The following is a 72,089-nucleotide window of genomic DNA, read 5'->3' on the forward strand; positions in this document are numbered from 1 at the left end:
TTTGACCTATGTTGTATCCACATTGTGACTTTACTGTATAAATTACCCTGACAAAGGGCTTTGGTGGCAACCCACTTCCAGGACCCCACCTGTCCCTGAGGAGGTTTCAGTCAGCCTTTCTTTTTCTTAACCACCATGGTTCCTTGGAATTCATTTGACATCTGGAGACACAAACACAGCACATTTGACATCTAGCAGGTTGGGAGTTATATTACTCCTATATCAAAACTAAAGTTCTATTGTAGACTACAGAAAATTATGTAGTTGCAACTTAATGTGACAGAAGCTGTAACTGGAGAAATTCAGAATGCCACAGAAAAACCAGATTAGACTTGATTATCAGGGATTCTGTCTCAAATAAATAAATCTAATTTCAGTCTTGAAAACTAAAGTGAGAATAGTAAAGCATATTAAAGGAGGACTCTATTCTATGTAAAGAGAAATGTCAACTCAGTGCCCTATAAAAGAAAGTAAAATTGCCCATTCACAGAAGCTAAAAATAGATTATGTCTGAACTGAAGTATAAAAATGTGAAGACAGTTCCATCTCTTCTCATAGATCAAATTAGTGTTCTTCACTTTTTGCTCTAAAAATAACTCTTTTTGAGCCATTGACCAATTATATAATGTAGTTTTCACAAATGCAAACATTGGTTTTAAAATTGCTATTTATACCTTTCTAATGTCCTACTTCATAGTTATTTATAATTATCTTAATATCTCTGCATGAAAGCATAATATCTAGTTATATCAGTGAAAATGAGAGACTTCCAAAAATCTTTTATTCCATAAAAGAAATCTGAAAAATTGATAAAGAAAAAAGATCAGAATCAAATTTTTAAGAACTCTGAGAATTAACTAAAGGTTTAAAAAAAATATATGGAGAATTCTTTCTGGAAAGAAGTCACTGAGTCCCCATACGAGCAGTGAGATTTGTGACACCTTAACTTGTCTTGTTGCAACTTTTCCTTTCTCAGCATCATGGTCTTTGAAGACTAAGAGCCTACAATCACAGAGAAAACCAAAAATCTGACACCAAACAAAAGGGAAAAGAATGGAACTCTTTCAGTATCCCGATACACAGAATTTTTATCATTTCACCTCTCAGTGGTGGTTTTCTGGAAGATTTTAATTGTAAGGTACTTCTATTTTACTAAACCTCAGTTCATTCAATGTGAACAGCCTTTGTTTCCTGAGATGATTATCAAAAACAAACTGATGAAATTGTCTATCAAATAAGGTAAAGAAAAGTGTCTAGAAATGAAAGTTGAAGAATAAGATGGGATAGGGACTTCAGAATCTCTCTCTGACCCTCTCCTCTCTTACCTGTCCTCTGCCTGGCATTATTCATAACAATCAGATTCTTTGTACCCAAGATAAGTCATTCAAACTAGAATCTCTTCCCCCACACATGAGCCATAAAGCTGAGAAAGGTCATCTTCTCCCTTGAAAAATGTCCTTCCAGATGGATCTTGCCTCATGCCTGGAGGCCAGGGATGCTTCATACAGAAGCCAAGGAAAATCTGGACATGTGACTTTGCTGGCCCTCCTCACAGCCTGTCACCATCTGGTCACACATTTCTGTGCAATCACATGTTTACACTGCTGTCCTGTTTCATCAGACCCAAGCCTGAAAACAGATAGCTTTCCCTGGGCCTTTAGGTCTTCATTTCTAAAGGCTTTTATGTGATATAAAACTTTGGTTAAATAAATTTGTTATGTTTTTCTCTTGTTAATCTATCTTTATGTAATAGAAGTCTTCATACCCAATCTTTTTGTGTCTCTTATACCTTTATTTCAAACCACCTTCTCTTTTTCTCTCCATTCCTGGAGGAATCAGCACTCAATGAATCCCGCCTTTCTCTTTCTTAACAATATTCCAGGCATACTCTTAAATGGCCTCATTTTCTTCATTTCATTATGGTATCATTTACATAAAAGTACAATTGAGGTATTCAAAATGTCTGGCGTCAAAGGCCCAGGGTGGGAGGATTTTAATGGTTTATAAAGGAGAGGTACAGAGATAAACTAGTTGGCTCACTCTGGATCTTACAATATGCATCGTAGTGACCAGTTGTACATCACAGGGATCAGCGGAACTGGAACTGTTACCTGGGCAGCTAACAAACAAGCATTCTGGTTGCGTGGGGGTGGGGGTGGGGAGCATTTTCTGTACAATGCCTGAAGAACACGGTAAAGACAGTCAGGCATACTAAGGAAGGACACCGTTCTAAAACATTCTACGTCTTTAGCTTCTTTTCTTTTCCTTAACTGCTCCAGCTAGACCCTCCAACACAATGTTGAACTGGTGAGTAATAAACCTTATTCTCTGTCTAGAAGGAAAATTTCAGGCTGGACTACTAAGCCTGATGTTGCAACAATAAACAGAAACACCAAATGACACCCAGGAGTTTGGAGCAGTCTTATTTTACATCAGTGGGCATTAATCTCTGGTGGACTGGGGCTTATATAAGACAAGCAAGCAGGAAGTACAGAGGTAGAATGCCTTGTCAATTAAGGATTGGCTTATGCCATTAGCATCACAGTGACCAACCATTTCTAAGAGACAGGAACAACCAGAGCAGGAACGAACTATTTTCTGGGCAACTAACAAACTGAAGCATACTGGCTGAGGGGAATAGGGATTTTCTGTTACAATGTTAGCTATAGGTTTTCTAAGAGTTGCCTTGCTAACAAGTCAAAGAAGTTTTCATATGGGTTAATTTGTTTCGTCACAAATTTCCACCCACTCATTACCTTCAGGCAATATTCATTTCTTATCTAAAGAATGTTTGATAGCCTCATGAAAAAAACATGCATTCTCATACTGTTGAGTGAAACTTTCTACATGTGTCAGATAGGCCATACTGGCCCTTAGATTTTCACTCTCTTCCTGCTGATTTTGAGGCAGAAATAGGCATGTTGGAGTCCTAAGGGTGGCCTCCAGCCAATATTGCATAAGAAACTGAATTCTCAATCCAACAGCTGCCAGATTGTAAATTCTGCCAACAATTGAAACTTAGCAGCAAAGTTTTCTCCACCTGAGTCTCAGAAAAGGATAGGATTCTGTTGGACACTGGATCCAACCCTGTGAGGTCACAAAGAGAGGTTCAGCTGCACTATGCCAAGATTCCTGATCCAGAGAAATTGAGATGCACATATAGAGTATTAAGGCAGTCTCCACACCCTGTAAGCTTAGTTTCTTTCTGTGGTATATATTCATCAATCTTTTTAATTTGAACTTGTGTCTTTGAATGTAAAGTGTACCTTGTGTAGGGAGAATATAATGTACATTTTGGTGTCTGCATTCTATGCATCTTAAATCTCTCTTGTTCCTTTACCTTTCCTTTATTGACTTCTTTTGGTTAACAGATTTTTTTTAGTATGTAATTTTAATTCCTGTTTATTTTATTAGTTATATACTTGAAGTTTCTTTGCCCTGGGGATTATAAGCCAAGTCTTTAATTTATTGCAATCTTACCATAATAAATTTTAATACTTAATTCCCATAAACAGCAGTATTGCAAAGCTGCAGATTTCTGTTGCCTCCCTAAACTCAAGTCTGTCTTTTCTGGAAGCAAAGCTGTAGGCCTTGAGAGCAGCTCCAAGCTACTAAAACCCTAAGTGGCAAAAGGGAATGGAAAACCCTAGTGAAGAGACCACAGACGAGACATTCTTACCTAGTAACCTGGGAGTTTTCAGCAAAAGATGCTTTTCGGTTTATTATCTGTCAATACTCAACCATAGATGTTTATTTTTCCCATATTCCCCAGTTTTTGTCCTTTCACATGTATCTGTAAAAGATACATGTGATCTCATGGTAGTACCATAACAGAACCAAGTATCCAAATCTGGTACTTAGTGATGAAAAATTCAACAAATTATGTAACTCAGTTTCTTAGTATACAAGTAAGTAGGCCTAAGGGAGGTGAAAAGAATTCGTTTGTAAACCTATCATTTTATACATATTTATGATAAAAGCTTAAATGTATAAATTAATTAATCATTGTTTTGTGCACAGCTTCTACAGCTGAATAATGGTTAAGCTAATTAGATAATACATCACTTCCCGGATCTTGTGGGTTTCGTGGCCTGCTTTTACGCCCTTGTATGGCCTATATGTAGTTGCTGATATTATTTAAAGCATATTTTTCATTTTTAAAATTAAAGTGACAAGAGGAAAAAAAAAATCAAAACTTTTGATATACAATATCTCCAACAAAGCAGCTCAGCATTATAATGAATATCTAGTCTTTTTACCCAAAAAGTGAATCTCAACAAAATAAGAAGTGACTCGTTTTCTCAAGTTCAATGAGAAAAAGATTCCACTTTAAAAAAAAAAAAAATCATTTTGCTGCAGGATAGTAAGTAAAGTTCCTTTTGGAAATTTGAATACTCCAGGTATCAGTAAACCAAATAAATGCAATTTGCTAAGGAAAAGAAAATATGCAAAAGACAGTGACTACTTCAAATGCAAGGTTTCCTGAAGGGCACCCCACTTGCTCAGGTCCCCCCACCCCAGGGCCACTTGCTCAGAAGGGTGAATGGGTGAGACTACAAACGGTGACTGGAAAAGAATTCCAAAACATTTTGTATCAGAGATAAGCAAGCCAAAGAAGAGGGGGCCAGGCACTGCGGGAGGCCCAGTGAAAGGCTGTATTTGTTACTATGCAGAGCTGTGCAGTGTCACCGAGAATCCACAGCCAACCTGTGGGACAAGAAGCGCTTTGCGGCACATGTTCAGCGAGGGAAGGGTTAGCAGTGGCCGCCCACCCTCGGAAACTCTGTCTAGTGCCACGGGAATGTTCTTGGCCTGCCTGCGGGAGGTAATTCGAGGCCGCTCTGAGGCCGCAGTGTTGCCACTCACAGTAATTACCTGGAAACTCCACAGAATGATAGAGTTTAAAGAAGCTTCCTCTAATGACTAAGTTTTTCCCTGAGAACCTCGCAGGCACTGGAGAAAGGTAGCTTAGCGTGTGTAAACACTGCCAAGGGTGTTTTCGAGTGAGGGTGAAGAGTGAAGTGCCTGGGGTGGGCAGGCGGGAACAGTGAGGGGACTGCAGGACAAGCCCCAAACAGAAACAGAAGAGCCAAAGAAAGGGCGGCAATGCAGGTCAGTGCAGCTGGCCACGAGGAGCCTGGGGAGCCCAGGCAGGGTCCTGTAAATACAACTCACCCAAAAAACTGGGGAATGGAGAGTCAAGCCAACCTCACAGAAACATTGGGAAATCTGAGGAGGGAATCAGGTTTCACCCCAAATGTAGATGTCAGGAGGGGGGAGGTTCCAAAGGCACCAGATCCCAAGGGGAAAACTTGCTTAGTGATGTTGATGGGCCCCAAGTTTCCAAGAGACCCTTTTCTGTACACAGTGCCAAAGATGATGGCAGGCAATACCATGGAACCCTTCTTGTCCAGACCTCCCTGCCACAGTTTCCAGTAGAGCTGAAATTCTCTGTGAAATGCCCCCAGCCTCCAGTTTCGGTGTTTCTGACCCCACCATCTCATTGGGGAATGTGTTACTCATTCTCAGGAGTTTCTTGGAGTATCAACAAACTCTACCCTTACAAATGTGACTCGCCTTGGAAATGATGTGGGAGCCAGGGATCCCCAGGCTCCACGTTATCTGCGGCTCCCAAGGGTGGCCCTGGACTGTGTCCCAGGGCTGAGCAGCGTAGGCAGCCTCCACACAGCGCTGCTGAAATTAAGTCTCATGAAGGCAGCTCTGGCTGGGGGCAGATTCCATTGCCACACCCAGTGACGGCAGCTCCAGTTGGCATGACTTCCCAGGGCCAGTGCGGCACACTGTTCAGTCAGCACCATAACAGTGCCCATGCTGTTTTCTCTTCTGAACCAGTCTTGCTGACAGTTAGATAGGGACAGTTGAGCACCACTGTGAATTTCTGCCACAATGGGACTGGGCTGGGAATTTGGTAGTTCCCCCAGCAACCTGCAACTGATCTTGTCTAGCAGCTTACGCCGTTGCCACATGCACATCCCCTTAGGGTCATCTTGCTTTGAGCTCTAGTCTCTCAGTGTGGGATGCATGTACCTCTCACAAGGAGTTAGCACAGGGAGTATGGATCGTCACTCCCTGGGGTCAGTATCAATGACTATGATTGTGACTGTATAAGAGCTGTGGTTGTGACTTTAATCCAGGCTGTTCATGAGCTACTTAACTTATTAATCAACCTGGCTGGGCCTCAGTTTCCTCAACTAAAAAAAATGTTCATCTCCCAAAATGCAATTACATTTAATGTCAAAGTTAATCGGACAGCAGTGTTGTCTCTGGTTACAGATTCCTGTTCTTCATAGAAAAAAAATGAATCCAAGCAGTTATGAACTCATCGGTATTTTAAATCACATCTCCCCTGAGATTAGAGATTAATGGACAGCCGTGACACTAAGCAGAGTCTCATCTTTTAGGCATTGGGTCAGGAGCTACTGCACCCTGGAAGCTGCTGAGATAACAGCAGTCTGCCTTGTCCCATTCAGCCGCGGTGTCACCCAGGATCTGGAGGAGCCAGGGCTGGGTGCTGATGCAGGGGGGTCTGAAATCGCAGGTGAAGGATCTAGATGGAGAAGCCTCCCAAGAGCAAAGAGCAGCCCAGGATAAGACTGTGCTAGGAGAGAGGCAGAGGACACTCACCATGTGGGTGTCTGCAGAAGAAAGGCACAGTAGTGCCTCCTCTCTGGTTTTTATTGATCTCTTTCCTTGCTATCCATTCCTCTCGTTAAAGCAAGGAAGCCATGCAAGGGTGGAAGCTTTCTTCTTGGATGCGCTAGGACGTGTCTAAACCTTTAGCTCAAAGCCATGCCCAGGAATACTGTGTTGGCCTCTGCCCGGCAAGCAGGGAAGTTTTCAGGAAGTGGCAGCAGAAGTGATTGACTAAAGAATGAGGTCTGTGGTACAGTGAACAGGTGAAAACTGGAAAATTAGGGAAGGACAACAAAATCAGAGGGTGCCAAATGGTAGCTGGCAGGACTTACTTATGATCACAAGCGAGCTACCCACGGGGATGCCCAGCCCTGGTGGAGAGTTAGGTGTTTTCAGGGATATGGAGTCCACAGCAAGCTCTTCTCTGAGGGGCCCTGTGTAGGACCAGGGCCTACGCCAGGCAGAAGGGACAGCCACAGCAGGGCACAGAAGGGCAAGTCCTCTGGCTCACCCCAGGGAGTGCTGCAGCTGCGTGTGGAGTGGGGAGGAAGAGAAGCTTGGAGGAGTGGCATTTTGAACAGTGGGGGCGCTCACACAGATTGTCCCTCAGCTGAGACAGAAACTGCCATGGCTGTGAGTGCAGAGGGATTTGACCTGTCCACAATTCTTGCCACCTCCTTCATTCTGATCTGACCTGTGTGCACCTTGCACAATGCCACTGTCACACCTACCTCTGTTATTTTCATTCATAAGCAAGAAGAGTACTTACTCCCTAGAGCACACATTTAGAACCTGCAGTATATCAACAGGTTATAGACTAAGTCTTGGCTCAGCTACTGTGCAGGACCTTGGGTAACTTAAACCAGAGCTATCCTCATGCCAGAGTCACCTGCAGATGTCCTAAACTGCTTGAACAACCTGCAGTCTGAGATGGTCTAATTCTGTATTCCTTACACACTTTTGGAAAATGCTGGATTGAGGAGTCAAGCCTTAGTTTCCCCATCTGCGAAACAGAAATAATAATGGTTAGGGTATCGTGAATATTGAATGAGACCAAGTACTTAGCACACTGCCCAGAGTTGGGAGGCACTTTATGATAATGTAAAATGTTTTAATACTACATATTAGTTGAATTTTGTGGAAAAACTTAAATTTACACCATATAGCTTTGGCATGAATTTGTATGTGGGTTCTGGAACAAATATTCTCTTGTAAATTTTCTGTTTTACATCTCCAAACATTGCAGTTATTCATTCAAACATTTCTTTCTGGTTGTTTATACAGTCTGTTCCAGGCCAGTGAATAAATGTATTATTATTGGTAATAAAAAAAGGAATGTATTTACTTCCAACATAGTACTGTATATTAATTCTTCGTATATCCAGACCTCTGGACACACTACAAAAGAAATCAGACTTTTATTCTTCTCTGGTGGGCTTGCCTCTATTCCGGTGTAATTACCATATTAAATGTTTATTCTGACTTACTTTCTAGAGTTACCATTTTAAGTATTGAATAATGTAGTTATGGATCACCTAATACTACTTACAAATGACTATGAGATTTACAGATTTTGTATACTGAAAGAAAAAGTCACCACTGTCCACTGTGTGTGTTTTTCCAGTTGGTTTATAGAAAAATTTTCAATTAATGTTAACCTCAAAATAGTTTAAGGTCTTCTTTTATTTTCCATTTTTTCTGGTGGTACTGAGGATGATACCCAGGTAGACTCTACCATTGAGCTATATACATCAGCCACTTTTATTTTTTTATCTTGAAATAGTTTCCCTCAGTTGTGCAGGCTGGCCTTGAACTTATGATCCTCCTGTCTGTCTCCTGTCTAGGTGGGATTACATGCGTGTACTAAGGCATGTAGCTTAAAGCACCCTTTAGTACACATATTAAAACTTTCCTAATTTATTTTTGTTTTGAAGTATTATAAAGAAATATCATTTTAAAAATCTCTGTAGACTATACCTCTAAATGTATATGTAGTAATTTTTTATTTTAAAGAGCAAAAGCAGAAACAATGACACAAAATTTCAAGATGAGTTAGAAGATAACAATGGCTAACACATTACATGTTGTTATCCTCAAAGGAGGTTCTCAGATTAGAAGACATTCATGAAAAATTGGTTGAACAATAAAAGCACAAACCTTCCTTTTCAATGAGCTAACAGAAATTAGTAGTACAGCTGTCTTTTACATGTACATTTTTTCCTTTTCCCTTCCTTTTTTTTCTCCTTCTGTTATCCCAGTTTCTTTTTTCTTTTGAACAGCTTATTGCCATTTCACAATATCTATTATACATTTTGGATCTTATTTACTCTTTCAGCTTCTTTTATTGGGGAGACAATATGTTGTTTACATAGACGAGTCTGATTTATTTCATTTATGAGTAATGATCTCTAGTTGTGTCCATATACCTATAAAAATCTCAGGTTTATCCATCTTTATAGCTGAGTAGTACTCCAAGTGTCCATCAACTGACAAATGGATAAAATGTATGTGGTTCTGGAACATACATATTTATTGAGAGAAAGAAAACTTCTGTCTGAGAGAGAGAGACACAAGGGGTCCTGTGTCTCCACAAATATGAGGTATAAAAATACCTCATCTTTTTATCCATTTGTCAGTTGATGGACATTTGGATTGTTTCCAAGAATTAGCTATTACAAATTGTGCTGTTATAAATATAGGTGCACACATATTGCTGTGATATGATGTTTTTCATTCCTCTGGAAAGATAACCAGGAGAATAGCTGGGTCAAATGAGAACTCTACTCCTAGATTTTAGAGGAATCTCCATACTGATTTCCACAGTGGTTTCATCAGTCTACACTCTCACCAACAGTGGAGAAGGGTTCCTTTTTCCCCCAGCCCTACTAGAATTTGTTATTGGTTCATTTTTTGATGATAGCCATTCATTGTGGGGTGAGGTGGAATTTCAGTGTTGTTTTAATTTGCATCTCTTGAATGACCAATTATAATGAATGTTAAATATTTAGTTGCTATTTGGATTTCTTCATCTGAGAAGTGAGTATTTATCTCAGGTGCCCATTTCTGGATTGGGATTTTGAATTGAGTGGGTATGATTTTTTTAATTCTTCATATGTTCTAGGTAGAAGTTCTTTGTCTGAAGGACAGTTGCCTAAAATTTTTTCCCACCTATGGGTTGTCTTTTCATTCTGTTATTCATTTCTTTCAATATGCAAAAACTTTTTAATAAGATGAAAGCCCAGTTACTGATTCTTTGAAATACTTACTATGAGGTTTGGGTTTTGTTCATGAACTCTCTGCCTACAACTATGTCTTCAAGATTTCCACCTACTTTGTCTTCTACTAGATTGTTTCTGTTTTAATGTTTAGATTTTTGATTCATTTTCACTTCAGTGCATGGTGATAGACATTGATCTGGGGAACCCACTCAGGACCCCTTGTGTCTCTTTCTCTCAGACAGAAGCTTTCTTTCTCTCAATAAATATATTCTGCTCTTAACCTCTATTGTTCCTAAAATTCATTCTTCAATTTTAGAGAATATGAACTCACATTAGACATCTAGCAGGTCGGGAGTTTCTATCCACTATATCAATTGGAGGTTTTCCACCAAGATCATTGGATGGAGATGAGAGTTTGCTTTTGTTTCATAGACTCTGGACTGGAATTCAATTAGGTAACAAACTTTTACCCTTCAAATTTTGCTTTGTCATTTTCCATTGCTTATAATTATTTGTGCCCTGTATTTGTCCCTTGTTTATAAATGCTTATTATATAATTGCTTTGTCTCTTATATAGTTTAGTGAAGCTAATGACAAATCTAAGTTAAAAAATGGTTATGGTTTTTTCCTGCTGGGACCAGCGAGGGGGGCCTAGGCAAGGAATCCTGCCCCAGGAATCCCGCCCCAGTCTCTCTTCATTGCCTGGGGATCTGGTACAGTTTTCTATTGGCACCAGCAAGTCGGGTAGGCACGGAATCCCGCCCCAGTCTAGGGGAATTCTCTTTGTCACCTGGGGACCAGCACACGGTTTCCTGCCGGGCCCAGCCAGTCGGGCCTAGACATGGTCTGGGAGAACACTCTCCCTCACTTGGAACAACACTTGAATTTCAAAAATATAGGAAAATGACAAAATGAAAGACCAAAATGCAGCATCAAACATCCAGCCCATCCCAAGAAAGCCTAGGAACCACATGCATAGAAGAAAACACATTCCACATACCTGAAATACCTGAAATAATAGTAACTGAAATAAAGAAGCAACTCTGGGAAACCTTAAAGGAATTCAAACTAGAAATAATCTCTCAGGTAAAAGAAGAAATGATAAAAGAAATGAAGGAGATGCTGAACATATCTAAAGAAGACACAGTTAAAAAATTGGAGGACCTAATCAAAAAGATAGAATCCCTGGATGAACAATATAAGAAACAAACAGAATACATAAAGCAGATGCAAAAAGATATACAGGAAGTCAAAAACTCCATTGAAAGTTGGAAAAACCACCTCAATGAATGTGAAGAGAGAATCTCAGACCTCAAACACAAGATTGCAGCTAGTAAACAGGAAAGGAAATATCTCTTAAAAATAACAAGAAATCAGGAAATAACAATTCAACACCTGCAAGACGATGCAAAACGGAAAAACATAAGGTTGATAGGGATAAATGAAAAAGAAGGGGACAACATAAAGGATGTCAAGAGGATATTTAGAGAAGTAATAGTTGAAAATTTCCCAAACATGAGATTAGAAACTGAGATCAAGATCAATGAAACATATAGAACTCCAAATAGCCATAACCAAAATAAATCTACACCCAGACATATAATGAGCATCCCAGAAATTGAACAAAAGAATAGAATATTTAAAGCTGTCAGAGAGAAAAGACAGATCACCTATAAAGGAAAACCTATCAGAATCGCAGCCGACTTCTCAGCACAAACAATAAAGTCAAGAAAAGCATGGAGTGAAGTATTTCAGATCCGAAAGAAAAATGATTTCCAACCTAGGCTGATGTACCCTGCAAAACTGTCCTTCAAAATCAATGGAGAAATAAGATACTTCCATGACAAAGAACAGCAGAAAAACTTCATGATTACCAAGCCAACCCTGCAAAGAATACTGAAAAACAGCCTAGATACATTTAGGAAAAAAAACCACTAAACAAAGCAGACAATTAAAGAGAGCAGAAAGATAAAAATGCAACAGCAAAAAGATAACATGTCAACAACAAACCAATATATAACAGTTCTAACCATTAATGTAAATGGTCTCAATGCACTAATTAAATGAAACAGACTGACAGAATGGATCAAGAAACAGAATCCAACCATATGCTGTCTACAAGAAACCCATCTAACCCAAAAGGATACTCATAGACTAAAAGTCAAAGGATGGAAAACAATACTTCATGCAACAGGAACCCCCCAAAAAGTGGGGTAGCTATTCTGTTTGCAGATAATCTGAATTTCATTATTGGTTTGAAGGGATAAAGCAGGACACTGCATACTGGTTAGGGGAAAACTTCAAGAGGAAGAGATAACTATCTTAAATATTTATGCACCAAACTCCAGAGCACCCTGTTATATAAAACAAGTACTAACAGAAATGAAATACCAAATTAGCAGTAACACAATTCTGACAGGAGATCTTAGCACACCATTGACACCAATGGACAGATCAACCAGACAGAAAATCAACAAAGAAATAAAAGAACTGAATTGCACCTGTGAACAAATAGACTTAATAGACATATACAGAGTATATCACCCAACTACAACAGAATACACATTCTTCTCAGCAGTACATGGGTCATTCTCTAAAATAGACCATATATTAATTCACAGAACATATTTAAATATGTGCAAAAGGGTCAAAATTGTCCCTTGCATGCTATCAGACCATAGCACTATGAAATTAGAAATTAATGATAAAAGATACTGCAAAAATCCCACAAACACATGGAAACTGAATAACACACTCTTGAATAATCAGTGGGTCACAGAGGAAATTAAAGAAGAAATTAAACAATACCTACAAACAAATGAAAACACAAGTACAACTTACCGGAATCTGTGGGATGCAATGAAAGCTGTCCTCAGAGGAAAATTTATTGCACTGAGTTCCCACATTAGGAAAACAGAGTGAATACAAATAAATAACCTGATGTTACACTTCAAACATCTAGAAAAAGAAGAGCAAGTCAAGCCCAAAGCCAAAAGAAGACAAGAAATTATAAAAATCAGAGCAGAAATCAATGCAATAGAGACCAAAAAACAATCCAAAAAATCAACGAATCAAAGAGCTGGTTCTTTGAAAGAATAAATAAAATAGATAAGCACCTGGCCAACCCTATTTTAAAAAGGGAAGAAAAAGCTCAAATTCATGCAATAAGGAGTGAAAGAGGTGAAATTACTACAGACCATATAGAAATACAGAAGATCATCAGCACCTATTTCAAAAACGTCTACTCTCAAAGGTTTGACAACACAGAGGAAATAGACAGATTCCTAGAAGCATACCTAGAAGCATACCAAAGCTAGGTCATGAAGATGTAAAACTACTGAATAACCCAATTTCTATTAATGAAGCTGAAAACATAATTAAATCTTTACCTACAAAGAAGAGCCCAGGCCCAGGCTGATTCACTACAGAATTCTACAAGAAATACAAAGATGACCTAATGCCAACACTACTCAAACTCTTCAATGAAATTGAAAGGGAAGCAATCCTTCCTAAATCAATCCTAGAAGCAAATATTACTCTAGTACCAAAATGAGAGAAGGACCCAACTGAAAAAGGGAACTACAGACCAATCTCCCTAATGAACACAGATGCAAAAATCCTTAATAAAATATTGGCAAATAGGATGCAGCAAATCATCAAGAACATTATACACCATGACCAAGTGGGATTCATCCCAGGCATGCAGAGATGGTTCAACATACATAAATCAATAAATGTAATCCACCAAATCAATAAAGCAAAAGTAAGAATCATATGATTATTTCTATAGACGCAGAAAAAGCCTTTGATAAGGCCCAACATTCATTCATGATAAGAACCTCAGAGAAAATTGGAATAGATGGCCTCTACCTCAATATAATTAAGGCCATCTATGACAAATCAACAGCCAATATCATACTAAATGGCCAAAACTTGAAGGCCTTTACTTTAAAATCAGGCACAAGACAAGGATGTCCCTTTTCACCACTCCTATTTAATATAGTACTGGATGTACTGGCCAGAGCAATTAGACAAGAGAGAGAAATAAAAGGTGTAAGATAGGAAAAGAAGAAGTTAAATTATCATTATTTGCAGATGACATGATACTCTATATAGAAGATCCCCAAAACTCCATTGAAAGACTCCTAGGTATAATAAATAAATTCAGTAATGTAGCTGGATACAGAATCAATACTCAAAAATCAATAGCATTTCTATACACTAACAAGAAAGTCACAGAGAGAGAAATAAGAGAGGCAACACCCTTCACACTAGCAACCAAAAAAAAAAAAAAAAAAGAAATATTTAGGAATTACTCTTACGAAAGAAGTGAAAGACCAATACAGGGAAAATTATAATACACTGAAAAATGAAATTGAAGATGATCTCAGAAAATGTAAAGACATCCCTTGCTCATGGATAGGAAGAATAAATATTATGAAAATGGCCATTCTCCCAAAACTTTTATACAGATTCAATGCAATCCCGATAAAAATACCATCAACATACCTCATAGAACTCAAGAAATCACGCCTAAAATTCATCTGGAGCGAGAAGAGACCTAGAATAGCAAGGGCAGTTCTAAGCAGCAAAGGCAAGGCAGGAGGTATCACAATCCCTGACTTGAAGTTATACTACAAGGCAACTGTAGTAAAATCAACATGGTACTGGACCCAAAAGAGAGGCAAAGATCAGTGGAATAGATTAGAAGATACAACCACAACTACAAACACACTCAACCACCTTATCTTTGATAAAGGGACCAAACAGGTTCACTGGAAGAGTGATAGTCTCTTTAATAAATAGTGTTGGAAAAACTGGCTCTCCATTTGTCGAAAACTAAAACTAGACCCGTGCCTACCACCATGTACTAAAATAAAATCTAAATGGATCAAAGATCTTAATATAAAAAAAAACACTAAATCTATTGGAAGAAAAATTGGGTAAAAACCTTGAAGACATCGGGGTAAGTAGAGAATTCATGAACAGGACTCAAGCCGCATGGAAAATATTTCCTAGAATCAATAACTGAGATAGCCTCTTATTAAAAAGTTTCTCCACGTCAAAAGATACCTCCAGCATAGTGAAAAGAAAACCCACAAACTGGGAAAAAACGTTAGTGAGCTGTCTCTCAGACAAAGGACTTCTGTCTAAAACATATAAAGAATTTTTAAAAAATCAGAGCCCCAAAATTCAGAGACCCAATCCAAAAATGGGCATCTGAGATGAATAAACAATTTTCAGATGAAGAAATTCAAACGGCAAATAAATACATGAGAAAATGTTCACCATCACTGGTCATTAGAGAAATGCAAATTAAAACCACACTGAGATTTTATCTCACTAGTGAAAAAATGGCCAAGATCAAGAAAACCACCAACAACAAATGCTGGAGAGGCTGTGGGAAAAAAGGAACTCTCCTACACTGTTGGTGTCAGTGTAGACTAGTACAACCATTGTGGAGGTCAGTCTGGAGATTTTTCAAAAAGCTGGGACTGGAAGCCCCATTTGACCCAGCTATTCCACTTCTAGGCATATTCCCAGAAGAACTGAAAGCATCATACCACAGTGATATATGTGCACCCATGTTTATAGCAGCACAATTTGTAATAGCCAGATCTTGGAAACAATCTAAATGTCCATCAACTGAGGAATGGATAAAAAAAGTTGTTGTATTTTTATACAATGGAGTACTACTCAGCTATAAAGGATGATCACATTGAGATATTTATAAATAAATGAATGCAGCTTGAGACCATACTCATAAGTGAAATAAATCAAACTCACATGTATAAACACCAAATAGCTTCCCTAGTGTCAGAAATGATAAGAATACATAAAAGTATGTGGTAATCATGATTCCCAATCATATTGGTTTGAATCCATATAATGTTATCACTCATTAATTGCAATAGTTTTAACCTGGGTTGTTTGATTTTTAGTATTGGTGATAGTACGAATAGCTATTTTGAAGAAAACAACACATCATAAAAGTTAGTGCTGATTTAATATCATCTTGTTTTGAAGTCACATCAAGCTGTTGTACACCTGTTTCCACTGGTTTTAACATGTGGTATCTTACTATATTTTACTGTGTGTGATAGTATAAACAAAATTTTTTATAGGCAAAGAGATAATATAGAAACCATTGTTCATTTTCTGTTAACTGGTTCTAAGTACCCTGTAATTTCTTCATTCTCTTGAATAGCTTCAGACTGATTTGATATGCTTGATGCTATAGTATATGAAGTTATACTCAAATAATTCAAGGAAGGAGGCAGTATGGTGACTACTATTATGTTAGATTATCTGGGGTGAAACACAACAATGTTTAAATTGTTCGGCTCTGACCTGTGTTGTTCTAATACAATGTCCTCTTTTACCTCAATCCCACCCTTTTTAAAAATTAATCTATTTTTTTCTTACATTTTTTTTCAATCAAGGGAAAACTAAATTAAAAAATAGCGGGATATAGTAACTTTTTTGTTTTCCCTTTAACCTGATACGATCCCCAGTATTGCTCTCCCCATCTTGTTCTGTCAGATTTTACTATATTCTATTTTGTTTGATAGTATCAAGTTTGAGGGTATAGGCAACCACTTTGAAGGCAATAAGATTCACTAAGATGTCCATTATGGTTTGACTATTCTTTTGAAATCCTGTAAGGTCTCCAGTGTAGGTTTTGTTGGTCTTGTTCTGTACTGTTTTGATCAATTTTATTATACCTAATGATATAGGTAACTTTTAAAAAAATAGCAACAGGCACAATGGTAACCATTTTAGATCACCTGATATTCTATTTTGACATCATGTACTATGCCCATCCTTTTGTTGTAACCGACTCTGTTTTGTTTAGCCACGTTAGGTTTTATTCTCTCCAAAAAAATAGTAAGAATCGTGGGACTAAAAAAAACCCAAAAAGTGTAATTGTTATTAAAAAGAGAGGAAAGAAAGGTGGTCTAAGGGATATAACTGCATGTATGTTTGAGTGTGTAGGATGGAAATCCATATTAATGAACTTTTGTTGGATCATTGATCAGCACTGTCTGCAATCTCATTGTATGAATGTTCACTTTACATGCTTTAATTTTATAATTTGGACAACTATTTCAAAGATGACAATATACAACCTATTAACTAGTGGTATATTACAGTATTTTTTCCTTGAAATTCTGTATTATTTATACCCTTTTGTTGCTTTGTTTTTTTTTTAATTTTATTTCCTTGCTTTTTTTTTCTCTTTAAATAAAAAAATGGTTATGATATTTTAACAGGACATTTTTATCCTTATTTTGTTCTTGTATATGCTGCATTGAATTAGTTATTAAACTTACTGGTACTCCTTGCTTGCCTTTAGACAATAGTGTTACACTAATATTAGAATACTCCTAATACATTCTAAGATAAACTTCTATAAAACAAGTTTTCTTAAAGTCTAACTTAAACTTAAACTATATAATAAAATATGGGATTCTTTTCACTGGTTAAACACACTATCCTGGTGGCCATTCTTTAAGGATTAGAGGACAGGTTTCACTGGGACAGACTGGCTCTGACCCTCCTCTGTACCCTAAAGGAAATGTCAAGCCTGTTCTGCTTCAGTTTCCTTTCTTTGGTTTATTTCCAATCTTTTACCATTACTTTGTACTTCACTTTTCAGAGGTATTTAAAATCAGAAAGAACTCTAGACTATTACAATGTTTCTTCCCTAAGTTAAGCCCATAGAAAATGAGTGTTTGCTAACACCAAAGACAGAGAAGTCATCTTAGATGAGGAACACATACGTTGTCTCTGGGTCAGATGAGATATCAGAATTTTGTCTTTCCAGAAGAACACACATAAAAGCTATGTCCCAGCTTAGTCTTTTGGGCAAGTATCCTCTGGAGGACTGAACATGACACACACAGTGGAAAGAACCGACTTCTGGGTGAAACCAGAAGGAGATATTTCCAAAAGCAGCACACTTATGGGACCAAAACACATTTAGACTGAGGAGATTCTCCAGTCTTTCAAGTTGCAGACTTTAAAACCTTTAGTGTCAATTTACAAAGCCCTAGATAATAATCTTGCTCCAACTTTTAACTATTTCTTTAAAACTTTGTGAGCTAATTAAAAGCTCCTACCACAGCTGCCACTCTTAAAAGCAGAGGACAGGTTTTCCCAGCATCCCTTTGGTTAATCCCCATTGAAGCCAGTAGCCAATGGAGTTAGTTAGGCATTGATTAGACAGACAGCTGGGTTCCTTTCTGGAGACTGACCTCTGGTTGTGTGGGCCAATACAAACTGAGAACAATTTAGAGGTCATGGCCAGGACACCCAAGGTTTCCTCACTAGAAAATGGCTTCCCAGCTACAGATGCATCGTCATTTATCTGTCATACTTATTTCTCTGCTAGTAGACTAAAAACTCTACCTAAACTTTTCAGTGGATTTTAAGATCACTGCTACTACCTCTCCTTTCAGAGATTAGGCTGAGGCAGCCTGTAACAATTGTTTACATTTCATAGTAAATAGTAAGGGAATGATTTCCATTTGTGCCTTACCTATGTTAATTAGGTATTTCTTGTATGTGTGCAAGGAAGAGTGATGCAATCTTTGCTAGCATATAATATATGACTACTAGATAGTAAGTACACTTAACCTGTGCGCTTCAATGATATAAAAATTTAAATAAAGCATAGCCTTGTCCTGTTGCTAGGAAAGGTTGACTAGGTAATTAGATTGAGGACACAGTGTCTGGAGACTTCTTCATCCTAGTTCATGGGGCAAGGCTCCTCCAGTCAATTGTTCTATCTATCTCTAGAGGTGAGCTCCTTACAACCTGGGAAGCACACTCCTCCCAACTCTCCTTTTTACATATGCTCTGTTCCAATAAACAAAATCAATTGTTTATTACAAAGTTATGCTTCCTTCTTTAAACATTACTGTCACAATAAAAACAATGTTCACCAGCTACTGGGGAAGATAAAGTTGCATGCCTTCTTCAAGGGTGGATAAAAGTTGAATTTGTCTTCTACTCTTTCCAGATGGCATCCACTTTCCCTGGGGTGCAATCAACCTGAAGGATACCTTAAGGACATTATTACAAAAGAATAAGAAATGTGTGCCTAATTATTTCCTTTTTGTATAGACAGGTAACTCAATGTCAAAGTCTCATGCACTATAGGCATACATATCCCCTAGAGCCAAAATGGAATGTAGAAGCAAGTACTAATTATGATACTCTTCTGCAACTAAGGTATACTATAAAAAAGAGAAAAAAATGTTGAAATTTTTAACATTGATAAATAATTCTTATTTATGTTTAAGGTATAAATATAATTCACATGAGACTTTGCCAGTTCATAGATCTCTTTCTCTCAGTGGCTTAAAACAAGGTAAGCTAGAACTAGGAAAATTTTCAGATGACCCTAAGTAAGTACATCAATGTCTTTAGAGGACTTAATCAGACTTATGAGCTAGATTGAAAAGATATAATGTTAATCTTAACTCAAACATTGACTTCTAGCTATTGCATTTGGAGATGACTCTCCTCTTGTTAATTTTAGACAGCCAGAAGATTGCCAGTGGAACAACTAATTCCCTATGGGGCGCAAGCAGTTCCCTATTGGTCTAGCAACCAGACAAGAGATTAGAGCATAAGACATTTTCAAATGTGAATTCTTAAAGGTCTAAGAAGGACAAAAACTAAGACTTCTAATTTTTTAAAAGTTGTCAGCTATTTTTTAGGAGAGATTTGAAAACTCCTCTGACTTCTTAAATCATTTACTTGAGGCATACTTCCCTGGATTCTGACTCAATAGAGGGACAAATTCTACTTAAAGACATATTTACTACCCAATCTACCCCAGATATTAGAAAAAGTTACAAAAGATAGCCTTTGTTCTAGACAGTTCTTAACACTTTAGTAAAAACTGCCTCCTTAGTATTCTATAATTAGGACTGAGAGAAAACCAAAAACAGAAAACAAAGAGACCAAAAAGTGGCTGCGTTGTTGTGGCCTTAAAAGAAATAGATCTTAAGTCTGATTTTAGGGGCTCCAAGAAGACCTTAATGACTAGAATCAACTACTACTACTGTGGAAAGCCAGGTCACCTTAACAGGGACTGCTGTAAGAGGCTCCTAAGCCATGCCTTAAGTGCAAAGGTGACCACTGGAGGTTGGGCTGCCCTCTGAGGATAAAGCCCCAGAGTTCAGACTCATTCTATCGGCTGATCCTACAAGACTTAAGGGCCTCAGGGTACTCATCACCTCCCTCTGGCCAGATTGTCTTCTCTACTTTTACCTCCATGGAGGAGCCCTGAGTAATCACGATGAGAGATTAAAAAGCACCCAATTGCTGGGCACTGGTGTATGTCTCTTTGTCCTTCTCAACTCTGGTTTTACTTCCAGGCATTGTACCTTAATAAACAGTCACCAAAATGTTTGCTTAAAATGTAACTGGGATAACTTCCTCTACACTCATTCCTTTTAGTTATGCCTAAAAGCCCAACTCCAATCCTGGAAGGATTTTTATCTTGACTAAATGCTGTGACACATATCCAGATTGCCAACTAATTAAAATGATGCTGAGACTGGTTTCTACAAAACAGTATGCATTGTTGTTCATGTATGAAACCATAAAGAGAGTTTTTCATTGGTCAGTAAATATATTGATCTGGTTCTCCTACATTGTCAAAAATGAAGAGATAATTACAACTAAAGCTAGAGGGATTTATGACAAAATGTCAGACTCCATCAATAAGGGACAGAAGAGCCAATGGGTTCAATTGCTATCTCTTAAAAACAGTTTCTTAATTTACCTGTTAGTTCTAATGCATGTGCTTTGATTATACATGCCTTGTTATATATACTTTGATTATACGTGCTTTGATTAAAATTTGTTCATACTAAAGATGCCAAACCCAATTAATCATATTGATAATACCAATAACAAATATGCTAGATTTTAGATTCTTCTTACTGGGATCTACCAGATCCTGTCCAGAGAGTAATGTGACACATAGGGAGGCCTTAACTAACTATACTTGGTAGGCCTTAAATGACATAGCATCTGGTCTCTCCTAAATGCAGAATTAAAATTGATGAGACTATCCTTCAAAATCAGATGGCGTTACATGTTCTAACAGCAACACAGGAGATACTTGTGCAATTGTAAAAACTGGATGTTGTGTGTACATTCCTGATCCATCTGCTAATATCTAAATAGCTGTTCAAGATATTAGACAACAAATCAATGACATGTCAGACTCTAAGATTTCCTGGACCTTATCTTTATCCTCTAGTCATTACTAGTTCCTCTTGGTGAAAATCTTTGCTAACTATACTTGTAATTATCCTGATGATTTTAGTATTTGACCCATGAATACTTAATTGTTTCTTTGGCTTTGTCTACTCCAGAATTAAAGCTGTTTGCCTACACAAGATGAAGATGCCTGGTTTCTATTGAGGGCCTTTAAATAGGCCCTCTACAGAGTATCTCTCACTGACAATCAACAACTACAATCTCCTTCAGCCTGAGGAAGCCACAGGGGTCATCACCCACTTCTCTCTCATGGTAATTTGGAGTATTTCTTCAGAGTGGGGAATGTTATAGGCAACTGACTTAGATAGTGTCATAGTTCATGTCAGTGGCCCCCAGGCCTCATGCCTTTGCATTATGCATTTGTGATTGGTTCATTGTCTAGAGCTTGGATTCATGGTGTCAGTGCTACACCCACATAGGGGTGGAGCCAGCATACCATGTAATGACAGGAAGAAGGTGTAGCTCTCTCTCTTGCTGGTTTCTGCCTTACTGTTTGCAGCCGCCATGAACTGTGACCTCACCATGCTACCCTGCCTTGGAGCCAACTGAGTATGGACGAAAACCTCCAAAAACTATAAGAAATCAGCCTTCCCTTTCCCAACTTTGAGCATCAGGTATTTTGTCTCAGCGATGAATAAAAAGTAACTATGACAGAATTTGGTACTGCCAGTGGGGTCATTGCTGTGACTATACCTGACCATGTTTTTCAAGAGGCTTTGGAAATGGCTAGTGGGCAGAGTTTGGGAAGGTTCAGACATGTTGCCTGGATGCAGAGAGCTGGAGCAGCTTAGGCTGTTCTGTAGAGGAAATTCTAGTCAGAGCTCAGGAGACCAGAAGGCTGATAGAAAGCCTGATGGTAAAGACCAGGCTTGGGAGGTTTCTACTGGGAAGAAGGACTGCACTGGTTATTGGACTCCCCACGATGTGTGTTATGGCTTGGCAGAAAGTTTACATTTTGCTCATGCCCAGAGACTTTGCCTGAGACTGAGACTAAGGGCAATGGACTGATTAATCTGGCAAAGGAAATTTCAAGGCAGTCAAATGTTGAGGCTGTGGCATGGCTATTGTTAGGGGCTTTATGTTGCAAATCAAGAGCAAAGAGCCCAGCAGGATAATGTACAATGCTGTAAGTTTGGCCAAAAGCAAAACTCCAATAAAGTTGTGGATTGTAAAGATAGAGTTGAGACTTTGATTGCTGAGAAGAAACAAAGATATAAGAAAGATGGCCATAGGGCATCCCAGGAAGCAGCAGGTCATCACCCTTTGCAGCCTCAAAACTGCAAAAGTGAAAGAATTTGATCAGAAGAGAAAGCTACAGAGCACCATGCTCTAGAGGCCACATGAGGTTCCAGAATGGTGGCAACATAGAGAAGCTTTTCTTCACAATCAGGTTCACAGAGCCTAAAGATCCAGGCAACTGACCCCTCTTTCCAAGATAGAGAAAAGCCTGGCTACTGATCCAGCTGGCAGCAAATCTTGATGGCAACCACAGGTGCTGATTTTAGGTACAAGGAAAATGCACAAATTCTGGGGGTAAGATGGCTTCCACCTCAATTGCAAAAGGCCTGGGAAGCCAAGCAGTGTTCCCCTGAGAGGGCAATTTGTAAAGATGTAAAGGTGAAGACAAAGGTGCAGTGGAGACCCCAGAAGTTTGGAAAAGCCAGGAATGTGGATCATCCAAGAAAAGGTGCAAAAAGTGAGCAGAGAGGGTTTAAGAGAGAAACTTCAAGAGCTGGAATCCCTGGAAGTGCTGTGGGGGTGGAATCACACAAACCTTTTGAAGCTTGCAACCAGATTGCTTCAAATGCTGAGCATGGAACTCTAGGATTTAATCTCCGCCCTGCTGGATGTTGGACTTGCTTTGTTTCCAATGCTTTCTATTTCCCTGTTTGTAACTTTTGGAATGATAATGTTTATGTTGTGCCTTTGCATTTCAGAAATGTTTAACCTTGTTTCATTTGTACAGGGGGTTATAGGTAAGAGGTTGCCATAGATCTTGGAGGAGACTTGGGACTTGGACTTCTCAGCAATTCTGAAACTGTTAGGACTTTGGCAACTCTTGGAGATAGACTAAATATCTTTTGTATAAAAGATGTGCATGAGTTATGGGGGTCAGGGGTGGAATGTCATGGTTTACATCAGTGGCCCCCAGGCCTCATGCCTTTATGTTATGCATTTGTGATTGGTTCATTTTCTAGAGCTAGCATTGTCAGTGCTACACCCATATAGTGGTGGAACCAGGATACAATGTAATGGCAGGAAGAAGGTGTATGTCTCTCTCTTGCCAGTTTCTGCCTTGCTGTTTGCAGTTGCCATGAATTGCAGCCCTGCCATGCCACCTTTCCTTGGAGTCAACTGAGTATGGACTGAAACCTCCAAAAACTGTAAGAAATAATACTTTCCTTTCCCAACTTTGGGCATCAGGTATTTTGACTCAGGGATGAGTAAAAAATAACTAAGACAGATAGAAATATTATAGGCAGTCAGACAGGGCTAGGTGCTTGAAAGAGCCAGTGCAGAAGGCCAGAAACCTTGAAACCTTGGAGAAGACAGACACCTCTGCTGTGGCCCAAATCTCAAGACAAAAGACAAAACAAATAAACCCACACCCTAAGTATAAACATCAGAGATTGATATTCTAAGTAGGTATATCATTTGAACACTTTGATCACCTTGAGGAATCCTGAAGAAGCCACTAATCCAAACCCCTACAAGCAAAGGCCCTGTTCCTGCTTTCACCTGACTTGCTTCCCTATTGGATCCTGATTTATCAATCTGTCCTGAGTAATTACACTCATAGCCTTATTGATTGACCACAGTTCTGTCCCACCTCATGCCCACCTTATGAGTTCTCATGCCCCCCTCCTGCTTTGGATTTGCCTCACATCCTGGATTTACTGTATAAAAGTCCCTAGAAAAGACAGTGTTTGGGAACCCACTTGGGACCACTTCTGTGTCTCTCTCAGAAAGGTGTCTTTATCTAAATAAATATATTCTGCTCTATAAAAAATAGGCATGGGTCTAGTTTTAGTATTCAACATGGAGAAACTTAGTTCTTCCAGCACCATTTGTCAAAGAATTTATGCTTCTTTCAGTGAACATGTTTGACTCCTTTGTCAAAAATAAGGTGACTGGGTGTATTTGTATTTGTGTCTGCATCTTTTAATCTGTTCCACTGACCTTTAGGTCTGTTTTGTTTTGGGTTTTTTTTTTTTTTTTTTTTTTTTTTTGCCAATATCCTATTGATTTTATTACAGTGGCTTTGTAGTATAATCTGAAGTCATGAATTGTGATGTCTCTTGCCTTGCCTTTGCTGCCCAGGATTGCTTTTGCTATTCTAGATCTCTTCTGGTCCCAATTTTAGGGATGTTTCTGGAATTTTAGAAATGTTTTTTCTAGATCTGTGAGGTATGCTAATGCTATTTTGATTGGGATGGCATTAACAATTTTGGGAGTATGGCCATTTTTTTACTGTATTGGTTCTTCCTATCTATGAGCAAGGAATATCTTTCCATTTTCTGATAGCTTTTTCAATCTCATTTTTCACAGTACTGTAATTCTTAATGTATAGATCTTTTACTTTCTTTGTTAGATTGATAACTTAAGTATTTCACTTTTGGGGTTGCTATTGTAAAGGGTGTGGTTTCCCTAATTTCTCAGTGAGTTTATTGTTTGTGGACAGGAATGCTATTGATTTTTGAGTGCTGACTTTGTATCCAGCTATGCTACTGACATGATTATTAAATCTAAAAGTCTTTTGATGCAGTTTTGGGAATCTTCTATGTAGAGTATCATGTCATCTGTGAATGATGATAATAATGGTAATTGTTTAGCTATTCTTATTCCTCTTATTTCTCTCTTATCTAATTGCTCTGGCTAATGTTTCTAGCACTACAGTGAATGGGCACGGTGATAGTGAACATCCTTGTCTTGTTCCTGATTTTATACTGATCGTTTTGGTTTTTGTCCACTTAATATGATGTTGGTTATTGGTTGGTTATAGATGGCTTTTCTTAGATTGAAGTTATACTGATTCATTATAATAATGTTCTGACATATTCATTTCAAAACATACCTGACTTGCTAAAGTGGCTGATTTTAAAATCAGGACAGGGAAACCCCAGGCATCATAAGTAAGCAAGTAGTCACAAAATAAAAGATCAGTTGTTATAAAGGGATATTATATGCTTTTAAAAATCTATGCTCTTAGTAAGTATCCTAAGTAATGCCATGATTTGTAAGTCCTACCCAGAACTATCACCAGTATTTTCCAAAAAGGAGATGGGGGCCAGGACATAGTCTTGTTTCTCAAGTTAAACTCAGATTGGCTCCACTACTAACAGATTCCAAGAAAATCAAAACCCTTTTTAGTTTATTAGACTACTATGCGTCCCTCCAGCTAAAATAATGTGTTACCTAGAAAAGCAGAGGGAACAAAAGTGTCTAGGTAGAGGCTACAAAAGAGAAATCTGAGACCAGCCGATCATGTACATTTTTCCTACAGTGGAAAACAGCTATTAATATTTACTTCAGATCCACTCTATTCTCTGGGCACATCTCATCTCTGGGCTCTATTTGGAATGGTCACAATATGGTACAGGAGGTCTTTTCCTTGGCTTGTGTCCTGTCAACACTGAGGACAGCATCAAGGCATTTCCCCTCTTATCCACCTCATCTTCAATGGCAGCGCAAGAACACATACTACAGGCATGTGCACACCTCTATGATGCACACCTGTGCTTGCAGAAATCCCACCTCATTCATGTTGATGAATGAGACTCGGGGCAGTTTGTGTCTGTTATTAAACTATCATGGAGATCAACACTGAAACTTTTTAAAAAAACTTGGCACTTCCAAGTCTGGTAACATTAGTCATTCTCCTCTCTGTTTATAAGCTGTGATAGTATCTCTTCCATCTCTTCCACTTGTACACTGCCGAGACTTGTTAAACTGATATGAGTAAGTCACTCCTGGTACTAAATGAGTTAAACATTGTAGTAACTTTAAGAAATGTGCTGGGGCGTGATGTATTTTGGATATACAAACTTGCCTATAAACATTCCAAACTTAAAAGTATGTTTTTAAAACTAAAGTTGGATTATAGGTGCATTGTAATCTGTATTCAATCTTTCCTCAGCAAATATTGACTCAATGTATTTAAAAATATTGGAGTTAAGAACACTCATTTTCAGTTTTTTATCTTGCTAGTTTTATTATTGCTTTGTTTTATAGAGAAAAGACAGGCGTGGTCACTTGTTTCTTATACTTTGGGAATCAGATAATTTACTTTTAAATTCCTTTTTGCTATATTCCCGGTCTTTGGTGTTGTTAATTGGATCATCAGCATCAAGAAAATATTTACTGCATTGTCTTTGGAAGTCTGAGATGGTTCTACAAGCTAGTAAGGCTATCATATGATTTTATACAACAGAGATTCTCAGTTCTCAGAAAATTAGTGTTTGAAGTGGTCTACTTACCATATTTTAATGTTTTCTTATGGATGTCACGAGTTTCAACAGAAAGTTCCAGCACTGAGCTTGACGGGAAATCACAATAGTTCAAAAAACGTTCAAATCATGAATTCGAGCTGTGTTGTAATGCAGGAAACGGTATAGTCTGGGCCTGATATGTGTCTGAGATTGACCGGACTTCCCTGACCATGCAGTTTCAGCACATGGTGGGACCAGTGTTTAGCCAGTATGCTTCTTATTCCATTTCCACTTGCAGAACAAGTGAAGACTAGCCCAACTCTACTGCTGCTTCATGGACCTCAGAACTCCCTACACAGAGTTGCTTGTTCTTTTAACACTCCTCTAACGATCACCAGGTGGTATCTTTTTTTCATTCTGAGTTTCCAGTCTTGTCACAGCCCTGGACAGGCCTTCTGTTTTTGGCCTGGGCATTTGCATATCCATATCCACAGCCCAATCTGCCAGCCTCCCTCATTTCTCAGCATTCTCTCTGCCTCCTACCTTGGCACCAGGCTTAGAACCTCAGCTGGAGACTGTCTTCATAAGCCCTATTTCTGGATTATAGCCATTCTGTATGCAACAAGTTTTTAATTAAGAAACTAAAGTTTTTAGTTAAACAGTTTTTAGTTAAATATTTTGAATGAGGTGCTTATTGTCCCATGGGCTTGAGTCACCAAAAGAAAAGAAAAACGAAAAACACTACAACTATTCTTATAAATGCAATATTTTATTCTAATAGGAAGCAAGCAGTGTGTAAACAAGTGCATAATATTGATTAATGATAAATGTTCAGTTTTAAAATAAAGCAAGAGGGAATGTCTGGGCATGAAGACAGTAGAGGGAAATTATTTTTATATCAAGTAGACTGGATAAGGCCTCTTTGAAAGGTAACATTCAAGAAAATCCTGGGTGAAATGGAAAAGAAAGATGTAGGGTGAGCAGGCCATCATGGAGGAAAGCCAACACAGAGGCCTGTGGCGAGAACAGGTTTGGTTTGCTTGACAAACAGCAAGGTTGTAAAGGGTGGAGTAAAAAGAGGGATGACGAGTGGGAGCGGGTGCAACTGGTGAGAGAGGAGGTCACTGCATAGGATTTTGTTCACTATGGCAAGGTGCTTCAGTTTTACTTGGAATTCAGTGAAAATACACTGAAGGATTTTGAGGGCTAAATCAATATTGTCTTCACGTAAGTAGTTATGGCTGCAAGTCATCTGTCATTTGTTATTTATAACCATTCTTCTTATAATTGTTTCTTCCAGAGTGAGCCAGTAACTCTTTAGTGAAGAGAGAAAAACATCCTTTATACATATTTCTTTACAATGGTACATAAAAAGCATCATCTTAAACATTTTATAGCAATTTTATGGATACAATCCTAAATAGTAAAGCCCCTCTCCTCAGGTGCATGGTCCAAGATCCTGAATCAGAGTTTTCAAGGTTTTGGAAGAAGAGAACAGCAGATATTCTGCTGTTCCAAGTCCTCTTTATAATCTCATCAGTTGCTCATTTTCCCTGGAATAATGTTTTCCAAAGACTACTCCCTCATCCTCTGCCATGTAGAGTCAGTTGTCTCCCTGTGTTTCCTGGGCATCCTTTGCAGAAAGGCCTTAGGCAGGTCCTTCTTACCTTGCAGATATAGGTGCATGTGATCAGGCTCGGTATCCCTGCAGGACACACGTCTCCATAACCCCATCAGAGATCACCTTGGCAAGGCCTTGGTCTCTGGACTCATGTCATCCATCCATGATAGCACCTGGTGATTTTCCTGTGTCCTTCATAGGACTCCTGACATTTCAAAAACAGTGTTCTCCTGAGCAATTAGTCATGTTACCTAGTTTTCTTCCCTTGAACTTTTTGCCTTCAGTTTCCTTACCTTTCAGTAGTCAAGAAAGTAAAATGTCTGCAGTCTCACTGTATGAATGTCCACTTTGTATGCTTTAATTTTGTAACTTGGACAACTGTTTCTAAGATGACAATATGTAATCTATTAACTAGTGATTTCTTACTATACATTTTTTTCTTGAAATTCTGTATTACTTGTACCCATTTACTGCTTTGTTTTGTTTTTTTTTTCTTTCTTTAAATAGAAAAAGAAAGTTAAATACTTTAATATACATCGGCATTCCAGTCTATTGTTGTTCTTTCACTGAGAGAGTGTTTGTTAATTTCTGGTGAGGAACAAGCTACAAATGAGAACTGAGCAAGTGTCTGAGGAACACATGGGCTGCTCCAGGTCAATTGGGATGCTGAGGACTTTTGAGCATCTGCAGATTTTGTGTTTTGCTTTTGGCAAATACAAACCTGTTGTTAATTGTTTAGGCAAATAAGACCTTGTATCATGTTGCAGAAGTACAAAGAACACATTCATTCTCATTTTATATCACTCGTCTCTTAGATAGAATTTTCCAATGTGTTTCCCTAAAGAGATAACATTGCAATTAATGTTTTAAAAAGAAACCAATCATCTTCCTATATAAAGTCCATATTATTCTTAAAATAATGTTTAAATTTTTCCAAGGGATAGTTTTCTCCTAAGTGGAGCTTAGGTCTACTCTGCTACAGTTCTAAATTTGGTGGGGTTCTGGTCTACCTTAATGATATTTATTGTTTTATGCAACTCTTTAATATTTATGCCCTATTATCAGTAACTTTTTCTTTAAGAATTTGATTCCTTCTTCAGTTTTTGTATCATTTACAAGTTTTACTCTTTTGCTTTCTTTTGTTTGAAATCTAAAATTTGAGCCCTTCCTCTCTGCTCTCTGGGCCAGTGGATTCTGTGAGTAGAGTGCTTATGTATACTCTGCCCTTCCTCCATGTTCCCCAACATAGCAGTGCCAGGGAGAGGAGTGTCAGTCTGAACTCTTCACTTCCTCTATTGCCCTGGCATGGCAGGGTTGCTGAGTGGAGTATAGGTCCACATTCTGTGCTTCCTCCACTGCCCCAGGACAGCTTGTCAGCAAACAGCGCATAGTGGTGTAGGCAAGAGGTGCACAGTACTGCTGGCAGCTGGTGCTGGATAGAGAAAACCTCCTGAGGACTGGACACCTCCTAGGAAAAGCCTCGACATCAGTGATAAGGCTAGAAATCTAAAAGCATCAACACAGAAAACAATAGAAAATGACAAGACAAAAAAAATCAAAATGCAGTCTACAACACCCAGCTCACCTGGGGCAAGTCCAGAACACAAGACAGAGGAAATCAGAAGCTAATAAATTAAATTCTATAAAATGATAGTAGCAGAAGTGAAAAAACAAATGAAAGAGGCCATAGAAGAAATAATTTCTAAGGTGCAAAAAGAAATGACTATTCAAATAAAAGACATTAAAGCAGGCACAGATAATCAAATAGAGGAGCTCAGGAAAATGATGGAAACCATGAATGCCAAACAGAGGCAAAACATGGGATCAGTGAAACAGATCTAAACAAAAATACTGGCGTCGAGAAATTCCACTGAAAGTATGTGCAGCAGGTTGAATAAAAACAAAGTGGAGATATCAGATCTAGAAGATAGGAATGCAACTAGCAATCACGAAAAGTAAGATACCCTAAAAATCACAAGATACTGTGAAAATTTAATCTAACAACTATACAATGAAGCAAAGAAGAGCAACACAATATTGACCAAAATTGGTGAGAAAGTTGGAGACAGCACAAAAGCCATTAAAAATCTGTTCACACAAATACTGATAGAAAACATCCTAACTATTGATGAAGAATTCAGTGTAGAAATAACCGAATCCTATAAAACTACATGACCATGGCCAAAGTAAATCTACTAAATTTCAGAAATTCAGCAAAAGGATAAAATATTAAAAGCATCTAGAGAAAAGAAACATGTCACCTATAAAGGAAAGCCCATCAGAATCACAGCATACTTCTCAACATAAGCCCTAAAATAAAGAACTTGAGTAAAGTATTTCGAGCCCTAAAGGGAAACAATCTTAAACCCAGATTGATGTACCCCATAAAACTGTTTCAAAATTGATATAAAAATAAGGTAGTTCCATGACAAAGGACAACTGAAGCAATTTATGACCATGAAACCAACTCTACTGAGTACTCTAAAAAACATATTAGAAAGAGATAATGAAGACCACAGGGGCAGGAACACCAACAGAAAGAAGTTGCCAAGGAGGACAAGCAATTAAACAGAGCAAAAAGACAGGGAACAAACAACAAGGAAACAACATTAAAAAGAAAATCCAATACATATCAGTTATAACCATCAGTGTAATGATCTCAACTCACCAATCAAAAAAAATAGGCTGGCAGAATGGATCAAGAAGCAAGATTCAACAAGATGCTGCATTAAATAAACACATTTGAATCAAAAGGAAACTCATAGACTAAAAGTCAAAGTATGGAAAATAATTCTCCATACCACAGAAACCCAGAAAAAAATCAGGATTAGCTGTTTTATTTGCAGACAATGTGAATGTCAAGCCAAAAGTGATCCAAAAAGGTCACTATGTACTCATTAAGAAAAAACTTCAAGAAGAGGTAACAATAATAAATATTTATACACCAAACACAGGCTCATCCAGTTACATAAAAAATTTAAATGACATGAAAAACCAAATAAACACTAACATAATTGTATAGGAGGACCTTAATATGCCAGTCTCACAAATGGATAGATCAACTAGCCAAAAAAATTAATAAAGAAATACCAGAATAAAACCAAGCCTGTGAAGAAACGGACTTGGTAGATGCTTACAGAGTGTTCCACCATAAAATATAAGGATCAGATTCTGGAGTTTGGGATATAGCTCAGCAGCACAGCACCTACTAGGTCCTGAGTTCAATTCCCAATACTAAAAAAAAATAACACATTCCTCTCAGCTGTATGTGGAATGTTCTCCAAAATATATATTAATTGACAAAAACATGTTTAAGTAATTGTGAGGTATTGAAATCACCCCATGCATACTATTTGACCATAGCACAATGAAATTGGAAATCAACAACAAAGGAGACCATGAAAACTACATTAACATATGGAAACATAATTCAACAAATCATCAAGGCTACACATCATGAACAAGTAGGATGCCACATATACAGATCAATAAATGTAATACACCATATTAACAGAACCAAAGACAAAAATTAATGGATGTTGGACTTTTCCAACATCCATTAATGATAAAAAGAACCCTACAAAAAATTGGAATTGGCCTTTACCTTAATCTTACAAAATTCATCTATGAGAAATCAAGAGTTAATATCATGCTAAATGGTCAAAAACAGAAAACTTTCACTCTAAAATTAGAAAGAAGACAAGGATACCCATTATCATCACTCCTGTTCATTATAGTTCTGAAAACATTAGCTAAAGCAATTAAACAAGGAAAAAATTTAAAAGAATAAATATAGGAAAGGAAAAAGTTAAATCATCATTATTTGCAAATGGCATGATACTGTACATAGAAGAATCAAAAAACTCCACCAAAAAACTTGAACATTTAATATACAAATTCAGCAGTGTAGCCAGATACAAAGTAAACACTCAAAAGTTTATAGCATTCCTAGACACAGCCACAAACTCACAGAGAGAGAAATTAGGGAAACAACACTCTTCACAGTAGCATCCAAAAGAGTAAAATACTTAGGAATCAATCTGACAAAGGAAGTAAATGATCTATACTTTGAAAATTATATGATTCAATACCATAAAAAAGAAGATTGAAGATGATATCAGAAAATGAAAAGATATTCCTTGCTCTTGGATAGGAAGAAACAATATAGTGAAAATAATCATACTCCCAAAATTTCTATACAGATTTAATGAAATTCCAATCAAAATACCATTAATTAAGATACCTTACAGATCTAGAGAAAACATTCTTATATTTCATTTGTAACCAGAAAAGATGAATAGTAAAGCAATTCTGGGCAATAATGATAAATCAGGAGCATCACAATCCCAGACCCAAAATTACACTACAAAACTACTATGATAAAATCAACATGGTACTCACAAAAAAAGCAGACCTGAGGATCAATGGAACAGACTAGAAGATGTAGACCAACTGCAAACAGTCACCTTATCTTTGACAAAGGAGCCAGACATGTTCACTGGAAGAAAGATAGGTTCTTCAATAATGGTGCTAGAAAAGCTGGCTATATGAATGCCAGAGACTAAAACTAGACCCATGACTATCACCGTGTACTAAAGTCAAAATGAATCAAATATCTAAACATTAAAACAGAAACACTCAATCTACTAGAAGACAAAGTAGGTAGAAATCTTGAAGACACAATTGTAGGCAGAGAGTTCATGAACAAAACCCAAACTCCAGGGAAGTATTTCAAAGAATCAGTAACTGGGATCTCATCTTATTAAAAAGATTTGCATATTAAAAGAAATGAACAAGAGAGTGAAAAGGCAGCCCAATGAGTGGGAAAAAATTTTAGGCAACTGTTCTTCAGATAAAAGACTTCTATCTAGGACATACAAAGAATTTTAAAAAATCAGACTCCCCAAATTCAAAATCCCAATTGGGGAGAAATGGACATCTGAGATGAATACTCACTTCTCAGATGAAGAAGTTCAAATAGAAACTATATATATATGGAAAAAGTTTCATTGGTCATGCAAGAGATGCAAATTAAAACAACACTGAGTTTCCACCTCACCCCAGAATGAATGGCTATCATCAAAAAATGAACCAGTATCATATGCTGGCAGGGCTGGGGGAAAAGGAACCCTTCTCCACTGTTGATGAGAGTGTAGACTGATGAAACAAAACACTGTGGAAATCACTATGGAGATTCCTTTAAAATCTAGGAGTAGAGTTTTCATTTGACCCAGCTATTCTCCTGGTTATCTTTCCAGAGAAATGAAAAACATCATACAACAGTGATATATGTGCACCCATATTTATAGCAGCACGATTTATAATAGCCAGATCTTGGAAACAACCTAAATGCCCATCAAATGAATGGATAAAATAGATGAAGTATGTTATGGAGTACTACTCAGCTATAAATATGGATAAACTTGAGATTTTTATAGGTAAATGGATGCAACTCGAGACCCCTCATACTCGTAAGTGAAATTAATCAAATCCATATATGGAAAAGTTGCATTGCCTCACTGGTGTGAGAAACTGAACCAATACATGGGATCCAAAATGTACAGTAGATATTGTGAATTGGGAGGAAGCTGTCTAAAAAATGACAAACTATGATGGGGAAAGTAGAAAAAAATGAAAAAATTATATATGCCTATATATATGTATACACACACACACACATTCATTATGATAATTATACAGCTAGCTTCTATTTGTTCCCTGAAAAGAATGTTTTTGTTCCAATGTTGTTTAGACTAGGTATCATGCCTGTATCCTGTTCTCTGCATATCTATAAGAAGACAACTATATGCAGTGTATCAATTATTTTAAATGTCCTACTAACCTGTTTTGAAACTCAACTTTATTTTTTGTTTATCTTTTGTTTCTTTTTAAAAGAAAAAAAAAAGAAAAGAACACTTGAATGTGTCCAAAGAAATTTTCATTTTCTTCTCCTAGCACTATCCCATTCTCGTGGAGTCTAAATCCTGTTTCCTCACAAGTAAGCTAATAGATATTAGGTCCCTGCCACCCTTCCTTATTAAATGAGTGGATAGTGTGACCAGGGACACTGCTCTCAATTTAATTTTTAATGTTAAAATACACACTTGGAGAATCTTTTCCAAACTGATTGAAGCGACAGAACCATACATCCTGCATTTGCTTTGAAGATCAAGTCATGACATTATGGAGCTGAGACTCTCTGGGATGAGACGTGCCTGAGTCACCCTGGCAGCAAGCTGCAGGTTTCTTCTCTGGATCTATTCTATTTTTTTTTTTAACCTGCAGCCCTATATGCCACATGAGACTGCAACACACCTTCTGCCAGTCACAGACTTTCCTTGATTAAGGGGAGGGTCCTTTGTTCCCCACAGGATCTGACAGCAAAACTTCCATGAGGGTCATTTCTTCAACACCAGCCACCAAAGGAAACAGAAGGAAGGCCAGAGAAGCAAAGAAGATGGGGTGGCTGAGGTGACCTGTGTGTTTAGATCCTGAAGAGTTTTGTTAAAAAACTACTGTTTAGGAGAGTCTAAGAATATTGCTGTTGCCAAAAGCTCCAGGTCAGCAACATAAGATCCTATATCTGAGCTAAGGAGAAACCTGGAACTCTTTGCTTCTGAGACAACACGAATTAGCATCAGGACAGACTTCTGACAGCAAAATGAACTGTGATCTCAGCAGGAGCCTCTGTAGGGTGGTAGCCCACTGAATGACAAAATAATCTCTGGTAATCAAACACACTTGACCTCTGCAGTGTGTGGGAGAATTCACGGATGAGAAAATCGCAGGATTTGGGTTTATGCTGGAAGGAGGGTGGGCTCTCAAAGGCAGGGTCAGCTCTCGGGCAAGGAGCACGGGCAGAAGCGTGTCACTGGCTGGATGACACAACTCCTGGGTAATCGAAAATTGAAATCACGCCTTGACATTCTCATGATCCCACGGTCCCAACACAAGCAGGGAGGGAGGAACGAAGATGTGGTCGTCGGTCTGGGCAGCTGCACAGCACAGCCAGCTGCAGGCCTCTGCACCCACTGGCTCCCTCCCAGCACCCCTCCACCCTCAAAGCCAATGAATAACACAGACACTGTTTTTCTTTCTCCTTATCGCCTACAGCATAGAGAAAGGCACCCAGACGGTTGGAGGGGGAGTACAGAAAATAAGCACAACCAATAGCATGTGCCATCTCGGTGGCCTGAACCTTTCTCTTCCCCTCAGGATTTAGATTCCCACCCAGGTTGATGATCCGATTTCGAGAGGTTCGAGGCCTCATCCCTGAGCTTGTTTTGCAGGACATAAAGGTTCTTTCTCCATGCTTTACTATGGCAGTTCCTTTAAAGGTTTATATTAATAGTGTCTCGTGAACAAATATTTCTCAGTCAAGTAAGTCCTTCCTCACCGAGGGACATTTCCACACCTTTCCAATGCTTTACACGCAAGGCAAAACTCTGAATTCCACGTGAAGATTTTCAAAGGTATATTTCACCATAAAACCCTGTCATCGTAGCCAAAATGTCCCAGGGCAGAGCAATGAATACCACATATCAGGGATTTATGAGAGCTCCTGTCTGCCTTCTAAAAATACAGGTTTATGACTGACAGGAAAGATAGCCCTACAGTTGTACCCTGTTGGATTTGAACAATTACGGTGAGTGTAAAATATCAGAGCCACACCTTCAAATTTCAGTTTAAAGGATTTTCCCTGGACTCTGACTATATATAATCACAAATTATATACTAAATTTTCTTAGGCTGAGTAATACAGTTTACTGTCTGTATACCTGGAGCACACTAATTGCAAGATTAATGTCAAGTTGAATGGTTATTCATAGTTACTTACTTTAGGGCTGTATCAGTCCTCTTATTTTAGTCTTTATTTTTATCAATGACTTGGATGAAATCATAGAATATGTATTTACTAGATATGAAAATCTGTTCAATGATAGAGCATGATATTTGTAAATAGACATGGCCAAAGGACTAAATCCAGCAAGCTAAAATGTAATAAGGGGAAATTTTGAGTTCCATTCCAAAGCCTAGTTGAGGGAGGAGAAGCCTAAGTAGTCTGTGTGAAAAATATTTAGCATCTTGAATTGACTATAAATTCAATATGAGACACTAATAAAGCAGGAGTATGAAGCCCTATGAAGACAGAGTGAATCAAATACAGCTCAAGGCAAGATGAAGGCCAGCTGCATCACAGCTGCTGCTTAGCAGAAAGGAATAGAACTGGACTGTCCATCCACAGGTCTGTGTGCATAAAACAGTGCCCACTTCCAGGACAATAAGAGCAGCATGACTTACTGGCATTGTAAATCAGGAATTTCCACTCATTTGAACAATTCTTGTTATATTCTTTTCAAAATTCTTATCATGAGAAGTAACTCTGATTCATTGACAAGCTCTAACACTTTCCTTGGCTTATAAAACCTCTGAAACTGGTCTCTGACACTTTGTCTCCATGGACAAGATTGTGTTTAAATGTTGTTGCTCTGAAATATATATTGCTATTAACTATTGACATGCTCCTGTGACATAGAACCACAGCACTTCCCCTTCTGGTCTGCTTTAGCTTGGCCTTTGACCAACTTCTCTCCAGATACCCTCCCCAGTGCCTGGTAACCACTGGTCTACTCTCCACTTCCATGCAGCCTCCCTGATTCCACATGTGAGTGAGAAGAGAAGTGTCTGAATGCTCTCGCTGCAAGGCAAAAATAAACGTACAGGGCTATAGATGTGAAAATTAGCCTAATGTGCTCATGGTGTAACACACTCGTGTCAAATCATCACACCATAAATATGTACAATTATTGTGTGTCAATAAGCGTTTTAAATTATAACTGGAGGAGCCCATTAGTCTGGGGCAGCTCTGCACCTTAAATTCCTATGTAAACAAATCAAGCCCAATATCCACAGTAAGTTGAAATGAGAAACTGTGCCAATTAGGGATCACTAGCTAACCTCTAACTAGAAGCTTCCCAGTGTACCCAGTCAGAATTGTTTTGTCTTGCTTTGGCAACCACTTCACAAAAGCTTCCCCTCCCAACCCTCTCTGGGAAGCACCAACCTCTTGTGTTCTGGTGTTAGCCAACTCATGAATAACTGAATGCTCAAGTGAATTCTTTAGAATTTAATTTTGCTTAAATGTTCTCACAGCTGCACTGTCAAAGTTATCCTCTTTTCTTGGCTTACATGGGTGTGTGTTCGCCAGAATTATGACTACGTTGTACACACAACCTAAAGCAATCACTTGTCTTCTCCCATACCAATACTCATTGGTGAAGAACTGAAATCACTGCAATGACATTTGTGAAGTGCTTATCATTTGCCAAGTGAGTACTGGTACTGTTGCTTAATTTAAATCCTCAGTCAATGTTTAGACAGTGTGAAATAAGCATTAGTATTCTCTTGTGCTGTTGATAAGTAGACCCAGAGTTAGGCCCTGGCCCTGGGTCACCCCTGGCTCTGTGGTAGGACGGATGTGAGCTTAATCCACATGGCACTGTCCCCATCATTGTGCAATGCTTTTCCTCCAGGCCTGGCCACCTCTTTTAAGATCTCCCAGGTGTGTCTTTCAGTTCACATCTACACAATCTTCTTCGGATTCTTAGGAGGGCCAGATTTGTCTACTGGATCCATTTAAATGTTTATTTTGGTACATTAAACTTAATTACTCTGTCATGTCGTCTTATACTGCTTAACTACATAACTACATTTACTTCGTAGTCTTGCTTACATTTCTAACCTAGGAGGCGGAACCTTTGTATTTAATCTCCTACTAAAACACTGATGTGTGATTGTGCCTTATAAAGCACTGAAGAAACCATAACCCCCGAGAAACTTCCTCCTCCACTAACTTAGATCCACTTAAACTCTACCCTCTCTCTGACTCTTAGGTTTAATCTTCATGATGCCTATGCTGTGTTTATGTTGTTTTTAATAAATGTCAATTCCTAATGATGAAGCCTGAATGTGAGTGACATATTTGGAAGACAATGTTAAACCTACACGAGATGACAGGGATATAGAAAATGCTCAACAAGACTAGATATACTAGTTTAAGAATTTTGTCCGCTTATTACAGTACCTTGCTTCCCCCTTGATTTCCACATCTACTTTAGCATAACATTTATACTGTCTTAAAATTGTAACAAAATATTGTAGCTATTGAAGTGTGCGTGTATGTGTGTGTGTAGGAAGCAGTCGTTCATGGGAAAAAAAGATGTTTTTAAAGACTTAAATCTGTGTTTGCTATTTTGTGGAAGTCATGAATAAAATACATTCTCTAAACTTTCACACAGGCCCCAAACATTCAATATCTACTTAGACTGATCAATTATATTGACTCTTTGAAAAACTCTCTGAAATCACTATTTTTGAGCAGTTGTCTTTTACAGACTGATTGAGGACAATGCCCTAATATACTGACACATACAAAAGTCTATAAAATGTATCACATACTCACATACTGCAAGTGTTGTTATGCATAACAATTATTAATTCCCACACTAACTACTCCTGGTTAGATGTTTCTGACCTTTCTACTATCTATTTTACTTCTCCACAAAAATCACAGTATTAGCATAAATATTATACAATAATACATAAATTTATATTATGCCTTGATATCTGGTAAGACAGATTACCCATATTCATCTCTTCAAATTTTTGAAAAAATTTTCATATCTTGAATTTTCTTGGTTCTTGAGTCTTTCTTGTGAATGTAATGGCAAGGCTTATTCAGAGAGTATTTCCTGGAGGGATTTGTTGGGTAATACGAGCTGCAATCTTTAAGTAAGTATGATAGTGTCAAGTTGTTTCAGGCAAGTTTATAAATATGGTACTTCTAGGAACAATCCTTTCCCACTGGCTTTTATCAAGACTTTCAAAATGAAGTTTTATTGAGGTTTAATTTAGAAGCAATAAAATGTACTCATTTCAAGTCTACAGGTCTGTGAGTGTGACAAAATCAGAAAAAAACTTATCAAATACTTCTAAAAGCTCCCTTTGTATTACGTTCCCAGTAAACCACCACCCACTCCTGGCTTCAGGGAATCTTGGTATATCATTGCCCCTAAGGGCTATCTTTTCTAGAGTTTTATTATGTAAGTATCTACAATAAATGCTCTCTGGCTTTCTCTTACTCATTTGAATGTGTATGTGACTCATTAGTTGCTGTCGCATTCTTTTCAGAGTTTATTCAATCATATTGCTGAGCAGCTTTGAAGTGGATGAATTCACCATAATGTTTTCTTCTACTCACCTGTTTGGTATTGCATTGCTTCTAGTTTGAGAACATTGTGAGTAAAACTTCTGTCAACGTTAGGAAAAGTGTTTCTGCAGACATCTTGATTCTTGATCAAATATATCAGAAATACCCAGTGATACAAAAAGTGTATCAGTAATATTAAGAAACCACCAAACTGTTTCCCTAAGTGGTTACATCATTTTACACATCGCCAGCGGTCTATGGGATCTTCACTTCCCTTCCTTCCTTGGCACAAGTTGATGTTGTTGGTCAGCTAAACCCCAACCCCAGCCCTTCATATATTTTATGATATGTATTTTTAAACTTTTTGCCCCCTTAAAAATTGACTTGATTACTTTCTTATTGAGTTGTCAGTTCTATCTAAATTCTACATACAATTTTCAATCTATTTTTAAAAAGCAAATATTTTTTCATCTTTATTTTTAAATTTTAAAATATTTTCAAAGCACAAAAGTTTGAAATTTTTATGAAGTTTATAGTATCATTTTTATATTGTGGTTTATAGTTTCTGTGTATACTTTCTATACAAACTGAAAAAAAATTATGGCTTAAATTTTGCCATTTTTAAAATAAAATAGAATTGCATGTATTTGGTTAGTTTTCTTACGTATATTTGATCATGTTTGTATTTCCTATTTAGGATGTGAGGGAAATCTGACTGTGGCATCTGTCACCCCATTGATAACCAGGGTTGTATTTCCTATCTATTGATGTCATATTATAAATTATAGTGATTTTCTAATTTCAAATTCAAAATGTTGCTAACTTAAAATACGATGAATTTGTATGTTGACCTTGCTGGCTTTACACTTACTAAAGTCATTTTTATATCTAGTAGGTTGTTTTTACAGATTTCCTTAATATTTTTTCATAAACATTTGTGTCAGCTACAAATAAAGAAAGCTCATCTCTTTTCTTTTGAATCCTTAGACTTTAGTTCTTCTTGTCTCTACATAACATGAGTGATGGAGCTAGGTGAACACACTTACTCTGTCTTTGCATGTAGGAGGAACTATGTCCACAGGTTATCACTGATTATCAATTTAGTCTTTGATTTTTATAATTCCCTGTATAAAATTTAAAAAGTGATCCCTTCCTATTTTGCTAAAACATTTTAATTAGGATTTCACATCTATCTAAGTGATATTTAGACTTTTATTGATTAATGTGCTAACATGGAAAAATTCACAGATTCATTAGCAAATATCCTAATACTCATGAAACAAACCTTATAAGGTAGCAAGTTATCATCCTTTGTGATATACTGTTGGATTTGATATGCTAAAATTATTTGGCCTGAATTTCATTTTGGTTAGTTTCTTTTTATTGCCCTTTATTGGTATATGGGTGCAATACATAAAATCACTTTGGGGAATCAGTACAGGTATACATTGCCTCTCAATCATTTTTACTCTCCCTGGATCCCCTCTCCCCTATCACAGGTCCCCTTCCCATCTCCACAAACTTTATCTCTCTATTTCCTATCATCTCTCTTTTATTTTGCTCTTTCAATGATTTGTATTTCAGGCTTCTCATAAAATATTCTTGGGATATTTAACCTTCTGTGTGTAATTTATTTCACTTAACACCGTGATCGCAATGTGCATCCATTTTCCTGCAAATTATACAAATTTATTCATCTTTATGGGTGAGTTTCAGTAATATGCATTTCTCTAGTGGCATATATAGATGTGACTTTTTTCATGTACTTTTTGGTCATTGTGCTTCTTCTTTTGAGAAGTGTCTATTTCTCCTTCAATTGACCACTTTTTAATTGATTCTTTTATTTTGGTGGTCTAATTTTTTTTTTAGTTTTTAAAATATATTATTTATATTAGTCTTCTGTCCAAAGAGCAATTAGCAATTGTTTTTCCTATTTTGTAGGTTGTCTATTCACTCTGTTGGTTGTTTCTTTTGGTGTACAGAAATTTTTTAACTTGACATAATTGCACTTCTTGTGTCTTGATGTTGTTTCTTGTGCAGTCAGGTTTCTGTTCAGGAAGTCCTTGCGTCTATGTTTCAAGATTTTTACTCATTTTATTCCAGGAAATTTGCTGTTTTGGCCTTTGTACTTAGGTCTTTGATCCATTTCCATATGAGTTTCGTACAGGGTAAGAGAAAGAGAGGGTTCTATATTCGTTCTCCTACACATGGATAGCTACTTTTCTGAGCACGACATGTTAAAAAGGCTCTCTTTTCTTCAGTATATGTTTTTGGCTCTTTTCTCAAAAGATCAGATGGCCAAAGGTGTCTGAGGTGGTTTCCTGTATCCTCAGTTCCATTCCATTATTGAACATATCTATTTCTGTGCCAGTACTACACTGTTTTTATAACTGTAACTTTGTAGTATGACTTTAAGTCTAGGACTGTGATGCCTTCTGCTTTGCTCTTGTTGCTGAGGATTGCTTTGGCCATTCTGGCTCTCTCATGATTGTGTATAAATTTTAGGAGAGTCTTTTCTACCTCTGATAAGAATGCTGATGATATTTTGATTGGAATTGTCTTAAATCTATATATTATGTTTGGTAATTTGACCATTTTAAAATATTGGTTCTGCCTATCCAATAATGGTGTATGCTTTTCCATTTTCCATTGTCCTCTTCAATCTCAGTCTCTCTCTCTCTCTCTCTCTCTCTCTCTCTCTCTCTCTCTCTCTGTGACTATCTCTGTCTCTCTGTCTCTGTCTCTGTCTCTCTGTCTCTGCCTCTCTCTCTCTCTTTTAGAAATACTGTGTAGTTTTCATCATAGATATCTTCCACTTTTTTGATTATGTTAATTCCTAGATACTTAATGCTTTTAAAGATATCACAAATGGGACTATTTTCTGATTTCTTTCTTGATGGGTTCATTGTTGCTGTACAGCTATGCTGTTGATTTTGTATCTTGCCATTTTTCTGAATATGTGTAACAGTTCTGTGCATCCTCTGGTGGAGTTTTGGTTCTCCTATGTAAAAGACTATGTCGTCTATGTTCGCTTATTTCCTATTCATATCTCTTTTGTTTCTTTCTCTTGCCCAACTGTTCTGGCTAAAGTTTTAAGTACTGTATTTAACAGGATTGGTAAGAGCAGACATCCTTGTGCTGTTCTTGATTTTGGAGAGAAAATTTTCATTTTTTTCCCTGTTTAAAATAATGCTGAAAATAGGTTTGTCCTAAGTGGTTTTTATCACATTGAGAGACAGACATTTTATGGTTATTTGTTCAGAGCTATATTTTGTCATGAATGGATGTTAGATTTTTTTCCAAAGGTTATTTCTGCATCTATTGATAACTATGATTTTTGTCCTTGCTTCTGTTATATAATGGTTTATGTTTTTATTGTTATATGATGTTGAACCCTCCTTGCATCTCTGGGATGAAGCTAACTAGGTCATGATGTATTATCTTTTTAATAATTTGTTTCATTCTTTTCACCCATATCTTGCTACTTGTTTTTGCATCTATGTTTGTTATGGAGATTGGCATGTAGTTTTTTCTTCTTATTTTTTGTTATGTATTTATCTAGTTTTGGGTATCAGAGTAATGCTAACTCTCAGGAATCAGTTTGGCACTCTTGATTCTTTTTTATTTTCTTGGAAAAATTTGAAAGAGTTAGAGTATTAGATATTCCTTGAAATTCTGGTCAAGTTCAGAACTTCAGTGAAGTCCAGTGAATCCATTGTATCCTGGGCCTTTTCTTTATCCCCTCAATTTCGTTTCCTGTTATTGGTCCTTTTAGGTTTTTATATCTTCATGGTTCAGTTTTAGTAACTCGTATTTGTTTCGTAATTCATCCACTGCTTCCAGATTCTCCAATTCATTGGAATATCAATTTTTCAAACTAGTTTCTGAAAATCTTCTGGATTTCTATGGTATCTATTATAATTTTGCCTTTTTCACTTTTAATTACGTTGATAACTTTTTTCATTCTTTTTGTAAATTTCACTAAGAATTTATCAATACTATTAGTTTTTTCAAAGAAACTGCTCCCTCACTCATTAATCCTTTGCATTGTTTTTTAGTCTCAATGTCAATATCTGCTCAGATATTCCTAAATTTTTTTCATTTTACTAGTTTCAGATTGGAGTTGTTCTTATTTTTAGGACCTTCAGACACATCATTAAGTTTGTTCAATTGATCTCTCTACCTCCTAACGTGAGAATTTACTATTATAAACAGCCCTTTAAAACTGCTACCATGGTATCCTAAGGGTTTTTGTTACATTGTGTTTCAACTGTCTTTTGAACCTGGGAATTTTTAAAATTTCTTCTGTAATTTTTTCTGTAATCTATTCATTATATATTAAATAATGTGTCATTTATTTCCATGTTTGTATTTTCTGATTTTTTGCTACTATTTTTTAGTTTCATTCTGCTATGACCTGACAGCATGAAGAGAATTATTTCCATTCTTTTATATTTATTTAAGCACGTTTTATGACATAAGATATGGCCTATTTTGAAATTTTTGTGTGCTGCTGAGAAGTATGTATATTCTGTTGAATGAAACTTACTGTAGATATCTGTTAAGTGCATTTGTTCAGTGGTGTGGCTTAACTCTGATATTTCTTTCTTTGTTCTTTTTTTATTTTTATCTAGTTGACCTATACGTGAGGTTGGTGTACTGAAACCCCCAATATGATTATATTTGTGCCTACCTCTCATTTTATGTCCCATAGTTTTTGTTTTACAAAACTGGATGTACCTACATTTGGTATATATATATAATTGTGATCTCTTCCTATTGAATTGTTCCATTGACTAGTATTTAAGAGCCTTCTTTGTTACTTCTGATCAGTTTTGTCTTGACGTCTACCTCATCTAAGAATAGGACAGCTAATTCTACCTGCCTTCAGGCTCCATTTGCATGCAGTATTGTTTTCTATCCTTTTCTCTCAATCTATGAGGTCTCTTGCAGGAAGCATAGGGTTGAATTTTGTCCTTTGATTTAGTCTTCCAGTTTGTGTCTTCTGACTGGGGAGCTAACACTGTGAACATTGAGAGTCATTATTGTTAGGCATTTACTGAATCCTGTCACTGCATTATTTTTTCAGTGCTTATTCCTTTATTTTCCTTTTTTTAAAAAAAATTACTCCCCCAGTTAGATGGATATTTGGGTTCTCTGATCCTCTGTATGAGGCTCCCTGTATTCTTTCTCTAGATTTAGAAAATGTTTCACTGTGATTTTGGTAACTATTTTTATACCTTTTTAAGTCATCTTATAATCTTTTCTTTGCTTCTTTAATCCTAGGTTGTTGTTTTGAGTCATCTAGTAGCTACTGAACCCGGATTCTATGGCATCCTGTTGTTTTTAGGGTATCAGTGAGCACCTGTTCTACCGCATCCAGTTTGTCTCCAGGTCCTGACACTCTTCCTTCACATTGGTTCTGCCTGCTTGCCATGCTTTCAATTGCATTTTTATATGACAAATCGCTGCTTGATTTTTTCATAATTTAAATATTTTACCAAAATGGTGATTTATATCTTGTACTATCTCATTTAATTTAATTAGTTATTGTTTATGTCTTTAAACTCATCAAACATTGGTTAACTTCATCTTTATGTACATTAAACATCTTATTATTTTGTTCATTTGTTTCTTCTTTGACTGTTCAGGCATTTTAACCACTTAGATTTTAAGTTCTCGGCCTCTAATTTCTCTACTTCAGTGCCCTTGAGATTAGTTCTGTGAGATTTAAGGTTTTTGGAGGCATCTCATGGCTTGGTTTCTCATGTTTCTATTGGTTGTGACCTGAGGGTTGGAGATCACTGAGGGTAAGGACAGAACACTGCTGCTATCGTGGAAAACTTATGAGTCCGTGTTGTCTCCCATGATTTGTGCTTTGGTTGTTGTGCTTGTGCACTCTTCAAGCTACTTGGTGTGATAGGGTCAGTCCTGGTTGCAACTACTTGTTCTATCAGTAGTGACAGAACCAATAATTACACTAAAATTGTGTTAGGAATTTCATACCTATTCTTCAATAACACAGAAATTCAATCTATTTAGTCTTGATGACAGGTAGGCTGGAATGTAGAAGATGGACAAGGAGTAACAGAAAAAACAGGAAAGAAAGTAGTTCACAAAAAAGGGGGAAAGTAAACAGATAGCAGTTAACATAACAAAGAAAGTTGGAAAAGAGGATTTGATGATGCTATTTTTGTATCTGGAATGGAGGGAGAAAGAGCTTGAAGATAGTATATAGAGGAAATTTTCTATATTTCTAAAACCCCATAACTTTGTAAATTTCCTTATTATGTATATGTATATAGGATGGAAGCAGAAATGAGGAAAAAACAAACAAAAGGAAGAGAAACACAGACGTATAGGCAAAGACACAAAAATCGAGTCCTTTTCAGATGGACATCTGAGGCTGCTGCTTGTTCCCTCTGCAGGTGGACATTGGCTAGTTTCCAGCTGTGTTTTATGTGGTGAGCCAGATGTTTTTCCTCTGTTCTATGAGCAGAAAACTTTAATTCTGCATGGACCTTTGCAGAGTCTGGGAGCCAGTGGGGAGGAACTCACAGGAGCTCCTAGCTTAGCAGCCCTCAGAGGGCCACAGGGTAGACCATGGACAAATGCCAAACTCTGTGGTATTTGCAGAATACCCTGTGGGCAAAGGTGTTGGCTGTATTTGGGGTTCACCTGGAAATAGCACCACTGCTTCCATGTTTTCTCTATCCTGAAATGCACTAGTCACAGACTCTTCACACCTGCTTGTTTCCAAGTCTCTCTCTTAAACCCAGCCATTTCTTTCTGTTCCAAGAGCTCTTTGGAATGGAACCACCATCCATCCTTCCTCATTTCCCTTTATACCATCCAAGCGATGCGCTACCCTAGGGTGTGTCCTCTATACCCTAGGATGTAGAATTGCTGATTTGATTTATTTAAGCTTCTAAACTTTATTGACATAACCACTCAACCACATAGGTGGCTTCCTTCAACTGTCCCCTCAGGTGTAGATAATTCCCCAAGATTGGGTGTTCACTGGAGCTGACATGTGAGTAGGGTGCTCATTGAGAAGCAACCCTGATTTTTCCCCTAAACACTTCTAATCCTGGGTATAGTCTGGTGGACATTTTCTTCAAGTACCCTTCCCATGTCCAGGGGTTTTGTTTGCTTGTTTGTTTGTTTTTTGGTTTTGGTTTTTGGTTTTTGTTTGTTTGCTCCCATTGCTGAGTACCTACAGATCCTGGTGACATGCGCTAATCATCTTAAGAGTGATGTTAGCACTAATTCACCACAAGAGATTCCTCCTATTTTGGTTAGTTTCTTTCATTGTCTCTCAAGTGTAAGTTATTTAATCCAATACAGGCAATTCCAGTTTCGAATACTGTATAAGTTATGTGATTTCATCCAGTTTTCCTTTATATTGTCATTTCTCTTACCTTTTATATTTCTCCTTGCACGTTGCCATATTTTTAGCATCTTTGTCTGCTACTTATATCATTTTCATGTGTTTCAATTATTTTGGTCTCTTCCTATTGGCTACTTTATGGCTCATTATGAGTCTTATTTTTCCTTCCTCATCAAAGTAAAACAGTTTTTCACTGAAATCTGTTACTGTCTATTGGATTTAATGAAATGTTTTCAGATATAAACTGCCTTACTTTTCTCATTGCTGAGACAAAATACTTGTCCTCCAGAGTTAAAGGAGGAAAGGTTTATTTCAGCTCACAGTATATACATTGCCTTGTGAGTTGTATTCTATTCAGGCTGTAAACCTATTGACTAGTGCCACTCACACCCAGGGTGGAGAAAGCTTAAGCACAGCATCACACCCTTAATCCCAGCCACCTCCAAAAAGCCTCCCTATGACTGCATGAAGATTTGAGGGTAGGGAGGTGAGGTTTGTAGATACAAGCCATCCCAGAAACTAACATTTTGCAGCTATCCAAAGGACCAGTTTGAAATAAGCTAATGGATCTGACTCTATCTAAGACACAGCAGGAAGAATCTGGATGAAGCGTAAGAGTCATGTCTTTTCATTTTTCTTTGTTAAGCTTCTAACTCTAAACCAAGCAGAAGAGGAGAGAATAGTAATCATTAGATGTGTATCTGCCACCAGAATGGAAATATAAAGTAAGTTGCAAACCAAAGATCTTGTTACTACTGAACTCCAGGGAGAATCAATTTGGATTGCTGATGAGCCATCTTCTTACCTTGAAGTGTGAATTTAAAAAGGATGTGGAAGGAATTTTAAGAAGATGAGCATAGATATTCCCTTAAGAAAAGCATAGCAAATATACTGTTCTGACATGAGAGACTTCACTGTTGATCAGAATCACTCTACTACTTTCCGTCCTATTCTCCCACAAATAACATATTTGGATAAAATATTGTGTATCAAAATATAAGCAGTGAACAGAAAAGATTCAATGTAGAGTCTAATTATATAATCAGTAAAATGAGGATATAACAAAGAATACTCTAATTAGTAAACAAGTGAACACACTTCAGCAGCATTACCTGGGAGAGAATATTCCAGACAAAGCATTCTCTAGATTGGCTAAGAAATTAATAAGACAATTAGTGGGCAGGGGTGCAAAATATCAAAGATATTTTGACTGTAGTTGCCCACTGCTCCAGTCTCCAGCCAAAGATCAACTGGGATGAATGATATCAGAGTCCACAGCATCCCCCACACTATGATCTCTGCTTTGTCAGCCCAGAGGATCCAGTGTCTGCTTCAGATGGGCGGAAACTGAGCATAGTCAGTGGGCTGGGCAATTTGAAGCCACACCTCACAAGTTTCTTTCAGGATTGCTGCTATCTTGTGCTGCCTGGTAACTGTGCCACACATACAATGACCTTGTTCTAAAAGGAAATGCATCTACCGTGAAGCTGGCACTAGGAAAATAGAAGAAATTACTTATTTTATATCAAAATTGATTTTATCATCCAGCCTGTGCTTTGAAATTCACTGCTTTTGTGTGTAACGGATATGGCAGAGTTAGTAATGTTCAAGACATGGAAGGACATGCACAAACACAGGTTAGCTTCACTGAGAAGAGGGCTCAAGTGGCTCTTGGTTTCTACTGCTATCTGTTCCAACAGAGAGATTGTGGGAGCAGTTTTTTTGAGGTAGCTTTATTAATTAAAATTTATAAAACAATAAATTTGCAAATAGATAAACTTCTGAGTCCACATTGCTAATTCTTACTTTTGACAATTGAGTGGCTTAGTTTTAGAACATATCCTAATATGATGTCAGAGGTCTATTTCTGCCATACACACACTCTGAATTATAAAACAGATGGACAAGTCACCCAGGTAAGACGTTCTCACTAAAAGAAAGTATTTCACAAGAAAAGAAGTGTTGAATGAATACTCAGAAAAGTTACAAAATGCAGGGGAGAAATATTCCAGGAAGGAATCTGGAACTCTAGTGGAGAAGCCCAGCATTGCCAAGTTACAGTTCTACTGAAATGCTAAAGTTTGCCTGGTCAGTTCCCAGGGGATGGGCAATCAGCCCACAGGCATGAACATTCTTGGTAAAGTTCAGATTCGAAAAATTTGGGGGATGGCTTGATGATCAAAAGTGTGATTGCATTTGCCATCTGCTTTCCCTGGCCTCTCTAAGTACAAGTCTTAGCACTGAGAAGTAGTGCAGAATTCTAGTCCAGTGACGAAGCACTGGTCACTGTGTTTCTTTGTTAGAACTCCTGGCTAAATCAGTTACCAGTCCAGATGGGCAATGGCATCCCTCTAGATAAAGTCAGTTATGGTAGCAGTAATGACTAACAGTGCTATGTACTGAATTGTATGTATCAATTCATGTCAGTTTTATAGATAAGACATTGAAATGAAAGATTAAGCGCTTTGGCCAAGACCATGTAGCTAAAAGGTGCAAGGCCAAACATCAGAGGACCTAAACACTCTGCCCCTCTATTTTCTCACCTCTCAGTATACCGAAGAGCTTACTAACTGGGGCAGATTCATGGAGATCTAGATATTTCTGTGCTTCCAATGCCTTTCCAATAACATTCAGCTTTCATTGTAGATAAAAATGTACTTTCTCCTCTGCCGTGGCTATCACTTTTCAATGGACACCACCTATTTCCTTTTTCTGTCAATGAACATCTGTTTCACAGCATCTAGGTGACCTGGTTAGAATATTGCAACTGGAGAGAGGTGGGTGGTGTTAGAGTGAATTCAAGCCAAGGAAAACCTTAAAACCCAGCAGTCTTAATGCTCTCTAACACAGTGCAAAATTTTGTTTGGTGGGCCAGTTTTGATTCAGCCATCCAAGTAACTTGTCACTGCCTGGTTTACACAAGAGTGTACTGTGTGTGATCGTGCATGTGCATAAAACTCGGTTTCTTTCCACCTTTGTATCCCAGGCCAAATGGTTCTAGGGACATAACAGGATTGTGTGTAGAAACCACACCACTTACTTCCTATCACACATGTTCTATATAGAGAAAGATTCTTTTCTATTTTAAAAAAAGTAGTACAGGATACTATTTTTACTTTATATAGTGAAGATAATTTATTAGTTAGCATCTTTGAAGTAGTTAATTGATGGGAACTCATTTTCAAAAAACTCACATTTGTAATGGTTAACCCTGTTTTGTAGATACAAAGTAGGTGATTTTTAAAAGTGGGGTTGATATTCAACTGGTTAACTACAGAAACTATGCCTTTTTTGTTGGAAATAATCTTTACCTTCATTCTAACCTCTAAACACAACATTCTGTGTTTAGTTGGTGAAATCCACAACAAAGAAGCCTATGTCTTAATTTTTGTTTATCCCTACACTCATTACTCATTCGTGTGTTCAAATGAGGTTCTGAGAATCTGCTCCAGGCACAGTGCCAGGGCTGGGATACAATTGTTGCCTTCCTCTGGAGAATCTTCTGGTTTCAAAGCTGAAACATATACGTGAACAAGTGTGCCTTGCATGTTATGGTAATCACCACAGAAGGTCACGTAAAGTCATGGCAGGTTGCTAAATAGACAGAGCAGGGAAAGAAAGCACAGCAAGCCTCATGAAGCTGAGGATAATTGAATTGTCTCAAAGAAGCATGGAACTTTGTCCTTTAGAGAGGGAGTAACACATCCTGATAAAAGGGTACAGCATGCTAGAGAGAAGACCTTGCTGAAAGCAGGTGTCATGGTCTGAACCTATGGTGTGACGGGCCAGCATTGAGAGACACCTAAGAAAAAGTCTGAGGCCAGACTGTGATGAACTTTACCCTTGGATCAAGCTTGGACTCTATCCTGTGAGTCTGCAGGAACTTTATGCATGAATAGGAGAGAGAAGCCAGGTGTGAAGGGAGCACTTACAGGGAACAGGTTGCAGTGAATGGGGTTTACTGTCTAGCAGAAAACAGAGACATCGGAGGGAAATTGCAATCATTGAAAGTGTTACATTCTCCTTTCAATGTGAATTTAATTTTTTTAATAAAGAAGTAGCTCCATGAGACATTGCTCAGTTGCAGAAGACACGTTTGTTCTCTAAGTCTCCTCTGACCCTGTATATACTGTGACTGTTTCTTCGCTCTGTCTACCATGCACAAGGCCAGGTGAGGCCCAACAGCTTCTTGTGGGGCCAACATAGAGCCCAATGTCTCTTTTCTGAGGCATTGTCATAATAAAACATATTTCCTTTTCCACAGGTGAAATGTTTAGCATTCTGTATTTGGGAGCCAAATGATCAAAACAGGAAATTCTGGGGGAAGAACAAGAATTGTTTACAGAATTTTTGAGATGTTTTAAAATTTACTATTTTAAGAGCACATTCCTATGGCATCCAAACATTTACGCTATTGTGTGGTCTCCCCATTGTCTATCTCACAGCTTCTTCATCTTCGCCAGCCAAAACTGTGTACCAGAGCATCATTCTTCCCAGCCCACCAGCAGCCGCCATCCTACGGACTTGGTTACTCAAGGAACGTCATAAAAGTGGAATTTGAAATATTTGACTTTTTGTTAGTAATTCCATTCACTGAGAATATCTTTCATCTCCACCCATCTTGTAACATATACCAAACTTGTTATCATTTTATGGCTTAGTAATGTTCCATTTCATGTGTGTACCATGTGGCATTTATCCATCAAGAGACATTTGGGTTGTTTCTACCTTTTGACTATTATGAATAATCCTGTTATGAATATGAGATTATCAATATCTGTTTTAGCCTCTCTATCAGCACTTACGGAGTAAGTTGAAACATACTGAAGAATAGTATAATGATTCAGGCAACATTAGACAATGTGTAACAGTATGATGCTATTACAATCCTTAAAACACTCTACTTAGTATTTATGAAAATGACACTATTCTGGTCATGGGGAGGAGATATTATTGGTTGAATATGAGCAAATACAGCAGGAGTAAGTGCTACTATGCTCATTAATGAAGAACTGTGCAGTTACATCCCCTGGTGGTGGCCTCTCTCTGCTCTGTTTGCCCTTGCATGGGATCTGCTGAGTCATGGTAGCTCTGCAAGTTCCGAAGGAGAAACTTGCCCGTGTGTTCTGTAAACGCAGTGTCCTGCATCAAATCCACAAAGCATTCATTCTTCACTTTGTGTCTTTGGTATACATGAATAGGTGGCTCGTAGGACTGGTCTCCTTTCCTCTGGCCACTCTTTTAGCTTTTCTTGTTTCATTTGGAACACATGGCTCCATAAAATGCTGTCTTTTAGCACCCTTATGACTGCTAAAGCTTCTTCCTTTATGCCTGCTTTCTAGTAAAAAGCTTTAAGATGCAATTTTATCTCCATTAAAGATAATGAGTGAGAACTAAAAAAAGTCTCTAAAGCGAAAAAGGGAATTCTTTGGTAACTGAAATTCTAATGTGTGAATTAAATGGACCCCAAGCAGAAAGGGAACCTCCAGTGGTGTTTGAAATGGCAGCTCTCTAATGCAGTAGCAGCAGGTGGTAGTAGAAAATCTTGCTTTGGCAGAAAAGAAGCAGGCTTCATCATTAAAGGTGCAACAAAAAGGTTTTGGCAAATTAGTGCACAAATCAGTCAATTTTTATTTTAAGTAATTTAGCCACAGACATTTCCATGAAAATAAAAAATTGTTAGAATCAATCATTAACAATGTATAATGCACATACAAAAAAGTGCAGAAATTATAAGCAAACACCTTAGTGAGTATTCATAAAACACACCTTTGTTACTTCTATCCAAATCTAGAGGAAAAAAGATTAGCAAACTGAAAGCAAGCCCTGTCTTGCTTCTTTCTCATCACTATTTGCCTCCTTTGCAAAGGTAACCAGTTTTCTGACTCCTAAATACATTGATTAATTTTACCTGATTCTGAATTTCATATGAATGAAATAAATATAAATGGAATGAGATAATACTCTTTTGTGTTTGGTTTCTTCTGATCACGATTGTTTTTCTGAGATAACTCTTGTTTAACATTCTAGACTTTTCCCCTCAATACTATATAGTATTGCAGCATGTAAAATACTGAAATTTAATGATTTTTTTTAAAACCATGGACATTTGAGTAACTTTCCAAGTTTGAGCTCACACTAACAGAGCAGTCTAACCATTCCAGCACATATATGTAGTTTTTGATGTGTAGGCCACCTTGCTGGGTAAATGCCTAGCAGTGAGACTTCTGAATTTTACATTAGGCAATGAGCTTTCCAAGTCTGCATGCCAACGTACATTTCTATCTAAATGCATGAGGCTTCTAATTGCTCCAACCTCAGTAGCACTGGCTACTCTCTGTGGTTTCACTTTGGCATGCTAGAGCTGTCACCCAGTCAGGGTCCACGGATGTCCCTAGACGAGAGATGGAAACATGACTCATCCCACAGAGAAGGTTCCTCAGCTCTCAGGGCAGAAAGGCATTTCTGGATGTGTCTGTGCCAGTGTGAGGCACAGGCAGATTGATTGACAAAGCTAGGAAGTAGGGTGATTAGGGAGAAGACTCCAGATGGAACATTTGGAGGAGGATCATCCTAATGAAGAGTTCCACCAACCCGTTCAAAAAGAATAACAGAGCAGCTGGATGGACCAGCCTTCATGGATCACTGAGGTGGGGTGGGGACTGGCGAATCATGCTCTCAACAATAAAGGAATCCAATGGCTTGAGGGACAATTCAGTTCCCACCAAGGAGTTGTTCCTGCTTGGAGATGGTAAAAGCCTTGGTTCCCATCACAGATTAATTACTCCTGTCTGAGGAGGTAACTTCACCATGGAGTGACTTCAAGACTGTTTCTCCTAGAAAGCAAAGTGATTATAAGCTTAGAAGAGTGAAGACTTCTAGGCATCCCTCCAGGGGAGTCTAAAACCAGACGTGGCAGAAGTTGGCAATCAGATGTTCCTGCACATCCTGAAAATCAGTTTGTCTTATCTTGATGCACTCTGTCTTGAGGACAGATGTTAAAGACCAGTTAAATTTAAGTCCAATAAACTTTGTAATATACTCATTAGGTGTCTACAAGCAAAGCTGAGTAGAGATTTGACACAAAGTTTTAAAGAGGCAAGAAAATTGAAATAGAGATGCTAAGCTTCGTCCTGCTTTTAGCGCTGTCAAACTTGAAGTCCAGCCTCTAGTTCCCTGTTACAAATTCCAAATTGTCTTAGTTCATTCTTCATTTCTGATCAGAATATGCCATTGGCAAACTGGTTTTATAAATTTTCTGCCAGATAATAAATCAACATATGAGGAGAGAACAAACTGAGTCTTAAGTTTCTGGAATAATGATATTGATATAAGTAAGCTGGTGGCCTAGTTACTTTTCTCATTAATGAGACAAAATACGCAACACCCAAAGCTAAAGAAGGGAGGGTTTGTTGTAGTGCACAGATTGTAGAGGTCGCGGTCTGTACTTGGCTGACTTCAAGGCAGGACAACGTGTCAGAGGGGCATTGAAGAGGAAAACAAGTTCACAGCAGGCAAAGGGTAGCAAAGCAACAAGCTATAAGCTATAAGCAACAAGCAGTGACTGTCCCTTATATCTTATCCAAGCTACCCACCCTTAGGGCAGGTAGCACTCACACCAGCGTGGGGCAGCATTAATTCTAGCACTGCACCATGAATCAACCCCAGCATCACACACCCTAGATTCAGCCTCCTCCAAAAACCCATACCCATGACTGCATAAGGCTTTGTGGGAGGTCTCCAGACACAAGCCATAACACTTGGGAACCTTAATCATGCCTTAGAGCTGTAATTTATTCGACTTCTTTTTCTCTATCTTTATTTCTTCTATTTCAGTCTAATTTAGATTTTAATCACAACTAATAAGCAAGCGTTGCTTGTTCCAGTCTTTTGCTCATTTTTAATTTGGTTGTTTTATTTATTTATTTAAACAGCTTTATTTGTCATCTATATGTGCATGTATGTGTGGATAAGTACTTTGATAGAGGCATTGGAATTATCTTTGCTATAGATTGTTAATTGGTGAATGAAACTATTAAATATAATAATAATAGTAATATACTTCCTTTTCTTTATTGTTAGTACATTTCAAGTCTTTTATTACAATTTTCTTCTAAAAATTTTTGTGTTTAGATTGGAATCCATTTCTAATTGATGCATATTTTGATAACTGATAAAGATTAAGATGTATGTGTGTAGCCATTTTGCCTGATAGCACTTATTTAAGTAAAATCTTACCTTGGGGCTGGGGCTGTAACTCTGTAATGCAGCATCTGCCTGGCAAGTGTGAGGCTAAGAGTTCAATTCCCAGTACAAGAGAGAGAAAGAAAGAAGAAAGAGAAAAAAAGAAATAGAGACAGAGAAAGAAAAAAATAGAAAAAGAAAGAAAAGAGAGAGAGATTTCCTCATCAGAGTACATTGTCACTTCTGCCATTAATTTAACACAGAGATCTGTTGGGACTCTGATCTATCCCATTGGTCAGTATTCTATTTCTGAGCAAAAACCACACTGCCTCAGTTACTGTACCTCTGTAAGTGGCTTAGCTGCTCAGTAGAATAAGTCTACATTTTTTCTTTTCTTTCCTCAATATTATAGTAAGTCCCTGACCTACAAGCACTCAGGCTGTGAGTACTCATGGGTAGGAACAGACCTCGCATTCCCATAGATGGGAACAAATGGGGAAGCAGCTTCCATGTCTGCCAGACGCCTGACAGCTGTGCTGCCGTGAGCTCCTGCACAGCGCGGAGTGTGCAGAGGTGCGGCGCTCACTCGGGCCAGGGTGTCCGGAAGCAGGAGGAAAGGCAGCGTAGTGTGCAGAGGACGCCAGGAAGCACTAAGCGGTAACCATGGAAACGAAAGTGGAATTACTGTAACTATAAAAGTAAAAATTGGTTTTTGTGTGTACTGTGTACCACCATTTTAAGGTAAATGTAAAAGGAAAATAGTTTATTTACTATATTTTGTGTGTGTGTGTGTGTGTATGTTTGGCTGTTTTGTTTTGTTTGCTTTGCATTGTATATTCTTTTCAAAGTTGTATAAGACTTTGTCAGGAATAACTCTGACTTACAAACATTCTTCTGAAATGGAACTCATTCATAAGTTTGAGACTTACCATTTTTTTTTTGTTCTTTGCATTTTCATACTAATTTTAAAATCAGCTTTTTAGTTTTCATAGCAAAACAACCTATAGTTCAATTCAGGTTTTAAGTCTATGGATTAATTTGAGTAAATATTTGTAGATTTTTTTCCATTGCATTAGAATAGTTATTTCTTTATTGTTTTGTTCCTAACATAACTGTACACTTAACTTCTCTTTTTAAGGTAGATACATTAATTTTTGAACTTCATTTTCTCTAACAGTTGGGTTAGATTATTATAAATTTCCTTGTAATCACTAGGCTGTGTCAAAAGATTTGGCTTATGAACATTTTATTATCATTGAGTATAAAATCTATTTTTGTTGTCAATTCATTTTTTACTTAGACAAAAAGCAAAACAGAAAAAAGGGTAGAAATAATACAGAATTTCAAAAAAAACATTGAGAAATCACTAGTTGATAAATTTTGTATTTTTATCTTAACAATCGCCATTCAAGTTACAAAATCAAAGCATAAAAAGTGGACAGACAGTCAAACACTGACAGTGGAAACCATTCTGTTTGATAAACCAACAAAAACTTTGTAGTATGGTTATCTATGTTACACACTTAAACATACATATTGTTATATCCTTTAGAGCACTTTCCTGCCCTTTCATTATTACAATATCTATTATACATTTTGGATCTTATTACTCCTTCAGTTTATATTATTGTTACAGTAGAGAGACAATATATTTACAAAGATGAGTCTGATTGATTTCTCTTATGAGGATAGTCTCAAGTTGCCTCCATTTACCTATAAAGCCTCAAGATCATTCTTTTTATAGCTGAATAGTATTCTGTTGTATAAAAATACCACATCTTTTTCATCCACTCTGTGCTTGATGGGCATTTTGATTGTTTCCCTAGACTTATCTCTTACAAATTGTTCTGCTATAAGCATGGGTACACATATATTGCTGTGACATGACACTTGCAATATTTCTGGGAAAATGTCCAGGAGGAGAATAGCTGGATTAAATGAAACTTCCAATTCTTGTCTTCTGAGAAATTTCCATAGTGACTTCCATAGTGGTTGCACCAGCCTACACTCCCACCAACAATGGAACAGTATTCCTTTTTCTCTGCAGCCTTGCCAACATTTGTTATCAGTTGACCTTTTGATGGCAGTCATTCTTTCTGGAGTGAGATGAACTCTCAATGCTGCTTTAATTTACATTTTTTGAATGACCAGTGATGGTGAACATTTCTTCGTGTATTTATTTGCCATTTGTATATTTTCATCTGAGAAATGTGTGTTCATCTCAGATGTTCATTTTTGGTGAGGGTATTTGAATTTGGGAGGCTTGATGATTTCCTGTTCTTTGTATGTTCTGTATATAAGTCCTTGTCTGAAGTACTACTGGCTAGAATTCTTTCCCATTCTGTGGGTTTTTGTTTCACTCTGTTGGTGATTTCTTTTGAAATGCACAATTTTTTAATAAGATGAGATCCCAGTTGTTGAGTCTTTGAAGTACTTCCCATGTGGTTTGCGTTTTGTTCATGAATTCTTTGCCTACCTCTATGTCTCCAAGATATCTACCTACCTTGTCTCCAGTAGATTTAGTGTTTCTGTTTCAATATTTAGATCTTTGATCCATTTTGACTTTAGTTTAGTGCTTGGTGATACGCATGGGTCTAGTTTCAGTCTTCAACATATGGAAAGCCAATTTTTCCAACACCATTTATTAAAGAGGCTATCTATTTTCCAGTGAATGTATTTAGCCCTTTCATCAAATATAAGGTGTTTGAGTGTCTTTGTAGTTGTGTTTGCATCTTCTAATCTGTTCCACTGATCCTCAGGTCTATTCCTTTGTGAATACCATGTTGATTTTATCACTGTGGCTTTGTAGTATAGTTTCAAGTCAGGAATTGAGATGCCTCTTACCTCGTCTTTGTTGCCCAGAATTACCTTTGCTATTTTAGGTTTCTTCTGTTTCCAAATGCCTTTTAGGAATGTTTTTCTAGATCTGTAAGGTATGTTAATGGTATTTTGATTGGGATTGCATTAAATCTGTATAACAGTTTTGGGAGTATGGCTATTTTTTACAATGTTTTTCCTAACCAAAAGCAAGGAATATCCTTCCATTTTCTAATATCCTCTTCAATAACCTTTTTCAGACTAGTATAATTTTCAGCATGTAGGTCTTTTACATTCTTGGTTAGGTTGATTTCTAAGTATTTAATTTTTTTAGATGCTATTGATTGAAGTGATATTTCCACAATTTCTCTCTCAGGGAGATTTTGTTTGTGTACAGAAATGCTATTAATTTTTGAGTATTGACTTTGTATCCAGTTACACTGCTGAATTTGTTTATTACCTGTAGTAGTCTTTTAATGGAGTTTTTTGGGCCTTCTATATAGAGTATCATATCATCTGCAAATAGTGATAATTTAACTTCTTCCTTTCTTATCTTGATTCCTTTTATTTCTCTTTCTTGTCTGATTGCTCTGGCTAATATTTCTAGAAGTATATTGCATAGGAATGGTGATAGTGGACATTCTTGTCTCGTTCCTGATTTTAGAGTAAAAGCTTTCAGTTTTTGTTCATTTAGTATAATGTTGGCTGTTGGTTTATCATAGATGGGCTTTATCAAGTTGAGGTAAATACAGTCTATTCTGAGTTTTTGTAGGGTTTTTATCATGAATAAATTTTGGACTTTACCAAAAGCTTTTCTGCATCTATTGAGATGACCATGTGGTTTTTGCCTTTGGCTCTGTTGATGTGGTATATTACATTTATTGATTTGTGCATGTTAAACCATCCTGCTTTCCTGAAATAAATTCCAATTGGTCACAGTGTATAATCTTCCTGATGATTTGCTGCATTCTATCTGCCAGTATGTTATTGAGAATCTTTGCATCAATGGTCAGTTCATTTTTGACAGTAGATTATTGTGTTCCTTCATTTGAGGGTTTTCTTATTTTATTTGTTGTGTGTCTCATTACATTAATGAAAACTTCTGTCTAAAGATAACTTCTAAGAGTTATCTTTCAGTATTTCCCCAGGTAATATATTTTCTATTGAATTTGTGTAGGTATACATTATCACCAGGACAGTGAGGCAGGCTGGATTCTGACAGCCTCCTCCGGTGAGCCTCTTTGGGCATCAGTTGTCTTGCTTCTTTAGAGACTGGTGGGAAGACTTGGTGACACTGTCTGAGGAGGCCTGGGCATTACAACTTTCCTGCTCACAAACTTCAGGAGAGATGGAGGGTAAATTTCCAGCAGTGGTGCTCAGGCTCTGCCCTTGAAGCCATTCTGCCTGCTTGAGCGCCCCTCATCTTATTTATTCTTCAACCCTGTCCCCCCCTACACCTCCCGTAAGGTCCTTGTAAAAGTCACTGCCCTATTTGAAAGCCAGCTTGCAGATCTGAGAATCCCACTCTTTCCAACTCTCTGTGGTTGCCACATTCATTACTCATGAAAGAGACAGGGAGCCCCTGCTCTCCACAGAGCCCCTAGTCTTTACTCTACTTTATTTATTTGTTTATTGATTTTGCCGCAGCTCACACTGCAACCCCAGGAGGCTCTGTCTTTTTTCCCAAGTTTGTGAGCCTTAAAGCTTTGCTAGAAAGAGCCATCAAGTCTAGCATCTTAGTCAGGCCCGGGTTGGGCTGTTTTATTTCATTTCCTATTTTCTTAAAATGAGATCAACCAAACTAGTATGTTTATATGTTTTCATGGCTGTTCATACATGTGTGATTTTAAAGTGTGACTCAGAAGGCAAAGGAGGAAAGCTTTCCTGCATGTGCACTAAACACTTGAAAGTAACAATATAAAGTGTATATAAAAAGGGAAGGTACTTCCTGTAAGTTCTGTAAAGGTTCTGAAAATAGCTTCAAGCCTAAGCCAATGTTAATACCAGTTCACAGCCAAAATTTCCATGAAAGCATTGGTACCTTGATGTTTGCCCTAGTAAAATTGTACAAATACCTACAGTCTGGGTGCTTTGCTCACCAGTGCCTGACTGTTCTATACACAGGGACTTGAGATTCTTTTGGGTCTCCTGCCCACTTTTTAGCCACGAGTTTAAAACATGGTAGTCCTGGACCTTTGATGTCCAAAGATTTCAAGCTTGGGCTGTATTTTGTAAAACTGCATGAAACTCAACTGTGTTATTAAGCTAGCACACTGCAGGCATCTTCACTGTGAGTAGGACCATGACTGTGAGCTCATGGAAGGGAAGCACTGCTAGAGGTGCTCCTGTCTCCCGCACCCAAGCTGTTCAGTCACTGTCTATCCCAGATCAAAGAAAAAAGTATTTCTCAAAGGTATTTAACAATCCTTGTTTTTCCAAGTTATTTTCATGCATGTAATCTCATGGAATCTCCACTAAATCTCAGAAAGGATAATTTTTCTGAAAACTTTCTGAAATTCATAAAGGAATTAAAAAATATGTTTCTTAATTTAAACAGAAAAGTTGCAAACTTTAGTTATTTCTGGACTTTTTAATTTCATAAACTAGGAACTATTTATGAACTAAATAAGGAAAATACTATCTTTCCATGACATGGATAAACACCTTATGGTTTCAGAAGATTCCGCCCATGCTTGCGTGGACCTTTCCTTCGGGCCTGTGATGGTGCAGTACAGCACAACACAGCTAGAGCGCATGGTGAAAGATATCAGTCACCTCACAACATCTGGGAAGCAGAGGAGATAGAGAGAGGAAGAGGGTGAACAAGAAGGAAAAGGGGAGAGGGAGAGAGATGGAGAGAAAGAGAGAGAAAGAGAGAGCTCTTTATATATCCTAAGTAGGCATAGCCCCCAAGGCCTACCTTCTTCTGCTGGGCCTTGCCCAATTGTTCCACCACCTCCCAGCCATGCCCCAAGTCCACAGCAGGCTATTTAGCAAAGTGGCTCTTAGAAGGCATTCAAGATCCAAACCATAATGGTGTAGGGACAGGGGGTCTTATGCAGAAAGAAGCATGAAATAGGAATTTTATACAGCTTTATTCAAGAAGTTGGTAGGAAACCTTACCAAAGACAGATTTTGCCTCTGCAGTTAGACTTCAGCAATTAGAAAGATAAAGTTAAAGACAGAGGGAGACTAGACACTGGAAGGCGCCAGGTGACACAATTAACATAGAATTTAGCAGGGACAATCCACAGGCAAAACAGACATAACCGGGAAATTGAAAGGTCAGAATAACCTGTCCCCATCACTCACCTCTGATAAAATGTGAGGGAGATAAAGATCAGCCATCTAAGGACTGTTATTTAATATATAAATGCCCACAGATGTGTGTGTGTGTGTGTGTGTGTGTGTGTGCGTGTGCGTGTGCGTGTGCGTGTGCGTGTGTGTGTGTGTGTGTGTGTGTGTGTGTAGGGAAAGTAGCCAAGTACAAACTTCCACAAGTATTCACTTCGGATGCTTCCTACTCCCCTAGAGTAGCTGTCTGTCTTTTTTTACCACCTTTTCCAAATAAACTGCCTTCTTTTATTTCAAACTCTGCCTTTTTAATTTACTTTTGACCCCAGCAATTGTGTGTTCTGGATGAGAAGTAGTGTGTACATCCTACCCTGCCACAGCAATTACCCCCTTTGATGAATGAATGCACAGTAGATGCTAAGATCAATTTTTGTATAGATGGCTCTGATGCTTCCTGAAGAAGAGTCTGGGATTTGTGCTCTCACACTCATTTATCTAGGTTCTCTTTCTCTGTGCTTACTCCATACAACTTGCCTCCATTTAGACAGCCCACTACCTCGCATCAACAACCTCTCAGAGATGCATTACCCCAGCCCCAGACCATCTTCTTCCTTTCCTTCTTGCAATATTCTTGTATGACACAAGAGGAGTGTGTTAGGAGAATGATATTTAGAACAAATATCTCCTCACGCTGTTGCTCTCAGCACACTTTCACACGTTCTTTTTATTCTCAGTGTCCCGCTGAGCTTAGGTTCACTTAGGTCATTAGTTCGCATCTTATTCCACTGTATGGTTTGTTTTCATTCTGAACTTTCTTAAGCACTGGGTTTTTTCTTGCCACTTTCTAGTTTAAATGAAAGCATACCTGCAATCTCATGAAGCCCTTTGGGATTGAAGACCTCTCATAATCTCCCCACTCCACTGTCCAAACTTTATCCAAATTCTGACACGTAGTTTGACCTAATCGCAATGGTTTCTTCCCTTGCCATTCTTTCTATGACCTCCATCCAGACAGAATACTATATCCCCCACGATGCTGCTATCAGGCTTAAACCAACCACTTTGTTTCGTAAAATGTAGTGAATAGAAGCTCTATATGAAAACTTCTCCGATCCTCCTTCTACCATAGCTGAATACCATTCAGACACAATACAAGCTAAGGTAAAAATGATGTGTCCCTGATGTCATATGATTCATCTTCTAAAGGACACTGTACTTGGAAAGCTGCTTACTAATGGAATGGAAAGAACCTTGACATTGAGCCACGTGCCATGGTTTGAATCTGGTTTTTGCCAGTTGCCCATGTAATACTATTGAACAAGCTATGTAACCTTGCTCTCAGTCCTTTCATCTTTGAAATGGTGACATAATACCAGACTCAGAGAAGATGTTAAACCAGATGAAGGTCCACAGTGTTTCTGTGCCTGTGTCTACTCACCTTCATTCCATGCCAGCACTTTATTCTATTCCTCCTTTTAGGATGCAACAGAATAATTTTATGCAGATGTTGGAAGTAAAGAGAAGATTCTGAATGCTACGTTTTCAAATAGGCAGTGTCAAATCAGTTTCTTTCTATACTTATGCAGCATCAGAGTTAAGCCTAAACTATGAAAACTCATGGTAATTAGTAGAAAGTTAAGGCAGGCTTTCTGGACAGACACTTTAATAGTCTAGCTTAGAAATCAACTAACCATCACTTTTGAAAAGAATTAGAGGGGCCGGGGGCTTAGCTCAGTGGTGTAAGTGCCTGTTTGGCAAACGCGAGGTTGTGAGTTCAATCCCGGGTACCAAAAAATATAAATAAATAAAACCAATTGGTGAAAAAACAAGAGAGGCAGAGACACTATGGTAGCTACTGTTATGTCAGGTTATCTTGTGGTGAAACGCTATGTTGCTTAAATTGTTCTGTTCTGACCTGTGTTACTTATGTTGTTATGTCCTCTTTTGTCTTAATCTCCTTTTTTCTTTTAATTTTTTAATAAAAAAGAAAGAAAAGAATTAGAAAACAGATACATTTTTGTACACACCCACCACACACTTGAAATGATGAGGCAGAAGGATTGCCAAGAGTTTCAGGTCAGTCTGTGCTACATAGTGAGTTCAAGGCCAACCCGAACCAATAGCAAGAACCTGTCTCAAAAAAGAAAAAAAAGTAAAGAAATGAATTCTCTAATTCTGATTTTTAAGAAATTGTGCTCTTCTGACTTTTTCTTGAAAAGCATGTGCCCATATGGTCTAAAATCCGAAGCAGATAATAGGAAGAAATGTGGTCAGGATACTTAAATATCTGCAAGCTCAGTGAAGACAGAGGATTGAAGGAAGGGTGCTCCTGATTGTGTGAATTATCCCAATGAATACTGGGGAAAGGGAGTGTTGTAATTTATGTAACATTGGTGGAAAGGCCGTTCTGTAAAATGAAGGTGTGACTTGGTATAGAAAGACAAAGAAAAAAAGACAGATACTGTTTGTGTGTTTTTTCCTTTTAAAGACTTCTTTTCTCTCTTTGCAGGTCTGAGTCATATTGCTATTACAACTTCCAGTTTGACAGCCAAAGCCCCTCAAACTATGTTTCAAGGCATCCAAGTGCTGTGTGGCAGAGGAACTGTCAGCTGGTGTTCAGTGAACCTGAAGTCTGGTAATCCTGTTTCCCTTTGTTTCTCCCCTCATCACATAGGAAAACGATGCACAAACTCAATGGAAATTTTTTTATGCCTTAAAACTTCTGAAACTGTTCACTTTTGCAATCAATAAACTCAGTACCCAGGGGGCAAAAAAAAAAAAAGAGAAAGATCACAGGATAATGGTAGTAACCTAACGATGGGTGCTTGAATACTGAGTGAACTAGGTTAGAGAACCCAGTTTCACCAAAAGCTGCAAAATAGCATAAAATTTGAAGGACCAAAGAAAAGAATAGGATTCTCTATGCCTCATCTGAACATGTACCCTATTAGAAATAAAAGCAGGATGATTCTATATGATATCATTGGACAGTTTCTACTCCAACACTCTGCGTAGTTCAGATTTTGAGTTTACCTTAGACCATTCCCAGGAAAATCATGCTGCCACCACATGCCCAGCATCAAATCTTTGCAGTAGGTTAGGAGAACCCTTAGGGAAGAGAAGGAAAAAACTCCTAATGTGGCAGTGAATATCATGACCACAGACAAAGAGATGAAACCTGCTTTCCAGGATTCACCTTTTTTCAGTTGAACTCTGTTTTCCCTGCTTGCTGACACCCAGCCTCTTCAGTCTCCCTCTCCAGTCCTCATACCTGCTGACCAGCTTTTTTTCTTTGTAAAATTTATGCTTCTATAAACTTTCTAGTCCCAACTGTCCTGTTGTCCTCTGTCCCTTTGGTTTTGAAGGTATTTCCACTAGACTAATTTGTAATGTGCCAGAATAAACTGAGCCCTTTGTATTATTTTTCTATCATTGCTAAGACAAAATACCCAACATTCAAAATTCAAGGAGGAAAGGTTTATTTGGTTTACATTTCATAGAAGATTCAGTCCATAATCCACTGGCTCCAAGACAGAGAGGCAATGATTCATGTGGCACCAGAAGCAATGGAGTGAGCCAGCAAGAGAGGAGAGAGAGAGAGAGAGAGAGAGAGAGAGAGAGAGAGAGAGAGAGAGAGAGGATAAGCCTCTTTCCCTTATATTGTATGCAGTCTGGGGCAGGTGTAACATTCAATCCAACACAAACTTTGGATTCAGCCATCTCTGAAAATCCTACTCCCCACGACTGTGAGGCTTTGGGGTGATATCCGGACACAAACCATAATACCTTCAAGGAACACTGGAGTTCTATAACAGCAATTTCATATAAATACGTTGATAATACTCTTAAGAAAAATAGGTACTCATGACCAAGTCTATATACTACTTACTTTCCGTAGCAGGAGTCTAACTACAGTAAACATAATAGTTTACAGAAGAGAGGGAAGCAGGTGGAGACCCTGGAATCCTAGGATGAACCAAGAGAATTCTAACCTGAATCCTTAATTTCTCAGTGGTAACTATGGTTCAGCAAATGAGGATTACCCCAGGAAATATTTAACTAAGACAGCTTACTCCATTCTGTACAGTGCTGTGTGGGTGCCACACCACGGTCTACAGTCAGGTACTGCACTTTTTGTTCAAAGACCTGGATATTCCTGCCTCATGGTCAGTAGCACTGAGGATCAACTTTCTGCTCTGATCTTGTCATTTGAAAACTGACTGAGGATGGAAAACTTTTCCATACTTGCTGTACGGTTTAGTTTTAAAAGTTAAACACTGGAGCCCAGGGTTTAGTAACAGGTTCCAAATAAGATTTGCAGAGTGAATGATGGGTGCCAACCATTCAACCTGATCACATGCAAAATTCTCTATGCAAATGAGTAAACACAGTTCTCCATCAGCCAGGGAACAGGATAGGTATGTCTTTGATGTGTTCACTTCTCACCTTTTTCATGTGCTACTTGTCTTGTTTCCTATGATTATAGATACACTCTAATTGCTTATATAGAGTGATTTGAACACAAAGGCAAATTCTAAGTAATTTTTTTAGCTGCTGACCCCTCAAGGCAGTGCAGCATCCCTCAAGTGGACTTTGCATAGTGATATTTTTCCACAGGTGACAATATAAAAAGCAATTTAAAAAATGAGTAATTTATCTGGCTGTTGCACTCTTCTGAAGCCAAATAACAGAGGTTAACATCAACTGTGATAAAACGTGCAAATTAAATGTACCATTGATATCATGTGATATGAATGACCCTTCAACTTTGTGATCCTCCATAAACCTACAACTCTGCATTATTCATAAGGAATCCATGAGACACTCCACACAGAAAGTCCTTCACAAAACTCCTGACCTCAAACAGCTGCAGTCACAAAATAGGAGGATAGTATGGGACATTATCACAATGCACAGGATAATGAGATGTGGCCAGGAAATGTGGTATCCATGATGGGAATTTGGGGTAGAAAAAGGACAATAAGTAAAAACAGAGAAATCTGAGGAAAATATGTACTTTAGCAATAGTGTATCAGTAGTGGTTTGCTTTGTAGCAAGTGCAGCTTCTTAATGGAAGATCTTAGCAAGGCAGAATGAATGCTAGGTATATGCAGACTCTCTACATGTGTTACCTTTTTGTAAATCAAAGCTTATTATAAAATTAAAATCCATTTATGAAGACCAAGAGCACGATTTCACTACCTAACATTTGTAAGACCTTTCTTTTGAGTTACTGAGAACTTTGTGTGTGTGTGTGTGTGTGTGTGTGTGTGTGTGTGTGTACCTCCTCTCCTGTATAGAATTGTTCATATAAATTGAGTTTCATATAAATTGACCAAAAGAAAGCAATGTGACAGATGCCAGTTTACATATACTTGCCCCTTCCTGTTTATTAAGTATCATGAATACAATGAGACTAGAGGCTCTGGAGTATTCTGGGCAGGAATTCTAATATAACTACAGTGCCCAAATGCTACTTGAAGCACCTTAAACACAGAATGATTGTAAGACAAACAATCTAGATTAGAAATTTAAAGAATTAGATCTTTGTCATCTCTGCTGTTAATTGCTGTGTGACTTGGAATATGTTTGAACTTTAAATGTTTTGTTTTAAAAGGAGACACTGGAATTCTGGCCAGTCACCGAGGGAGTAATGTTATTTCATCTCACCCATTTGTCCTTACTGACACTTGGGAAGTCTTCCCTGAGTGTCTAGTTCTCCTTGATACAAAAATGGAAAGTGGTACATTTAGATGGAAGGTAGAAATTCTATTCCCACAGCGGGCACTATAAGCACAAACTACTAACCTTCGCTAGCAAAAACAGGCAAAGCAAAACAAGACACCAAAGCCCACTACCACCCACACTGCTTGAGAAAGCACTCCTACTGCTTTTATTTTTTCTGTTCCTGGTGATCTGTTGAAGAGTTTGAAGTGCTAGATGTTGTAATCTATCATTATTATAAAATAAGAACGGAGAAATTCTTTTCTATTTTCCTGGAATAGTCTATGTGTAGTGACTGTATTTATTTGTAGAAATGCAAAGCCTAGTCCTTAGATTTTCACTTTAGTGGTGAAAAATTACAGTGGGGCGTGCCTTCTTTATTCATAAGTCACTGGGTTATACAGAGATGCTGTTTGGCTGACCGTAATTACCTAATTCAAATTGCAGACCTTGGTGGCTTCCTCTACTTCCATTAGAGCCAGGGTTCACATCTTCCTTTTTTCATGTCATAATGCTGTTAAAGAAACTACTCTGGGAACAGTCATTTAATTTGAAGGGAAACAGAATTTTGTTTAAGAAAAATCAAAGAAGTAATTCACAAATGATTCCCACAACTCTTTAGAGAAGCCCGGGCAGCCACAATAAGTTTATCATGTTGTTGATGTAGACGACAATCTAAACCACCCAAGGGTCTGTGGGAAATCGAGCCCCAAAGGGCAGAGTAGATAGAAGCTTTCTGGGAGAAATTCCCAGGCAACTTGTGTAAGTGTGGTTCTAAATGAGACTGGTGGGAATTTCCAAAGTAGACGACACTTGAGGGGCCAAGGCAGGGCAACGGAATAGGAAATCTTTTCCCTTTGGGCTGGAGCCGGGCATGTTTTTTATAAGTAAAAATAAAGGACCTACAAGTTGGACTGATTTCTTAGGACCAAGTTATAAATAATTAATTCTGCAAAGGAAAAGAAGTAGTGCCTCCTTGCTAAGCTTTGTATCGGGGTTCATATAAATGTACGTAAAATATTATGTGGGATTAGCATAACCAGCCAAGAATTGAGCTCCAAGAGCCAAGAAGGGGATGGGAACTCGGCCAATAGGAGAAGTGGGAGATGAAGTGGATGGCGCCTGCCAGGCCCAGGAGGCCAGCCAACCCAGAGCTACAGTAGCACAGAAACAGAAGTGCAAGCCCCACTCTTCTGAGGGATGTTCTCGTTAGTATTGCTGTTGTTCTTAAAATAAATCTCCACTGTCTCTTTCCCCAAAATGATATGCTCTCTTCTTTCAGATTTGGTAGAATATTTGTACAGAATGAAAGATGATAAGAGGAAGGTTCATCTGCTTTTCTGTTTCAGTTTGGTTCAGGAAGATTGCACAGGGACCCAGAGGGTTGGAGGCCAAGGAGTGGGAAGACAGACAGCTGCCCAGCGCCACAGTTGCTGAACAGCTCTTGAGAGAGCCTATTGCACGATGTCAGAGCCCCAGGATTCCAAGTTAGAATCAGGTTCAGGGGGCTAAAATAGTCTTGCCTAAGAGATTGTGTAAGTCTTCATTTTAGCCTGCTCTTTCTGTGCCCTCTTCTTGGGTCCACTTCCCTAAAACAGGAATGGAAGCTACCAACAATCTCAGTTCCACTGTCTGTAGCTGGATCATTCACCCATAGAACCATCAGGATAGAAGCACCAGTGAAGGGTGGGGACAAACACTTGTGGGCCACCATGTAACACTACACACAATTTTGTCCTATTGGAGTAGAATCCAGGATTATACCAATGTCTACCATTGCAACTATAGTGTGATGGTCCTGAGCAGGGAACAAAGACTCCAAGGAGCAGCAGGTATCTCCACCCACTCCAGCAGCACGGCCCTCCCCTTCTCCCTTTCCACTGTTGCCTCTATTCTCAATATGCATATCTAGACTGCAAGGCACTAGCCTTTTGTCAAAAACCATTTCTTCAGGGAAGATAAGGGCAATCCTCCCTCTAATCAAGCCAGTCGGAGCTGCTCTACACCATCAACAAGGAATTCTTCCCAGCTCATCTTCTACCCCCTTCTGTACAACACACACAGTGGACAAGATGAATCTCAATACTGAGGCTGTTATCCTAATGCGTCAGCCTGTTTTGCGCCCCCTTCATAAACACACACACACACACACACACACACACACACACACACGTTGGAGAAACAACTCCACACTCTCAGCAAATTCTGTGGGCTCCACTCAGCTAAGAGGAGGGTGACATTCTTTTCACCTCCAGCTGGAGCAAAACCTACAATCTTCTCGTAAACATAAACTGAGAGATTCTTGTTTTCTGGAAAGAGACAGGGTAAAGTCTGGACTTCTTCCCTAAGCCATCAGAGAGGGAGTTCCCTTCTTGGAAAAGGGAGGCTTGCCAGCTCAAGCTAGCATCACAAATGCCAGGAATGGAGATTTCCAACCCAAGTCATTTTGTCTAGGATGTTTTCTACCTAGCCCTGCTTCAGGGATGCCTACCTTTGAATGTCCCCAAGTCTAGAAGGAAAGAATCTCCTAGTGGCAATGTTTTCTGGTGATTCAGGGGACAAAGAGCTGCATGTTTCATGGGGATTGTCTCTGGCTGTGCCATACCACTGTGGTACCAGTTTTGCGCTTGCTGTTTGCAAGTATGTCTCTGTGTTTGCGAGGTGATGCAGACTGCATAGAGACAACCATTTATTGAGAGCTGGAATGTTTGTTCTTTCTTTCTAATTCCATGGCAATTTCATAAGATATGCATGTTATTTTCATTTCACAGATGGAATGACAGATTCCAGGTATGTAACTTCCCTCAGGACACCTAACTTTACAAGCTCTGAAGCAAGAATTTAGACTCAGGTCTGTCTGATGTCTGGACCCAGCTTCTTGTCTCTCGGGGATAGCATAGCATCCTAGACCTTGGAACTCTGTATCCCAGAATATGAACTTCTAATTTGACCACTCTGCACGTGTGTCTTCACCCAGAGATAGACAGTGCCCAGCAGCTATGAATGTAGTCTGTGGCTCAGCAGTGGAGCCTCTCTCGCTTCCCTCATGCATATCAAATAAGGAAGGTGAGGCTGCATAGAAGCAACTCTTCTAATTACATCCATCCAGTGATCTATGGAGCCAATGCTAGGACAGAATGTTTTTTATTTACCTTCTTATCTTCTACCATCATTTACTAGCAAAATAAAATCAATAGGGCCAGGTTTAATACAATTTCCTTTTCAACTGAGAAAGAGAAGAAAAACCTAATGGTATAGATGTGTGGACTTGTTCTCAGTCCCAGGACACTACTGACATTTCCACTTGTGCTTCTGAAGTTTCCATCTTATGCCATTATAGTTAATAAGGGCCAGAAAGAAAAGAAAATCCACTTCCTGATTTGGAAGGTTAAAAAAAATGACTTTACCTAAAACTTCAAATAGAAAGTAAGCCTTTTGCATGTGCTTTTTTGTTGTTAAACTTCGTGGCAGTTAAACATTTCAATACTTGCCTTTTTATTAAACATCACAGCAGCTAAATAAGCACAAACCCAGATTCTTCCTTCAGTAGGTGGTCCTGCGCTGAAACCCAAGTGTTCAGTTGTGCTCTGCTAGTAAACAAAACCACTGTCTAGAGGTTAGAGATTCAAGAAAGTAAGATGATCCACCACTATTTTATGATATTAAGCAAATGTTTGCTTTGTATGCACTCATCTCTTTCCTTTACCCTAAACTCTTCACAGACAAGATTTTTTTCTATTAATCTGTGCACATGCTCTGTGCTTATTTGAATGTTATGTGGAATAGCTGACCAGTAGACATATTCATGATGAAAGATAAGGAATAGGACAGCTGACCCTCAGATTATCCAGTCCTTTCCTGGTTTTGAGGGCTGACTGGACTTACTGTAATTTATCTGTTGTTAGAGATTCCTGTGAAGGAGCTCTCACTTACTGAAGCATGTCAGTTCTCTAGAACATCTGAATTCACACAAGTGGCTAGTGCCACATTGTTCTGGTTTGAATCTAAAATGTCTACCAAAGACTTCCTAAATGTGAAAGGTAGTTGTGTCAGTGAGGTGTAAAACTTACAGATTCATCGATAGATGGTTGAGTGGCTAAATGTGTTGTTACGCGTTGCGGCTTGTACAGTTAGTCATTGAGGCATGACATGGACGGGTGTTCTTGTCTCCTACACCTCCTTTTCTGCCTCTTTCCTCCACAAGGCTCTTCTGCCATGGTATTTCTGCCCTGGAACCAGCTGACTATGGACTGAATCCACTGAAATCACGAGCCCCATAAACGTCTCCTCCTTTAAATTGCAAGGGTCAGGTATTTTTTTTCCTAGGTATAGGAAAGTGACAAATACACATGTACAAGAAGCATGCCATGGTGTCCGAACTCTAGGAGAATCTGAAATTATATCAACATCCCTGCTTCTTATTCCAGCATGATAGTCTTGGAGTAAGGGTGATTAATAGAAAATTTGGTTGAGAAGGAAACCAGATTCCTTCTTTGATGAAGAAGTCATTTAATGATTACTTCTTCAACCATTATTCATTTCCTTTATTTGCTAAGGGTTTATCCACTCTCCATACTGTGTGCCAGGAATGGGACTTGGCTCTCAAGAGCTCATTTTCCATCAAAGCAGGTAAATAATGTGGGACATGATACCCAACTTCCTAATTTAAAGAAATAGAATTTTAATTTGGTTCAGGGTTTTGGGGATTCATTCCATAGTGGTCTGGGTCAAAGACAGGGACATTATGGCAGGAAGACAGAGTAGAACAAAGCTGCTTAGCTCCTGGTGCCCAAGAAGCAGAGTGGGCACACACTCTATAGCACGCCTGGACCCACCTAGAAGTGTACTTACCAGTACCCTGAATGTTTCTTGCATTTATGTACCATATCAATGGGACATATAGGGACATATAAAACGTTAGAGCAGAGAACTGATTCACCATTTCCTGGGCCTCAGAACTGAGAAGAAAGGGAGAGAAAGAGAGAGAGAGACTATCTTGAATGTTTGATACTGGGAAAACATGAGTAGCCTAGAAATTTGGGTCACCCCTTTGGCAACTACATTCAACCTTCAACCCAAGTCACATAGTTGTGGCTCTGCCTTTGATAACATTATGACAATATTCTTCAGATATCTCAATTATCTTCCTCTTAACCTAAACTTTTTTCTTTTACTCAAGATAAATAATTCTTTTAAGTCTTTTATGAACCCTCCTCTCTAAATCAATTCCCCAACTGACCCCGCT

General features: G+C 38.1%; 1 long non-coding RNA gene across 1 annotated transcript; it reads left to right on the forward strand.

Moving 5' to 3' along the window:
- Positions 1-2,153: 2,153 nt before the first annotated feature.
- LOC134477156 (uncharacterized) lies at positions 2,154-52,148 on the forward strand. Its single transcript, XR_010049067.1, has 3 exons — positions 2,154-2,307; positions 21,272-21,428; positions 51,271-52,148. It is a non-coding gene; the product is annotated as an uncharacterized LOC134477156 (long non-coding RNA).
- The last annotated feature ends 19,941 nt before the right edge of the window (positions 52,149-72,089 follow it).

The sequence above is a fragment of the Cavia porcellus genome, unplaced genomic scaffold (assembly GCF_034190915.1).
Source record: "Cavia porcellus strain 051 isolate PalLab524CR breed Dunkin Hartley unplaced genomic scaffold, mCavPor4.1 scaffold_8, whole genome shotgun sequence".
Classification (NCBI taxonomy): Eukaryota; Metazoa; Chordata; class Mammalia; order Rodentia; family Caviidae; genus Cavia; species Cavia porcellus.